The sequence below is a fragment of the Plectropomus leopardus genome, chromosome 10 (genome assembly GCF_008729295.1).
Source record: "Plectropomus leopardus isolate mb chromosome 10, YSFRI_Pleo_2.0, whole genome shotgun sequence".
NCBI lineage: Eukaryota > Metazoa > Chordata > Actinopteri > Perciformes > Serranidae > Plectropomus > Plectropomus leopardus.
The window spans coordinates 9,669,649-9,729,750 of record NC_056472.1 but is presented as its reverse complement, the minus strand read 5'-3'; the positions used below and the strand labels follow the sequence as shown (position 1 = coordinate 9,729,750).

The 60,102-nt window shown below is 39.3% G+C and overlaps 1 protein-coding gene across 1 annotated transcript; it reads left to right on the top strand.

Moving 5' to 3' along the window:
* Positions 1–4,595: 4,595 nt before the first annotated feature.
* On the top strand, positions 4,596–35,533 carry wnt10a (wingless-type MMTV integration site family, member 10a). The gene is made up of 4 exons (XM_042495037.1): positions 4,596–5,036; positions 6,649–6,914; positions 13,521–13,894; positions 32,616–35,533. The coding sequence occupies exons 1-4, from the start codon at positions 4,975–4,977 to the stop codon at positions 33,177–33,179; spliced, it is 1,266 nt and encodes a 421-aa protein (XP_042350971.1). The 5' UTR covers positions 4,596–4,974; the 3' UTR covers positions 33,180–35,533.
* The last annotated feature ends 24,569 nt before the right edge of the window (positions 35,534–60,102 follow it).

Genomic DNA, 60,102 nt, shown 5'->3' with positions numbered 1-60,102 from the left:
TATTTTTTTCTTATGCATACTTTTTGACAGTTTTGGTTTTATTTTCTCATAAATGTTAATTATTAAAGCGAGACTGTGTCACTTATTAAAATAGAAATGGCAAATTCCTCTTACAAATTAAGAGAATTAAGAATGAATTTGTCAGTGAACAAAAAAGTTTGGTTGTGTGTGTTTCTTTTATTCATTTTCAGGTAATAAGTAAATAAATAAGTTGCTCATTGCCTTCTTTCCTTGTTTTTGAAAAAAAAAAATCAAGCCAGATTGCTCAGGTTTCAAAGGCACTAAAAGCAGTTATGGTCACTTGAGGAGAGCCTACACTTGATAGCTGCAAATACAAACTATTGTAATTCAACACAGCAGCTCTGCCATAACTTCTACATTAACCTTTTTGGTGATATTGTTTGAAACATGTAAATTAATCTAAATCTAATCTAGAGTATTTTGTCCTCCTGATCTACAAGTGTAAGGGGACAGACAAGTTGGAATACCTCTGAATATCATGAAACCTAATCTGTCATGAGATGCAGAGCTGGTGGACCCAAAAGCAGAAGACAATAGCAACTCAAAAAGATCACTCTTTAATCTTAAGGAACAGCAACTGAGCACTACCAAAGCAAGAATCCAACAAAGACTGCACTGGAAACCAGGACTTAAATACAAACTAGACTGATGAGGAGATGAATTGCAGGTGGGGAAAAAGGGCAGAGAAGCTCAGGTGAGGAGAATAAGGTGATGAGGCAGCTGATTGGCTGGAACGAACTCAGGAGCAGAAAAGGACTAAGAGGCTGAAACAGGACAGATGTGTAGCCAGGTGAATGTGGGTAAAGCAGCATAACAACATAAGAGGAGAAAACACAATAACTGAAAGCCCAAAAAAAACAAGAAAACACAATCTTCACAAAAATAATCTGACTAAGTGTGAACAAAGACAGACTTAAAAATAATGGCAGTTTACATGAGTCTTATACACTAAAGCAGTCTTAACAAAAGTCTGAAGAAATCAGGACACAGACTGTGACACCAACAATGTATGACACCAACAGAAAATATATTTAACCCATAGTAAATCAATTAACCATGTTAAAATCCGGATCAATGTCAGTTTCTTATGCTGCATTTAGATGCCTTTTACAAGCTATATGACTCTTTGAACTGAGTAAATTGGTTTGATTTCTTTTGAAAACACAGAGGGAAAAAGCGATCACCAACTTGGCAAGAAATGTCCCACATATTGCAAAACACTTTCTCTAAAAAACTGGTTTAAAAATTAGGGGGAGATTATTATAAAATAATCCACAAATAGAGATACATGTTCAGAAATGTTTTCTTAAATTTCTGTTTATATTGATTTTTTTTTCATCTTTTTTTTCAGATGGCGGATTAAAAACACATATCATAAAAAATACGGACTTGGTGTTCAAAGGCATTAAGGCTGCACCGTGAGCAAAGTTTTTCACTGCTTATGGATTCAACTTTCCAAGTTGTGTCGAGTCTTCTTTCAAAAGTTTTTAAAGCATTCTTTAAGTTGATATATTTTTTTTAATCAGGATTTTGATATTATGAGTGTACATTTTGACCTGTGATAAGCATTTTTATATTCATCATGACTACTTTTCATTGCATTGCATTTCTATTTTTGGCCGTAATGGGCTTTCATACATTTAAGCTTTAACACCTTTTTATGATATGGTTTATAAAAACTGCCTCACAGGGTCAAGGCAGCATCACAGCAGGGCTCCCCTAAGTGCTGCTGTTTTTGATTCTCCACAAAGAGACGTGGGATTAATGTATGAGTCACTTTTATAAGGAACTGTGATTCAGAAAGTCATTTTATCATCAGTCATGATGAGAGCAAAAGAAGGATCACGATGACAACATCTAACACATCCTGCTGTAGAACCGAACTCAAAGTCTCAGAAACCACTAAGTCCACTAACAAGCCTGCTTTCCTTACATGCCTTGAAATAATTAAGCACCAAGCTGCTGTCCCTGCCAAATCTTCCAGCTCAGGGTGTTGTGATAAATCCCTCTAGGAGAAAATTTGATGTGGGAGTGTTTTCCTGATCTTCTAAATTTGTGTATGGCAACTTAATTGCATCTGAATGCTAAAGCCATGTAGTGTTTTACTGCTCTGGTGACTCCATGCTGGCAGAATGCTTGCTTCCCTCCACTGGTGGGGGAAAACCTTTTTATTTGTGGTCTCTGAATCTTTATTCTAAGCTACTCATAAAGCACTGAGATGAGTGATATCATGTGGTCTTCATCAACATGGGAGCTTTTTGTTTTACTTTATAGTCATTTAAATTGAAAGATTAAAGGCCGTGACACACAGGCAAGGTTAGAGAGCAATGAGAACTTCAGCCGACGTCTTTAACAAGCCCTCATTTTTTCATGATACTCTGTCTACTCACAGAGCACAAGAGGGTCCTCGGAGTGACAACATTCAAACGTTGCAAACTGCTATATACATATTATTGCTTTTAAATATACTGTTATTACTGTAAAGGACAACTCTGCCGATTTTCCACATGTAATTATTGTTAGCACAACTCAGCCTGACAAAACAGTCATCAGCGGCTCTGGACAAGCTTTCTCGGATGTGAGGAAATAACCCACCCTGGTGGTGTACACAAGGGTTATCACCCAGGCAGATACTAAAAAAAAAAGATAAAATAAAATAAATACAAAAATATGTTATGGATCTTGACCTGTGCTAGAGATGAAAAGTTGTGATTTTTCAGCAATTACTGCTCAGTCTTGACCTTTCTTTTTTCTCTTTTTTCAATATGTCTCTTCAGAGTCCCCCACAGCCCAGTCGCCACAATAAAATTGCATTATATGTTACTAGAACCATGAACACATTACATTTGCCCTTTTCATGTGAATCATGTTAGCATTTCTAATATATAAGCTGAATTTGTCGTCAGGAGGTGGAGGGGATGGCGAATGGCAAGTCACCTATGTGAAGCACCTGCCAAGCTGCGGACCACTGTTGGAAATCAACAAACAACATTTTTGACGTCCTTTTACGATGATTCCACCAGTGTTGGTGACACTGAACGTGTGTTATTACGGACACAGTGAGACATTTTCCAGCTGTGTCTGAGCAACCAAATATGGGTGTTTTAAGTCAAAACATGACTTTTTTCTAACCACAACAAAGTATTTCTTACAACTTTATAGTTAAGCAGAAAGCCTGATATCTTTTTTTAAATTTTATTATTATTATTATTAGTAGTAGTACTTTGTGCCTTAACTAAATAAATACAATTAACTGAGCAAATTGGTTAAAAGACTGAACTTTGGTAAAAAAAAATAAAATAAATAAATAGTGAAAGCTCTAGAAGGCCCCTTTCACCCCTTAGTGGCAAATATTTTAAGATTTTTGGTAAATATAGCTAAAGCCAAGTGCTGCTTATGCTGCTGAAGCACCGACATACACAGTCATGTCTCTCTCCAAGAAAGGTAAATCAGGCTTATATATATATATAGGCTTATAGAGACTGCGTATGCATAGGGCCCTGAATATGGTGATACACCCCTGGCATTTTGTGTTGTTGACTGGAAAAGGCATCAATTTCTCAATAGCAGTGTTGTTGACAAATTTAAAAGAATTAACTTATTTGCTACGAAATGATATACAAATATAATGTATCTGTGGTTTATAGAAACATTCAAACACGTTTATTATTATTGATTTTATTTTGTTGATTGGGTTGTCCCCAACTTTTTCAAAGTGAAGGACAGAATAAAGTGAGCCTCATTGAAGATATTTGTTTGAATTCAACTATTAAAGTAAAAAGATGAAATAAAGAAATTTAATGGATTTACTTATTTTATTATGTTTTTGTCATTGCGGGATACATTGTGAAAAAAAAATAAATTAAGAAAAAAATCTTCTTTCATCTACATGATATATATATGTCAACATCACTGCTATTGTGAAATTGATGCCTTTTCCAGTCAACAACACAAATTGCTAGGGGTGTATCACCATATTCAGGGCCCTATGCATACGCAGTCTCTATAAGCCTATATATATATATAAGCCTGATTTACCTTTCTTGGAGAGAGACATGACTACTTGTGGCCATGCTGAACCTATCCACGAGCTATGTGTGTCGTGATCGCAACGCCACTCATGCACTCAGTTCAGTGCACCCCCCTCCTCCATTCAGCCATTCAGCAGGTGGATGAGAGGTTTTGTCTTTTAGTAGCCGGGTGTCCGCTCGCTGGATATATAACCATAATTCACCATCTTCATCTTCACTTAATTTTAATTAATTTTAACCAACGCTCACTAAAGTCAGTGCAAAAGTATTCTTTGCAACCATCCACACTATGTGTCGTCCACCTCCTCATCCTCAGTGTCGCTCCTCCAGTGAATCTAAATGTTCTCCCTCTCAGAGGGCGCAGGCTAAGTGTTTCTGGTTTCCGTATCTGAAAGGATCTCTATCTTGCTTTAACGAGGCACTTGACCTCCCTCGGCGCTTCTCTTCTACCCGGGTGACGCAAAAAAGTGGGCTGGCGAAGCGCTAAGTGCAGGAGTTTAGAGGACTATCGGAGCGCACCGAAACATCACTAGTCAAGCAGACTTCATTTAGAGCGCCTATCTCGCTTCAGCCGTCTCTCTCGGATGTTATACCAATGCAAATACCTCGGCGGGGATACCGGGATGTGTACGGATGTTTATGAGAAAGACTGACTTTTTCCTCAAACTTGTAGCAGCCTCCTCCATTCAGCAAGTTGAGAGGTGGATGAAACTTTTTGTGAATGAGTATCCCGCCGCTGGCTGCCACATCTGGACGTCGTCGGAGCTGTCAAGTCCAGCGCTTTAGCCGGACCTGACCTGACCCCCCCCCCCCCTCTTTTTTTTTCTCTCTAAACCTCAAGGCGGAATACTGGACTTTAAACTCTCGTCTCTTTATTTTTAAAACTTTTGCCTTTCTTTTTTTCATAATTACAAGGCACAACATGGAACACTCGGTCCTCAGAATAACATGCGTGCTGGTGGTTATCTGTCTCTTGGATAAAAGGTGAGTAGATTAATAAAGAATGACTTCAAACTAAAAGAAGCAAATTATTTGTGTTGTTTTAATACACTGAAATTCTAGTTCTGTTTTTTTATTTAAAAAACTTATAAAGTGTTTATTGAAATTGAAGTTGAAGTTCATTTATTAAATTTAAATAATTATCTACATTAACAGCATAAAAGTCATCATAGAAGTCAATTAAAATACCCACATTTTGGCTGACATGTGATTAAAGCTACCAAAAACACAGAGAAAAAATAGAATTAAACATTAGTCTTTTTACAAGTTCATGGTCTGTTGCCACTTGTCTGCTTCCCATGCACCCCTCATTCCCAAACAGTGCTGCCAGTCAATAAAAAGTTGCCCTTTGGAAAAATAGGTGTTGAAACAGGTCTTCTCTCAAAGCAGGAAACCCAACAGGTAGCAACAAAAACTGGAATTGCAGGGGCACACAGTTCAACATGCAATGCCACATAAAAAGTAGGGCACCACTATGCAAATCCAGGACATTTAATGTCACAGCAAGTTGTATGTTTTACAGTCCAGAGCAACTGGTTGCTATTTGAGTCAGAATGAGTGAAATTCTAAGTGTTTTTTTTTTTTTTTTGTTAAAGAGTCTCACAGGAGAGAAACTTGCAGGAGAGGTTATACATGTTGGAGAAAAATAGTATGCAAAGTTTCTGCAGCTGTGCAAGCGTCTCTGTATGTTACTGCACACTCCTCCCTGTACACCTGGGTGTTTGTGCACGTTAGGGAGTGCTTGTATGCCCACAGCCATGCATGCTCCCAACTTGTGTGTGTCACAACTCATACAAACGCTGTAACACACAACCAGTGATTTACTTGTAATGGTAATGAAAAAGAAAAAGCATGGGGAACCTTTCAGCTCTCAAGCCATCATCAGCACAGCCTGTGTTTTCCTTGTTACTGCTGTTACAGTTTCTCTGTGAAGTGAGCTTTGACCGCTATCGGCTGAATTACTGTTGTTCACATGATTGATCTGCAACAGAAGGAGCAGACAGTTGAGTACAGAGACACACCTTGCAGGTAAAATGTAATTGAATTTACATGCTGACTGATATCCTGAGGTGATTTTACTGCACAAAGGGGGGGGGGGGGGGGGGGGAGGGGGGCCCAACCAACATTAACAGGAATTTTCCCTGCTGTGCATCTGAAACTGTTACTAGAACTGTTGGATTCATGCCAAATAAGTGGATGCTGTTCTCTCATCCCCCTGCTTCAACTCACCTGACCCACAACTCCTATCTTGCACAGTTAAGTCAACACCAAAGAAAGGATAAGGGGATAAAACCTGACTTTGGAAAATCTTAACACTATCTTACAGGTTTTGACAAATGCATTTATGCAGTTTACGACCACATATCATTGTCAGCGTTGCATGATCACAAAGTTAAGTGTATTATTGAGGTTGTACAGGGATCAACTACACTGGGGACCATTAAGTCAGGGTGTCTGGCACTACTGAACTGAGCATTGTTGTGACGCCCAACCAACATTAACAGGAACTTTCCCGGTCCAACTTTTTTTGAGCGACAACAGATTTATGAGTTGGACATTTGTCTTGTCAATAACCTGACTCATATGCTCCCTGCAGGGTAGATTCCAATGAAATCTTGGGTCTGAAGCTCCCCAACATCGACCCAATCCTGAATGCCAACACAGTGTGTCTCACACTGCCAGGGTTGACGCGGCGCCAGCTGGAGGTGTGCATGCGCAACCCAGATGTGACGGCTTCAGCAATCCAGGGAATCCAGATTGCCATCCACGAGTGCCAGCACCAGTTCAGAGGGCACCGCTGGAACTGCTCCAGTCTGGAGACTAGGAACAAAATACCCTACGACAGCATAGTCTTTAAAAGAGGTCAGTTTGTATAGTCACATTGTACTATTTCATTTGAATACAAATTTGCTTTTCTTGTAACCATTTTGCATCTCTTCCTTTAATGTTAAAAAAAATTAAAAAATCCCACTAGAGAAAACATATAAGACACCTTTAGGGCAATGAGATGAAGGCAACAGATGTAAGATGTCACCACGAGGTAACTCCTGAAGAAGAAAAACAATGAAGTACAGGCATGCAGTTCAAAAGTTTGGTCTTCAAACAGGCTGTGGTTTCATCCTCAAACACACTTTGATAGAGTACCTTGAAAGGATCGGCTTAGAAAGATTAGCTGCCACAATGATACACATCCTAAACAAGCAGTGGTGTAATATTATTCTCCAAACACAGCCAAAAGATTAGGGATCATTTTCCTTCATAGATACAAGTCTTGAATGTTATCTCCAAATGGTTCGGTTAACTCTAGTGACTAAAAGACCAGTATCTACTTTCTAACCTTCACTGTGTCTCCTCAATAGCCTGGACAATAGAGCAGGTAACTTCAAAAGCAGTTAGTCACCTCAAGATTACCAAACCTCGTGCAGATCAGTTTTCTTTAACGGTTTTGTAGAGCTTCGAGCTTTGCAAGTGAGCCACAAAGGATGAAAGATGATCTTTAGAATTGGGAGGTCTTGAGATGGACTCATCGCAGGTTGTTGACTGGAAAAGGCATCAATTTCTCAATAGCAAGAGCACCTGGCTGGATGAACAATGCATAGTGTGGTTGGTAGTGTCTGGAGTTGAGTTTGCTTTCAATTTTACTAATTGAGGAAGAAGGTGGGGCTCAAAAGTGAATTAATAGATGTCTTTGCAAATGTTGCGTTGAAATCTTTAGAAATGACACTGAATTTAGACCCTAGCATGTTGCGATGATGTTCACCAGAGTGCTCCAATGACACGTCTTGCATTTCATTATAATGTTTTGCATTGTAGTGCATTAGATTTTGGTACAACATCTATCTTTTAACTTCAATTTCGAGCAAAGTTAAGTTTTGACTTTTTTAAAGTATTGTTTTACACCTTGTCCCTGGATAGCTGATGGAATTCCCCGTAATAAAGAAAACTAACTAATTAAATTCAAATTTGTCAGATCTTTCCTTGAGGGGTGTTGCTATAAACTACAGTATATGCTTATCTTTCTCTAGTGTTCACTTTCACTCCTCACTGACTCATTGAAAGGCTGTTTGTCATTATTAGTAGAGGCAGTTGCTGGTTGTCTGGCATCCCTGGTTTGCCTCGGGTGTAGAAACTCCAAACCACTGACATAAACAACCTCTTTAAATTGGATGATTCATCTGTTACATGTTGATACGTTCACAGAAGCTCCACAGAAGCTAAAAAAATTGACACAAGTTAAGGTGCTGCTGGCATTGTTGCGTGCAACAACTGCAAAAAGGGCAGTGCTTCCTTTGAGACAGATTTACAGACACGGATTAGATGGAATTGTGGAGATTAACACAAGTTTTCAATGTAACTGCCCATAGAAAAATAAACGACCTTGTCTCACACAAGGCTTATGTATACTGGTATTTTTTGCTTCATAATTAACACACTGTAATAACATGGTTATGTATGTTTTTAAAAGCCTGTGGAGTAATGTTTACATATGACACAAAACCATTTAGGTACAAATGAAATATTTTTCGGGGTTTGGAATCTTGCCCGTTCAAATATTCCTGCAGAGCTTTCTCAAATCTTCTGATATTCTACAAAGTTTTGGATTTGCATATCAGTGGCTCTGCATGTTTGTTTTGGTGTCTAATTTTACTACATCAGATGCTGCTCGGATCGTCTCTGGCTCTGCCACGTATCTCTCTGCTGATGGATTCTGATAACTTTTATGGGGCCCATGTTCATTCCTGTTTAGCTTGCATCAAAAAACTAGGCTAAAGAGGACGTCAGGCAAGACATGGATAGACAGAAATAGGAGAATCTCCCTCTCTCTGTTTCTCTCTCTCTCTCTCTCTCTCTCTCTTTCTCTCTCTCTCTCTCTGTCACTGTGTCTGTGTCCTCCCTCACTGGGCTGCTCCTAATGCTTTTACTTCCCTTGCCAGTGCAAGTGCTTGTGAATTTGCTCTCAGCACTTTCCCAACTCTCGGCGGCAAAAGCATAAACCTGTTTAGTTGGTTTCTGTAACACAAAGTGACAGTTTCCTTTGAATCTTTAATTCATTTTGTCACTTCCTCTGCCATCAGTTCAGCCGGGCGTGTCGCAGCCGGTAAATTATTTGTTAGATTGATTTGTTCCCAGTCTTCCGGGGACCTTCATTGCATAGCCTGGCTCAGAGCAGGGAAAGAACTAAAACAAGCTTTCTATGTAGGATGTGCTTAAGTGCCATCCCTCTCACTTCCCCCACCTTGTGAGTCAAGGTGTTAGGGTTTGGGGAGTTAGTGAGTCAAATTATATAAATATAGTCAGCACAAATTCAGAGATTTTTTTTTTTCTGATATAAAACACAATTTATTATTGCCCTTATGCTCTGCATGGACACTGCTATGATTAATACCTTTTCCAATAACAACAGATCAATGGCCAATTTGTATGTTGTCATGTTAAGCAGATTATCTGATTAATGACAAATCTATGTAGAATTATCTCCAGATTTGACAAGTGAAGCCATTATGGAGTGCCTTAAAGTTGCTTTTTTTTCTTATAGCCAGCAGGGGGTGACTCTTCTGGTTGCAAGAAGAAGTCTATGTCTCTATAAGTCTATGAGAAAATTTCTTCTCACTTGATTTATTACTTCAAACATTTTCCTAATTAGTTTATGGGCTCAATAGCTAATTAGCCCTCGACTCTAAAGAGCATTTTCAGTACGTTCTTATCCCAAGTTGCCATATATTGCTGCTCAGCAATGGACTTTCTCATCTACATATTATGCTCTAGGTATCCTTCTGCATCTGCTGTTGATGTTCCAGGATGACGCTACCCTAATGTCAACAAATGCACTTGGTGGGATGATGCTACACATTACTATGTTTAGGCCAAAAAAAGCACATGGCAACCAACACCAAGAAAAGAAGCACTTGGTTAGGTGTAGAAAAAAAATCACATGCAGATGGAAAGTTTGGGGTTAGTTGGATCCATCCTCCGCCCTTCCCACCCGCTGTATAGGGACCGTCATGCTCTATATATTACGTTGTCACCAGCAGTGCAGTGTACGATACTGGCATGACAAATTATCTCCAGCGTTGTCAAGTAACGATCATTGTTTGGTTTTATGGTGATATAGGTTCACTATTTTACTTCACTATATATAATATAACTTTGTTAACCCCCCATTGTGCTACTTTCCCCGCACAAAACAACAGACACAGTTAGCGGCTAGCTTCTGAATAAAAAATAAATAAAAGTGAAGCTTTAGCAGCAAAAGCCAGATATTTCCCTCAGAATATGGTGGAGACCAAAACAAGAGCAAAAAGAAGAGTGATATTTGGACTTGCATTTATCAGGCGGGCACGAAGGCAACCCAGTGTTAATGCTGATGTTGCTTTATATCTCCTTGATGTGTCAATAAACAACTTTTTGTTAACAAGGTTGTCAGATCAACCTAAAAAGCGATGATATGCCTGTGTTGTGTGTATAGCTTGCTTCAAAATGTAAAAGCTTCAATTTTATTATTATTATTATTATTATTATTTAAAAAGCATGCGCATATAAGGAGTTGAAGAACTGTATGCAGCCACAGACACTCGGGTTAATGTTGCCAGCTTGTATAACTTATTTATAGGACTATTAGCTTTCTTGTAAACTGACAATTAACCTACATGTCATGGGCTGTCTGATTTTTTTAAAAAGTCAGATCGATAACGTCCCTGTGTTAAAGCAGTGCATGGTTCTGCTTTGGTGGGGGGCTTGTTAAAGGCCTGTTCAAGGTTAATGCGGCGCCTCGCAGGATTACATTGTGTGAGTGTTGTGGCAAAAGTTGAGCCTTTTGAACTTTTTTTGACAGACTCTGGGCTCTTTTACCACAGCCCCCTGTGTTGACACCCCCTCTGCGCTGACAGACTGACTTTATTCAAATCAGAGGGCTGTATTTCTTTTAACCTTGTGACAATAGTGTTGCTATTCCTTGTTAATGTGCACAAGTTGCAAAGATAGACTTTGACTTGCTCAAGGGATGAATTTCTCATTTACTCCTCATTGTGTTGCCTCCAACATTTTATGTGTCCAGTATCAAGTGAGCAAATAAGTCCAGCATGACAGCAAATGTGTCAAACTTTACATCATACGTCACAAACATGAAACAATATGAAGTTTACTTGAATATACAAATAAGGAAGTAACATCAAACAGAGCTAAAAGGGGCAGTTCCACTTAATAGCCTTTTATTTGACTCCAACAACCAGGCTGAATAATTTCCCCTTCAAGCAGTGTGCTATAAACTCCTAAGTGGTTTCTTTTCATGTTTTCTTTACAAGTTTCCATTATAATCTTCACTGTTTTCTACACCAGTAACTGACTGCCAGTAGGGTTGCTTTTATAGAACCTGAGGGCACAATGCTTACAGGCAGTAAGCTGAGATCTAACAACAAACACTGTAGAGGGTATGAGTGCAAATGCTGCTGTCGCACTTCATCCTTCAATATTCATGGATTCCACAATTGGACATGGAATTTTTTTTTTTTTTTCTGTCACAGAAATAAATCAACACAGACAGGATGAATGTGTGTATATATCGCCTGTGCATGTGTGTAAGAGAAGAGCACTGTAACATTAGTCTACTGAATTACAGATCAGTTGTGGTAGAGTCATTACATGTACCGCATGCAACTTAGACGTACTGTCGAGGAGAAAGGGATGTGTTTAGATGTAAAGGCAAAAGCAGTCACACGTCTTACAGAGAGATTACATGCACATAGTCATTTAAAACACTTCATCTAAATGCAGTAGTCCATCTTAGCCAATTGGAAGTGATGACAAGGCAAAAGTTGTGGTGTGGTATAACCAACATATGCACAGTAACACATAGTTGTGTCCTTGTTTTTATAGCAAGATATAAATGACAAAAGCAGAGAAAAGGAGCAGCCATCTGATGCCACTCAGGCAGTCAGAGAAGTGAGTCAGTGACCAAGTGCCAGGCAGTCACTCCAGAATAGCAAAGGTAATGGTTACAGGGTGGATGAAAGATCAAAGGATATCGGTAACACTCCACACTGGAGGAAAGCATGGAAAAAATATTGATCGAGGGAGACATTCAGGATTTAGCACAGTTGTACTTACTGAGATACATATATGTGCATAGTAGTTAGTAACACATAACAGTTATTAGCACAACCACATGTAAGTAGATAGCAGTTTGCAACAACAATATACACAAAGTAGGTGCTTGTTGGTAGATCGAAGTTAGTAACAGCTACATATATAAGCAGTCGCAACATGTAAGTAGGTAGGAGTTAGTAGCCACCACATATATAAGAAGTAGGTACTTGAGAAAAGTTTGTAACAACAATATATATAAACAATAGGTACTTGTTAGTAGGTAGCAGTTAGTAATAACTACATGTGTAAGCACAAGGTACATGTAAGCAGATAGTACCACGTTTATGAAAGCAGTAGGTACATGTGAGTAGATAGCAGTTAGTAGCACAACCTCATATGTAGGACAGACAGAAGGAGACACAGTCCTGCTTAGTCTTTAAGTCCTCCGTGGGTCCTATGATGGGAGTGGTGGGGGTCTGGTCATGTTCAGTTGGCCCACAGAGACTGAGTACGCAAGTGTTTGGAACACTCAATTGCTATTGTCCCAGATGTTTCCCCACGTTTTATGAGTCTTGGCATGTGTGTTTAAGTATAAACGTGTGAATAAGCTCTTATGCGTGTCTTTATCAACATAGAGGAATCTCTTTTACTACAGCATTACTGATCACGTGTGAAACAAAGCGTGCAAAGTCAAATTTGACACATGTCACTTTCAGAGAAGTGAAAGGATTTCTTTGCGTGTTTAGCTCTTGTTAAATTGAATTTCAGGGCTTGGAAAATTACTTGACATCTCAAGTTGTATCCAGCAGTTTTACAATGGAGATTTAATGAGGGGAATGAAATAGTTTTGGTTTTATTTCTGATGCTGTTGCAGTTAAAAATAGAAAATGTAACACAACTCAATAAACAGCAGCTTAGTCATTGTGAAATGAATTTGGATTGTTATCGAATTACATCCTCCATCAACTTGGTAATCCTGTCATTTCACCTGACAGGTTCATGACACATGCTGACTGGTATTTTTTGCCTGCAGGTTATTGAAAATTTGTTGATGTTTTACATAAACTCCATCTTCTTAAACTCGTAAAAGTGTCTACGGCGGCCTCTTTAAAGAAACGTCACATCGCTGAATGTCACAACGCTTAACACAGCCCTTGTTTGCTTCCGTGTCATACTTGTGTCATTTTGGACATCACAGTGAGTTAAAATTGACACTGAAAACATTTTTGGCTAAGCTGTGAAACTAAGTGTTATGACACGTTTTTTAGACAAAATATGTCTTTCCTCCCTTCCCAACTATTGTTTTCTGATTGCAACACTTTATAACCTTCTTCTTCCACATTAGGCTGAATAATAACGCCACGACGCTGTCCTCTCACCCCACAGGTTTCAGGGAGAGTGCCTTTGCATATGCCATTGCTGCAGCAGGCGTAGTGCATGCAGTGGCCAACGCCTGCTCCATGGGAAAGCTGAAGGCGTGCAGCTGTGACGAGAAGCGTCGTGGGGACGAGGAGGCCTTCCGCATCAAACTGCACCGTTTGCAACTAGAGGCCATCCACCGGGGAAAGGGTATGGTACACGGCGTCATGGAGCACTTCCCTGCTGACCTGCCAGGCCCCCAGGACTCCTGGGAGTGGGGCGGCTGCAGCCCTGATGTGGAATTCGGCGAGAAGTTCTCAAGGGACTTCTTGGATGCCCGTGAAACCTACAAGGACATCCATGCTCGTATGAGGCTGCATAATAACAGAGTTGGGAGACAGGTGAGTGGGGATGGGATGGAAAAAGAGAGGGCGTGCGTATTTGAGTGTGCTTCTATTAGATTCATAATGTTTGTATTATGCTTTGTATTTGTAATATTTTCTTCTTGCATTCTTGCAGCATTTTTTCACAAGATTTTGATTCAGTTTACCCGGTCATATATGCATAGGCATAGATTTCAGGGAGGATGCCGGGAACATGTCCCCCTGAATATTTAAAACAAGTGCATTTTTCTTCAAATTAAAGGATCATCCAACAATTTTGCACATAAAGTTTACCCTGGTGATGTCATCAGGGTTATCTCAGCTTGTTTTTTTTTTTGCAGAGAGCCTATATTATAAGCTGCATGGTTTAAAATATGTGTGCATTTACCGAGCGGGGGGGTCTAATGAAAGATCCTATCAAGCTGCATTATGGGAAATCTAAGCCCAAGTGCTTTTGGAGCTTGATCTTGGTCTAAAGGTCAGGTCTTTGCTGCATCTTTTGCTATGAGCATTTACAGAAAATCTGTCGTCCACAACTTTATAAAACTTAAGTGAAGGGCTCCTTTTAAACTGAAAACAACCCAGTGGGGTTGGTAGTTTGCGCAAACAAATCATACTTTGTTGTTACCATCATATTACCACATATCACCTAGTGTAGGTGTTGTTTCCATCTAAAATTGGCCATGTTAAATAAAGTTGAATCTAACCCTGCTGTGCTCTATGTATCTACAAACCTGTGAAGGATGCATCATCTCTGCTATCAGTGTAAATATTATTCTTTCTTTAAAATTGTTTCTACAAGAAAATACATTACACAATAAAACAGGTGGAGAATGGGTGGGTCAAGTGCTACTGGGCCAATGATAACGCTGCAGTGCACAACACAATCTGATTTTGTTGGCTGGGTTCACATTGGCCTGTCATTATTACATCACTGTTTATTTCTGCTGGCAGAGGCGCTCTCTCTCTCTTTCTCTCTCTCTCTCTCTCTCTCTCTCTCTCCCTCTGTGTGTGTATGTGAGAGAGAGTGTGTGTGTGTATGTCATGGCTTTGCTGAAGCTGCAACGGCAGTGATGGCTAATACACAGTTCAAGTCTTGCAAAACTGTGAATCTGTTCTTTAAAAGCAACTTGAATCAAAATCTTGTCTTGTTGCACTGTATATTTATCTCTACAATTCTAGTAAAATGTGCTTGGGAATTAGATCTAATCTTAACTATGGTTGTGCTCTGTCCAAACATATAGGAACTACTACAAGAGGTTACATGCAAAGTAGAAATATATCTATACACATGGTGAATGAGGCCTGTTATAAGCTTGATGTCTAATTGGCTGTCCTGTATTCTCAACTTCATTTATTGTACCTAACATTTCAAAGTGCAACTCAGTGCAAACTAGAGAGAGAGGTATGTGTATTTGGTAAAGGGGCCACAGTTGGAATTCCCATTGTGACCCTTCTTTATATATTAGGGTTGCCTCAATATGGGCATTGGGAATTACATAAATGCATACGTGTCTAGTTTAACTTTCTGCTTTATTCAAACTCTAATTTGCAGCATAGTATAATAATGTTCATGAAAATTGGGTGGTACTTAGGAAGTATTGGTTTGAACACTTATTGATGAAGATGTTAAAGTTGAAAGAAGCCTTTGCTCAAATGGTTTATTTTGGTGGATATATTTTGTTATTTTTGTGGTATTGTCACATTAAATACAAATCTACGGGTTTTGGTTGATATATGATATGTACACATTTTGTGTCAGCCTGTTGCTTGAGTTACAATTCTTTAAAATTGTCTGTATTGTGCTACTGTTTTGTTGTTTGTCTGGGAGACACTTCAGTAATTTCTCCAGCTCTCAGGACTTAAAACATTTACAGATCAGTCAGTGTCAGTTTGACAGACTGGGGGAAGTTGCCAATTTGGACTAGCTTTGTTCTGTAATCATGATGGTCGTGTACTCTCAGTGATCTGCCAGTTCCTGTATTTTCAGATCAGTCAGAAAGTTTCATCTTTATTTGTATATATCTTTCAAGCTGAGAATAGACTTGTCCTGCTTTTTTTACACAGGTACACTGACATTTTCTACCATTTCTCTCTTGTTGTAGTCATAACGTTGTGACAAAGAGACACCCTATGACATAATCGACTGGATACAAAAGTCAAATACATTATTTTAGGGTCATCTATTAGTTTATATCTGAATTGTATGCTACTAATTGAGCATCTAAACTATTTAAGGTTAAAATGTCAATATAATAAAAGTCCTTCGGAGGTTTCTGTCTTGGGGAGTGGAAGTGAAGAGATGTAAATGATAGTGATAAGCCTTGACGATATGCAGCAGCACTGTGGTGGAACAGAGACAAGAAGCGGCCATAAATTGCTCATTGTTTCCAGTTTCCTCCTGAGTAAATTGGGCTTGTATCTCTTCATCAGTTTACTTCTGGTTTCCTTGATTATGCAGACAAAACACAAATGTGGAGCGCGTCAGCTGAACTCAACAACAGCTGGCCTCCATGCAGTAGCTGAAATTGTAGAAGTCATACATTTAGAACTGGTAACATAAATTCAAGGATTTGGAAGTATCAGCTTAGGGTGCAGGCCAACATGACCTGAGGAGCAATGTGTTCACGAGCAAAGGAAAGAGAGCATTTTGTCTTTTAGCTCCTGCAGTTTTTGCATGGATGTAGTATGTAAGGTTGTATGTCATGTATGTCGTTACTCTGTCCACTCTACCTAGCCACATGTTTCCTAATAATGAACCATTGTAGGATGGCAGACTTGTACACTGTCCAACATCCAAAACAGGTTTGATCCTGCTTTGTGCTTTCCTTGGTAGCAGATGAGTGTCCTGTCAAAAAGCCCTTGAGCAAGACACTGGAACCTCTTTTCTCGGGACTAGGTGTGGAATCGAGTCTCTAATATGTAAAAGTGCAAAACAGCTGGTTCAAAAATGTAGTAAGTAGTGTAAATTACTGTTGAAATAATTACCAACCTTCACTTTGCTGCTAAATTGGCCCTGAAAACATTTAGAATTTTTCAACGTCATGTCAAGATGGTCATACATCAATGACACTGACTGCTGACTTAAAATAGTACCCTTTTACTCAGGTATGATGACACAGATGCCAATTAGCCCATTAGCCTCATATTAAAAAGCCGCTTTCATTATAGAGTTGGAAAAACCTAAATACATGTGATGCATGACATGTGATGAGAGATCTGTTGACAGTGGCTAAAACAAACATATCTGCTCTCATTTTGATAAACTGACAAACGTATTAAGTTGCAGGGAAAACGAGAATTAACCTGATGTTGTCTGGCTACAATGGCTTTGTGTGTGAGAAAAAAAAATAAATTAAAAAGTAAATAAAAAATGAATAGTCAGCCATTTAATTGGTAAGAAACTTCAATTATACCCATAGATGCGACCAAAAGTCAATAAAGGACAACTCAATAAAGCAATGCAATAATTAAAATGAATGATGATTTTATAGATTGCATTGCAAACAAGTTTATCAAAGTAATCCAGTTCCACCATTTGACAGGTGAAGTGCCCTGCGGAAAATCTTTCAAAATCACAATATGTAATCACACCCTTTAAACTTTGAAATGAGCAACAGTAGCTCAAAGAAAACAAAGTAAAACTGGCACTTTGCCTTATTTTAATTCACAGTTTGATCTTTCCAGAAGATTATTTAGAAAGGCTAAATACTGGCTCTCAGATTCCTCACAATAAATTTAGTCTTCTGTGTGCCAGGCAGACCAAACGAGCTGAAGCATCAATCAAACAAGAGAAACTCTGACTCAAAGTCATCAGACCAGCGAGGGCTAAATGACACCCGCTGCTCCTGACCTTAACCTCTTGTATTCTGACATGAGCTTCACGACCTTTGATGACCTTGGTAGGGATCAAAGCTAAAAGTCTTTGGCCTGCCTCTCTGATAGATCTGGTCATACATCATTGTTGCACAGAGAAAAGAGAAAGCACTACCAAACTATTAAAATAAGAGGAGATGGAGGAAAATCTGTATGCCCCTATGCTGCTGATATTATATAATGAGCTTATAGGGATAGTTTGAGATTTTTGAAGTGGGTCTTTATGAGATGTTTATGTATAGTCAGTGTATTACATACAGTAGCTGATGGATGGAGTGCTCCCGGTTTGAAACAGACAGGGTGCACACGCTACAGGGGTTGGAATCAAAACGTATTTTAGCCACTTTAGAAAAGGCCTACCGAAAAAAATAATCAATATCAATATAAGTGGACGCTATATTGTGGGTATTTTCACCACGTTACCATGGTCACACAACTTTTCCTTTGGCACTACATTTTTCATCTGCCGCCAGTCAGCAAAAAGTGCTGTTACTAGCAGCTGTCACGCAATCCAACTGAAATGAAACTTCATATTGAAATCACACTCAATACAGTACCCACTTGGACTGATATTTTATTTTTTGAGTTTTTTTGAAGTAGTTAAAATATGTTTTGATATCAACCCTTACATATAGCATTGTAATGCTGAGATGTACACAAACTGGGAGCATGCTGCCTGCCAGCTGCTGTATGCAATACACTGACTATACATAAGTATCTTATATAGCCCCTTTTCCAAAATCCTGAGCTAATGGATGTCTTCCATGATAATTCTATATCAAATTAGGGTGGATGTGTGCTGATGAGTGTGCTGTGTGTGCATTATCGAACCGTTGTTGACATGGAGCTGCTTAGAGGGGTCCTGCTGACTTGTCACAGCTTACTACAGGCCTGAGATCAGTGTTTGAGTGAGTTTAATGTACACAGGAAAAGTAAAGCAGATAGAGAGAGAGCACCAAAGGAGAGAAGCCAAGTATGATTCACTGCAGAGCTGGTAAACTACAAAATACCACGCACCTTGATGACTTCAAATGATATAGAAAAGCCGCAACAAAACCCCTCTAAGACCTTGAAAACACACACACACACACACACACGCACACACACACACACACACACACACACCCCTAGAATCAAACAGAAAACACTGACAGGTGGTGCCTCAAAATAATGCCTGCTCTTCCCGTATCTCTTTCCTCCCACCGACCCACCACTACCACCACCTCACCTCCCTCCAGCCCGCTCCTCCCTCCACCCCCTGCCCTGCCCCCCCCCCCCCCTCTCAGAGAGAGGTAGTCTTTAAGCAGAGGAATGCGGTGGTTTTTTAGCGGGGTGTGCATGTCGCCTCATGCCCACCCCAGGGTTCTCACGACGTTCCGTCTTGTTTTTAGCCCTAATTAGTGGCTGCTGGCAGTTTGGAAACAGATGTTTAAAACCCTGCAAAAGATTTTAGACTTCAAACACCGGGGCGGAAAGTAGAAAGAGATTCGCCCTTCCTCCGCCCCCCCTCTTCCTTCTCTCCTGTTCTGCCTCCTCCTACTTCTCTCCAGCAGGACTGATTACAGAAATAATACTGTACACTGAGGAGGCACGAAAAATTAATGAGGAGGGGAGATTTATTTACATATGGTGTCAGCATATTACTAATGTTGTACATATGAAAGTTTACCAGCTGCTTGTTTACATTTGAAACAAACTAAATATTAATCACAGTCAGCAGGAAAAATAAACCAGGGTCTCCCCAAACATTCACTTATTTGTTGTGGGCCACCACTATAAAACACCTGCTGCCACATTTTCTATTTCTGGAGCTGGAATGTTTATTAGGACGACTATTGGAATTTATATACCGTTCAGTTATACATTGCACCACACTGTTGGAGCAGAGTGTACGCTGGGCACAGATGGAGTAGCAGTAAGGCATGCACATTGAAAGTGAGACTTACTGTTCATTCTGCTGCGTTTAAAAGTTTGCATTCGTTCTCATCCAAAAATATGATCTGATCAGCTCTGAGTGATAGAAATATCAATTATTCACCTGGTGAGTCACAAACTCCTGCTGAGGAAAAAGAGAACTCACATAGAGCTCCACCTGCACTGTGTTCAGGGACCCGCAAAAAACATCAGAATTTAGAGAGGGGTCACAGAATGATATAAAGGGACACATAGGTATTTAAGAGAAAAAAATAAAATAAAATGAACTTTGCTGTCGTTGTGGTTGCCCCCACCTCCCCTCTTATCAGCTACCACCAGACATACAATTTATTTCTGTAGGAAACACATTTACACATCAAACATTTACATTGTTCGATAAATTCCCTGCAAACTAATAATAAAGCATGTAAATGTATTTCTTTTCTAACCTAATATCAATTGAAGTCTTTTTATTTAATTGATTCTTTATCCTTTTATTTTTCTTCATGTTATTGTGAATCCATAACTTTCAAGTAGTCAGAATTCTGCCTTTCCTTTACTTGATGCACAATTTAACCTTCAATACGTGAAGGTTGTGAACCAAAACAGACTACTGTTCAGCAGTCCATAAGAGCAGTTTTAAAAAGTCTCACAACATGTTTAAAGTGGCTGCTTGTGACACTTCACGAGGGCAGTAAATTTCTTGGCCAAGTCTCAATGTTTTTCTCAATCGTTTTGGGAGCACACCTCATAACAAATGCTTGGCACACCTTCCCCTGTTCATGTTGCACAGCTTAGAGCCATGCAAAGGTTCTGTTGAGTCCTGTCTGTTCATTAGGCAGGTGGTGACAGTGCTGGCTACGCAACAGTCTGCCGTGTTACTGGCAAACGCTGTCTGGTAATTACAATTTACCATCAGGGCCTGACTTCAGGGGAGTAAGGAGAGATGGTAGACCTGATTTCAGGAAGGAAACTATACATTTCAATTTCTTTTGACAACCTTTTCAAAATTTGTAATGAAGCCAGTCTGCTTTTAAATACTTGGAACTGATTTTGAACATTCGAGCCATTTGCCCCAACTGTCTCCAAATCATTTGCAGGGGTTATGATCATGAAGGCACTTGTGTCTTTGGTATTTTGTTGACTCTTAGTGATCTTAATAGAACCAGTGTGGGAGTGGATGTGGACAGGGGATTTAAATCAAATCCTTTAGATCTGATTGGATCACTGATTACATTGATATATTACACAACAGCCATGCTCTTTGGGAAATGTAAACATTTTTATGGTGCTGCTAAACCCAAAAGCTAATGGTAAATTGTGGTTCTATATAATGGGCGGGGTAAACTAGCCATGAAGTGCATTTGATTTGATTAAGATGAGTCATCACAATATTACGGGAAGAGAAAAGATGGGGGTTTTAATGTTATTGGTATATTTTGCATACACTTGTTAACACAGAGACACGGGCCTAGGATTTGGAAAATGTATTTCAAAAATTACTGGGATTTGAATTTGCTCAGCATGTTAAGACACTGATGCAAAGGCTCATTTTATACACAGCCGTAGAATTGTGAGCATATATTGTGACACAAATCCAAATTGTGGAGGAGGCAAACCCTCTATAGACAGTCCCTCTATATGATTATAAATGCCCATTGCCAAATGCCAGGCGAAAATGCAAGCTTTGTTTTATGGTTCCCCCAGGACAAAAAACATACAGCAGCTGAATATGTTAACCCATCATAGGCTTATTGAATTCATATTTTATTCACATTTGTATACTTTTCTTGTATCCATTGTACAAGATACATCAGTTTTCTCTTGGCACCAGCTGCCACAGGTTAGAATTTATTGAAAAGTACTGAATGCAATGTTCAGTTGCAAAAGAAAATACTTGTGGTTGGACTGATTCAAAAATGTAATAACCTCAGCCACCTGCCACTCACATGTGAGATAAATGTGGTAAGAAATTATAAGCCACCAACTGTAAATGTTTTGCTTTGTTATGAAAAAAAAGGATGTTTAGGTAATTGGAGACCCATTTTGCATGAACCAAGACCAGGAGCAGACTGGTTACAAAAAACAGCCCTGGAATTTACTGTCAACCGGATCCAATTTAATACACCAAGATCAAACTGACACAAAAACTTTGTCTATGAAGAAATGATGAATTTAAAAAAAAACAAACAAACCACAAATCCATTATTTCCCAACCGGCACCAGATATCAATATGATGCCAGAAAGATGTAGGACTCTTATGTCAGATACAAATCAAATTCTGGTTGAAATGAAAATCCAGGTGATGATATTTTCAATTTCTAAAGGCATTATAATTTCATTTTGTGTGGACTTTAGCACTATGACTTTTTGCAGATGTTGCATTTTGGTGTTGATACCTTATGAATAAATGTTGCTATTCTGCGTCAGGATGAACATGTTGGATTTTGCTTACTTAACAACTTTAAACCAACAAAATATCATCAGTTTTCTACTTCACATTGACATTTGCGTTAGTTTATATTTAATTTTGTTCACCGGACATAAAACCTAAATTCAACAAACACAATACAATACTAACAATATTGGTGGTCAGTTGGGTTTATATTGGTTGTTCTAGGCCAGTGTTTCTCATACCTGTCATTCACGACCACTTCTGCAACACAGCTGATTCCAATGATCAGCCTGTCATCAAGCTACTTCAGGAGTTCATAACAAGTTGAGAATTTGAATCAGCTGTGTTCTAGCAGTAAGAGATATAAAACATGGAACAAAGAAGAAAAGCTACATAATTCTAACAAGTGCTAAATACTTTGTGTCAGTTCTGATGAAACTTCTACTGTCTATAAGTTCTATTTCCTATTGCACCAACCATATTGTTGCTACAGTGAGATGACCTATTGAAAATCTATTTAATGCCATGGATGGGAAAAAAGGAAAGGCCCTCACAAGACCAACCCCCTGGGAATATTCTCAAACTTCTTGATGGCCAGTTCGCGTGCTCAAGATATAGCATTACTTCACTAGGGCACTGTACACAGCATTGTATACAGCCTCCTGTAAAAGTGATTTAAACCATAATGAATCAAGAGCAGCTTGATCCAAACCAGCAATAATGGGACTCCTTGGATCCTTTTATGCCTAATTTAACCTTGCGATGATAAACTGCTCTGGAGAGCCCATTCACATTAATTCATTGACTCAGAACCCACACAAAAAGCAAAGTGTGTTTGATCAAAAATAGCAACATTAGTGTGGGGTTAGTCCTGTTCTCCTTAGAGGCCCTTTCATATCATCAGTGGTGTGCAGGGCATTCCACAGTCCTGACAGTACAGCAGCAGAGCATTTGATCTGACCCACCACATATTATTCACACACCAACACACAAACATACACACACATATGTGCATATGTACACACCTCTCCTTTACTCACACACATGTAAATATACACAGAGGCAAATGTTTCATAGTAAAAGCTCAGCAGGTGGAAGTGCTTATGCTGGTAATAACATTTTATTAGAGTCTCTAAATAAGGGCTGTGGACATTGTGTGCAATTAACAGTGAGTGAGAACACACACACACACACACACACACACACGCACACACACACACACACACACTTGTTTTGATCTAGTTCTCCCTGTATACTGTATACAGTACTATACGATATGCTTTTGCTCGGTAATTGTATGTCATTGTGTTTGCATGTGTGGGTATGTATTTGTCTGCGTTTGCTTAAATGTTCTTTTGAAGCGAGGCGTTTGATTTGTTTAAAGTGATGTCTGGGCTTAATGTGCTGCTGTGGGATTTGTTTGTGTGCTTTGATATCGCCTTGGCTTTCTGCTTGGCTTTAAAGGTCCTTTAGTAGATTGTCTTTGAACTGAGAAACACAAGGCGGCATGCAGACCAAGCCTGCTGTTTATCAGCAAGAGGGTCGATTGTAGGACACGCAGACATTAGATTAGGATTTTCCCAAACGCGGTTAGTGGTGATGACACAGGGATTGGCCAGCGATTAAATTCAATGCGCCTGACAAAACAGGAATAAGGCATAAATTATGTGTACTGTACTGATACCAAGCAGCAGGTTATGACTGGAAATTAAGTTGCCTAGCGCCTTTGCGACAGCATGGGGAATATTTAATGTAACATATAAGTCTTATATTGCAAAAAGTGTTGGTTATGAATGCAGATTAACAATGAGCACAATTTAATGCATTTTACACTTAATAACAAATTTTAAAGCATTTTGTCATCTTACTTGCTTACACATATTTATTTGCAAGATTACAAAGGGATGGGATCACATATTTAATGCAAAAAAAAATTTCTGGTGTGGGATTCCTCATTAATGTTGTTACAACACAGACAAGCAGCACATTGCTCAATTTCTCATTGGCCTCCCGCCTCCAGAGATTGGTGGTGTTATGTGTGTCATGCCAGAGGACTTTCCCACTACAAAAAAAGCTTTGCTGTGCTATAAGTCATCACCAACCTCTTCATTACCATTGAGTCAGTGCTGACTCAACCAAGTCTTGATATTCGGTCAGAATGACAAAATCAGCTTTTAACATCAGGCTTTAAACAGTGTGGTAACACTTCACCTTTGGCATACTCAAGTTATGTGTCACAGTTTTCAGCATGGCGGGGCTACAACAGGCACTTGCACACTTTGAAAAACTGCCTCATTTAGTTTGTGTGTTCTAGAAAATAATCACTTTAATTACTGATTATTCCTATAGGGAATATGTTAAATCACCTGTTTTGAATGCTATCACTTAATTGAATGGGCATTATCAGTGGTTATCAGCCAAATAGAAATGGGTTAGAAGAGGCTGCACCTACTAGTATGTTCAATAATGCTGTTATCAGATAACTGTTTATTGTTTGGTGGCAGCCTCTAGTGGTTGTAATAATTATGAGAGAAGCAAAGGAGGAAGTCTGGTGATGTAATGTCTAAAGTATAGTACAGAGATTGATAAACAAACAGGACATTTACCCAGGGGAGACGGTTTGTCCCTCTTGTGAAACTAAAAGTCAACGTTGACTTATTTTACAGGACGTGTAAATTCCTCCCATTACATAATGTTACGTTACATAACAAGCGTAACTTTTTTAGATCAAATTATGATCTCTATGCAAAACCTGATCACTTGAACCTAAAGCTAACACAACTGAAAATGAAACCTCTCAAACTTGCTCCCGATGACAACTGAAACTGACAACGACAATTTAATGGGCTGATAAAAGCCTTTTGAACCTAGTAGCTGTAGCAGGCCCTTCTAACCCATATCTATGAGGCAGATAACCACTGATAATGCCCATTCAGTCAAGTGGTAAAATATGAAAAAGGTGATTATACATGTGCACAAAAGTTGATTGGAAAAATACTGTACGTTTAAAAATAATTTTAACATAAAACAAACGATCAAGAAAGAAAGAAAAATACAGTTGATAGACTTAAATAGTAACTGACAGACAGACTTAATCAGTTCAAAAGAAAAAAAGGGGGAGAACATGTGAGAGTACAGTTGTCTTGTTTGTCAAGTGCTCAAACTAGTTGAAATGTTTGCTGTTCAATTCCTGCATGTGTCACCTGTCATCAACCTTTTTACTAGCAAGCTGGTATTGTTTTCACTGGCTATGTGTGTGTGTGTGTGTGTGTGTGTGTGTGTCATCATGGTAAAATGTGGTCCTGGTGATACCAATTACAGCAGGAACTACCAAAGAAGCAGTTTTCAGTGGTTTGCCAGATGTTTGTCTTTCTATCTGCCTGTGGAAAGATACAGTAAAATTACAACCATGCAAAACTTTACAGGTATGCAAAATTAAGGCCAGGTTCTAAATTGGGCATGATCCGAGCAAGGGTGCTGGAAGTATGGCCCCCTTACTTTAAATTGCAGATCACAGGATGGGCTCTAGCTTTCTCTGCTCTTGTTTTCTGGACTTCTGAATCTGCCTGCTGTTTGTTTTCCAGTAAAACCAAAGCATCAGATTGTGGTATCAAGGGCAGACATCAACTCTGATCTTTAGTTAACTTCATCCACTCTTCCTCATTGCATGGTAGTCTGCTGTGCTCTACTCCAGCATGCTGCACTATTTGCCCGTCTACTGTATTATGTAGCCTGCAGTCCTAATCTGCCACCAACATGTTGTATTTGATCTCTGTCTGGGGTTGTTTTATGACGCCTCTGTCTTACTCTCTAAGCCAATTAAAACTTGCCAGATGTTTGTTTTTAACTGTGGTCTGCCATTGACTCTGAAGCAATTACATCTCTCAGTGTAATGTAAGCCAGCATGTAAGCAGTGGAATAGCATTAGCAGTTTCCCTTGTTTTTATCTAGTAACAAGTATTTTCAAAGTTTTTTAACTTAACATTCAGATCATTACTCCGCCTAACTTACTTTGAAATGACTGTAATGGGACATGGACTGTATCATTGTCGCTAGTTTCATCCATAAAACATCAGCTCTTTTCCTCGTTTAACATTTTATTCTTCTCAAAGCCAGACTTCAGGACACCACTGAGTCTCCGCTCACATTAACATGCACCATCGTAGCTGACAGTAAGTGTGTTATGCAAAGCGTTCTTTTCAAACAAGCTTTTTATAGCTCATATAAAGTGAGTCAAGCTGTGCGAGATGTACAATATTTGTATATTTCCCAGTTTACACTGCCAAGACAATCACAGCTGATGACAGGTTAGATAGGATTTCTGATGACAATCTAATCTATGTGGCTAATAGCAGCAGGACATGATGACTGAGTCTCGAGTGTCAGCGAGATGATTTTTAATAACACCTACACACTCTCTCACACACAGCCTTTGTGTATCAAGCGGTGTAGGGACAGCAAAGAGATAATCTAAAGATCATCTCCCCCCGTCATCTTCTTTTCCTCTCTTGTTTCCTCTCCCCTCCCCTCTGCATTTATAACCCCTTCAGCTCCGCCACCCAGGCCCGAGTGTCCCTGGGGCTAATTTTCAAGATCTACAACAGGGCAACAATAAATCACTGCATTACGTTTTGCTCCCTTTTTCCACAGTAGACAGTTATCATAAACACAGACAAAGAAACAGACACGCAACATTTTTCGGTGCTGTCTCTTTCCCTTTGTCAGTCATAGCCCCAGGTACTGATGAGAAGGAACAGGAAGAAACCAGAAAATTCCAAAGCTCTTATCTGATCATCAATAACCAGTCAGAAGCTTGAAAAATACAGTCAAACTAATTACTGAAGATCAGTAAAGCCTAAAATCATTATTTTTTCTGACTAACATCTTCTAACTTCTAATTTGCACACTGCACTTCATTTGACCAGGTTTCTTTATTTTGTCACTCTTTGAAAAGAAATCAGCACTCCACTTCTCTCCGTTTGAACAAAAAGGAAAGGAGACACATTGGTAAAAAATCAACCAATAAAATTATTTGTTAACTAAAAGTAACCCAAACAAATCCAAACAAATTGCACAAGTAGGTAAGAGAAATCTGTACGTGGAAGTCCACTACCAACAAGAGCGTGTTGGTAGGGAGCGGCTGGGTGAAAATGTGCTGTAAGGGTGTTGTGCTGCAAAAAACAAAGGGAGCAAAGGTGGGGTAAGGAGGTCTGCCAGTGACAGACTGACTGCTGCTCTTCTTATGTGCATGGGGCACACCGGGCCAAGGTGTATCCCATGCCACTCAATTGGGCTCATTAACTCAGCTGCCCTGGAGTGACAAAACAATCAGCACTAGCAGAGGAAACAAGCAGAAGGGCTGTCACACCTGTTTGGGGTCTGGCCTGTACCTGAGGAATACATTTTCCCCATGCACAACATAATAGTCACCCACAGTTATGTTCTTTTGTTGAGGTTTTAGGAGACTGCAGACTTTTATTAAGCTTCGCCCAGTCAGAGCTCAGGGTGTGCAGCATTTATGTGTTTAATGGATTATCCATGAAACAGATCTCACAGTTGTTATTCCTTTGATGTTGAATATGTTAATTTTTAAATAGTGTGGTATTCCTCTTTGAATGTTGTTGCAGGCCTCGTCACTGGTTAAAACGTCAGACTTTAGCTGAGTAGCAACAAGTTGTAAATCTGACTGACTGTGTTTGACAGAATACTTCCAACTTATGGATGCAACATTATCCTTATATAGTGATGAATTAGAAACCATAAGCTATTGGGCTACGTTTAGCTAATTCCTGCAACACTTCTGTTGCTATGCCTGTCAAGCTTTCTTGGCCCCCACAGCACATACAGAAGCAGATTTAGTAGCCTACAACTTACAATATTCTTGTTCTTAGAATGAGGACTAATTTAAGTCTAGCAAACTTGATGCATTACATACTAGGGTTTTCAGAGTGCAAACTTCTCAAAATCCAATCAAGAACAAAACAAAGCTGCCAAAGATGACCTAAACTATTACTTTAGCTAGTAGCCTACGTGCTAATGATCTCAATTTTATGTTAAGACAGCAAGCTGTTGAATTTCTTAGGCGTATGCTCGTGTGTTTAAGGTTTTGAAAAAGAAAACAATGACACTACCTTCTAGACTCTTTAAATGCATTTTTTTTTACTACAGCGTGGTACACACTGCTTTAGCATGTGTACAAATATCCACTGGCCTGCCATGCGTAGTTGAGCTAAGCTGTGATTGGACAATTGCTGCTGGGTGGAGGAGTTTAGAAAACAGTCAGTTGCATTTATCTGCATTCTGAACATTAGGCATGGAAGCCAGATATGTTGTACTGCTGGAGGCATCACAGTTTAAGTGAGATTTCCATATGCTGTTTTTGCCCCAGGGAAATATTTTCTCTCTGATATACATATACTTGAGTCATGGTTCTGTGGTTCATAATGTCCCAGAACAATTTAGTTTTTTTTTCCTCCTGACAAAATATGAAGAAAACTGTCAGTAGATATAACACTTTTACTCCGTTTTTGTTGTTTTAGTGCCCTTTGAAACCCATATCCTGCTGTGAATGTACCTTCAAACAGAAGCAATGTGGATGCAATTATGACTCCTGGGTCAGTTTGTCCCTTTAAGGTTTAAGTGGGTTGGAGAGTTTTATGATTACAGACTCTGCTGTGTGTTTAAGGCCAGCACGTTTGTGATTCTGGGGTTGCCTCTGCCCCTATGTAAAAACTGAACCCAAGGCTGCAATCTGAACTCAGCGCAAGTGCTGTTTGAGCTATTATAATGTTGTTTACTATAAAGTCTTACAGCCACTCCTCACCACAGATCACAGCTTCTTCAAACTGGGTTTTCAACACTCCCAATAACAGTAGAGCCATGTTTACCCAAAATGCATACTTTATAGTCACTTTTTGTTTTCCAATTACCCGTTATGAGCAAAACGTAGAATGAAAAAACATATTTTGTATTATTTAGGGTAATTCTTTTTTTTTTTTTAACCATCAAAATTATTCAAAACATTTTGTTTTTTTAAAGGTCCATTGTGTAGGATTTAAGTGGGATATTTTGGCAGAAACTGAAGATAATAGCCCTCAATAAGTATGATTTCTTCTGTGTATAATCACCTGGAAATAAGAATTGTTGTTTTTTGTTGTCTTAGGATGAGCTGTTTGAATCTACATAGACCAGTCCATGGAGATTACCATGTTCACCGCCAAATTCCTACAGTAGCCTAGAATGGGCAAACCAAACATTAGCTCTAGATAGGGCCATTTGGTTTTTTGTATTTATGTGTTGGCCACTGTAGTTAGCAGCTCCACCCTTATTTATTTATTTATTTATTTATTTTTTATGTGAAACTGCTTTATTCAGTTCTTTTACTGGTTTAAATTACTCGGTCTGTCAATTTGGTGAGGAAGAGACCTGTACTGATAGGCTCCAGTAAAAGCCTCCTGAACATCTGGGTCTGAAGTTTTCAGAGAAAAAAGGTGAGCACACATTAGCAGGTGCTTGGCTTACAGCCCTTCTCCGACATGCAAACAGCATTGGATAAACACTGATTTGTAACATGAAATGGCTTTATTCAGTGTTTTTACCAGTTTAAATGACCAGGTCCATTATTTTTGGAGAGGAAGAGATCCTCTGGGAATAATTTGACTCCTGGTAGAAAACCTCCTGAACACTGAACAATGAAGGAATTATAAATTTCAGATGGTTGTAATCTGCAGTCCTCTTATCCCCCTACATTACACATGCTGTTCCTTTAAATACTCTATTACTGGTGGATTAGTAAAGTGATAGTGACACTAACATTTCTTAGTGTATGCATATATTTACAGATTGTATACATCTGTCTAAGTAAGAAACACACATTTACATTATCAAACTCAAACTCTATGAACACATTTGCAGTGCCCTCCATTCTGAGCAGTATTTCTTTATTTGTTGCAGCTCCAACCTTCCCTGCTTCACAGTCAAATTTTTAAAATTTTATTTTGTTTCTTTTTTTAAAATACTGTGACTGATCATTATTACCTTTGGCAGAAACAAGAGGGAATTCTTTTGCTGCTCTTTCGAACATGTTCATTCCAGCCAGATGAGTCAAGTGAGTCCATTTAGCGCTATTACATTGTCTCATCCACCTCGCTGCTTATTCATGCTCCAGAACAAGGGAACATGTTTTTTTTTTTTTTGCTTCTTTACTCTGCTCAACTGGAAAACCCATAAGACAGCATGCAATAGAGCCTTCCAGCACGCAAACCAAGCCCTCAACAACTTGTTCAAGCGGTCTCTAAAGTAAATGGAAGCAAAAAAGGAAACAGGACAAGTGAAGTGTCAAGTGAAGTGAAGTAGATATCTCACCTATCTCTGTTGTTTTTTTGGGCTTTTTCCCTGCATAACTTTAACAAGTCAAATCATTTGTTTGATGCTCCTCTTAGTATAGTTCCAAGTTCTGAAGCAAAGAAAGTACCAAAAACACACATATGTTCAATCATAAGCACATAGGCTGTACAACACATACACAATAAACTCCTGTACTCATCTCTTAGTATCGGTCTTACCCGTGGCTCACCATTTCTGTCCCAGTCTATGTGGATGACACAGAACGTGTGGGTGACAGTCTGGGGATTAGCATTATTGTTAACACATGTGTGGAATGTGTTGAATTGTGCAAGTGTCCGGCATGTGTGTGTGTGTGTGTGTGTGGCATCTGTCAGTACTCTGGGTGGCCTGGTGTTCCTGTTGGTAATTGGATCTTAAAGTTTAGAGCAGTTGATGACTGATAAGCACACGCGCATGCACACACACACACACACACACACACAAATACATAGCCTTGAGGAAATATGACTGAGAAAGACAGGATTCATGCCATATGGGATGTACGTGTGTATGAGTGTGTATGCTGCTGCTGAAAGGGATGGGTAGTTCTTGTGTTGGTCATGCTCTAATGGATTGTTTTGTGTTTATGCTTGTTTATGCATGCAGATGTACTGTAGACATCAGTGATGTTCTTTCAGACTTTAAAGGTCCAGTGTGTAGGATTTAAGTAGATCTATTGGCAAAAAAAAAAAAATATATATATATATACGATTCACAAGTTTTCATTAGTTAATGATCACCTTTCATTTCACAATGAGTCCTTCATATCTACATCAGAAGCAGGTCCTCTCTCTTGTTGCACCACTGTGTTTTTACTGTAGCCTAGAATGGACAAATCAAAACACTGGCTCCTTTTACTTCCTTTTTTTTTCTTTTAACTTTAGGTGAGGGGTGAGCAGAGGGGTATTCAGTTGGTTGCAATCTGTAACCTCACTGCTGGATGCCACTAAATATTACACACTGCTCCTTTAAAAAGCCTACGATTTAAATTGACAGTACACCCCCAAATCAGTAACACATATTTTTCCTCTAAGCTGTAGTGGCTTTTATTCATCTAGATTGTTGGGTTGAGTTGTGAAGATACTGGCCGTAGAGTTGTCTGCCTTCTCTCCAATATAATGGGACTAGATGGCAAAAAAATAAATAAATTAAAAAATATAACAGCAATGTCTCAGTCAAGATAATCAAGTTCCTCAAGATAATCCACAGACCTTACTCTGAGCAGTTTCGTGAAGGAACTTTTTGCATCTAGCACCACCTGAGCTAACTAACGTTACAGCTGAGCCGAGGAGGACGTTATCAATATTTATCTTGCGCACCATCACAAGCATGAGCATCTTGTACTTGAGTAAATACATGCTTCCTTCTGTGCAGTGGTTCGGTTGGTGGATTTAGTTCAGTAGAAAGAAAGTAGTTCCCGTGAAACTACTCATGACAAGGTCTGTGGATTATCCCAAGTAACCAGGTCATGATTTCTGGAAAGCGACATTGCTGTTGAGTTTTTCCAAATGTATTTTTTTGCCGCTTTGAGCACCACAAGCTGAGTGACATCTAGTTCCATTATACTGGAGAGAAGGCAGATATGGCCAATGTCACCAACACTCAGCAACTCACACCAAAACAATCTAGACTGATAAACAGCACTAAAGATAACAATAAAAACATGTATTTTTGATTTCAGGGTAAACTGTTCCTTTAAATGGTAGTATTTTGCTAAAAATACTAGTACGACTACTCTAATGTGAAGCTACATGTATGTTGTGTGTGGAGTCATTTAGCTGATGCCAAAAGATGAATAATGACACTACTGTCTGTTTGGGAAATGCCTGCATCCATCTGGGTTATTTGATATCAGTATGTTTGACAACAGGCTCAGAGTCAGACCACCTGGATTGTTAAATGCGGGACTAATATACCTTTCAGGGTATTATGTGTCATTCACTATTCGCTGGAATTAGAAGAACAAACAATTTTTTTTAAAAAAAGCCAGTTTGAAATATGACATGCAGTCTGCACCAGACTGTACCTGTATATATTAAACTTTATATGTAGCCAGTAATCAGGGAAGTCATTAATCCGTCTCATTTTCTCCCCTCCCTCCTCCTCTCACTTCCTTGCCCCATCCCACTCTCTCTTTTTGTCTGCCTCCATATGTGTTTTTTTCTCAGGTGGTGCTCGACCACATGAGAAGGAAATGCAAGTGCCACGGGACATCAGGGAGCTGCCAGCTGAAGACCTGCTGGCAGGTCACCCCAGAGTTCCGGGTGGTGGGCTCAATCCTCAAAGAGCGCTTCCACATTGCCACGCTCATTAAGGCTCACAACCGAAACACAGGACAGCTTGACCATTCTAACCACAACAACAACCACCACAACCACCATAACCATCACAACCACCACAACCACCACCACCATCACCACCATCAGAACAACCACCACAATCACCACCACCACACGCACCGGCGGCGGCCGAACATCAACGAGCTGGTCTACTTTGAAAAGTCGCCGGACTTCTGCGAGCGGGACCTGGGGTCAGATTCGGCAGGGACGCAGGGTCGGATCTGCAACAAGACCAGCCCCGGCATGGACAACTGTGAGAGTCTGTGCTGTGGGAGAGGCCACAACATCCTGCAGCAGACGCGGAGTGAACGCTGCAACTGCAAGTTTCACTGGTGCTGCTACGTGGTGTGCGAAGAGTGCAGGATAACAGAGTGGGTCAGTGTCTGTAAATGAAGAAACACACACTATAAGACTGTAAAGAAAACAAAGAAAGACTTTTTTTTTTAAATCAAGGCTGTTAATTTGAAAGGGGAATATGACTTTTAATATATGTGCCCCTGACCTTTTTGCAGTGGACTGCTGTTTTCCAGAGGAGCAGGGACAGGGTGCAAAGCAGTTGAGCCAGCAGAAAGATAGACGTGCATGTTGGTAAAGAGCGTGCACATGAGGCATTTGTCTAAAGCTGCCAGAAAGCTTGGATGTTTACTGCCTTCCTCTTGAGACAAAGGAACTTAGTTAAATCAGATAAATCTGAAAAGCTCCAAATATGAAATCTGAGAGGCTCAGAAAACAACTAAACATTGTTGTTTCATGTAGACTGACATACGGCTGCATGAGATGAGCAGAGAGTTACGAGTAAGCGGTAGATTGCATGCAGAATGAAAATAATATTGCTTCATAGCACCAGCAGTATATAAGGTGGAAAGGCTGAGACAAATAAAGACCTTTTCACACATCAGGATTTCACGATGCACAAGATTTGGCACAGCACAATACACCTGGAGCACTTAAGGATTTAGTGCCTTGTTCAAGGGCAGTTCAGAAGTTTCGATGTTTATAGCAACCATCATGTTACACCTATAGGAATACAGCAGGGATCAAATGACACTCTGTAGATGTATCAGTCAATGTTACTTTGTTGTGTGCATAATGTGTAGTCCTGCTAACAGTGATGACACCCCTCAGTTAAAAACATTCACACAGGTCCCAAGACAGACTGGACTATTTGAATTACAAAGTTCCCTTAAAGGGGCAAACTTTTTTAAGAGGATGTAACTGATAGTGTGAATGTTGGTACGATTCGTTATATCTAACACATTCTTATTCCGACTCATCAAATATCGTTGCTTGGCCTGTGCCCTTCACATCTACATATGATGCACTAGGTAGAGTGGCTTTTTGTTGTTAATGCTTCAGGACAGTGTGTCAATTTATGCCTGGTAACTGCATATTGTCCAAAATACACTTCCATTTTCACAGGAACTGTACAGTAACTACAAGTATGTGGTTAGATATAGAAAAAACAAAACAATAGTTTGGTTCACCTCCCCTCCTAAACCCGTTATAGGGACTTTACAGCTCCTTATATTATGTTGTTACTGTTTCAAATTAACACTGTTTAGCTACAAATCATAATTCGGTGACAGGTTCTGTCCGGCTGAATTATTAACTGATGCCACCCAGCAGTGTAGCATATTGCCACGAGAAGTGCTCTCCTGCTACCCTAACCCAGTGAAAAAGGTGGCTTTTGGTGTCGTGTGATGCTGAAATCACTGACCAAGCGACGATATTTGACGAGTTTGGAATCAGCACGGTCATATCAGACCCTTAGAACTGAGTTTCCTTCCCTCTAACGGAGGTTCTTAAAATAAAATCCACACAAATCAGCTTCCAATAGAGAAAGGACCAGCACTATCCCTTAAAGGATAATTTTGTGAATCCATTTGAAACCATTGCTCGTATTATAATATGAAAAGTATATTACCCTAAAACAGAGCACAGATACATTATCCTGAGGTATCCAAAATGTTACATGTGTTGTTTGTGTTGTGTGTATAATGTAAGAGGACTGTCATGGTAATGTGCACAGTAGACCTTCATTGAACAAGTTTTCATCTTCAGCACCATATGAACAGCATTGTTAATATAACTGAATAATGCTGCACAAATACATAAATAACTTTAAAGTGCCTCAGAAAACTGAGTGCACGTGAACAAGCTTCGGTTCCTCACACCATAAAGCTGCCATCAGTCAAAGTGTTTCCTGTTTTGTGATGTAACATACTGTGTGTGACACTGTAAGCTTCTTGTGGTATATCAACACTCACCTTCTTCACACGTCTTCGATGTGTGCAGATAGGGATATTCTGATGTCAACTTCAAGGTATATAAGTAGCAAAGTTGATATGTGTTCCTGCCTATGCAGATTTTGAAGATCATATTTGGTCTTGAGAAACATGTATGAGTGAGGCTCCTTATCAGACAGTGTAATTTATTTCAGACAAATATGTTTCTGTGTTGAAAGCAGAGTAGAAAAAAATCTGGAATTGTGCTTCCAGTGTAATAGATTATTTTGATCCTGATAAGTGGTTTGCACATACAGAACTGTGTCCAGGAAAACTCTGGGAGATATCAGCAATATGCATTTTTTTCATGTCATAAATGTATGTATGTATGTATTTTTATGTTTTAATATGGTTATTATCTAAGTTATTTTATTTTTGTGGATAACTTAATATTTGTAAGACAATAAAGACAGACCATGATACTGAAAGGGACTTTAATGTGATGAATAATAAAATACATGAAAGCAGTGTGTTTGGTAAGAGAACCGTTTTATGTTCATTTTGTCAGCTGTTGTCAGCACACAACACAAGGTTACTACAGAGGTCATAGTTTTCGTCCAGTCTATTGGAATACATAGCATATATTCCGGTTATAATCATTACTTTATTTTGTACTAACGTTATTTTGTACGGGTAAAAAAATAATACCTTCTTCATTGCTGATTACGCCAATATTAGCGAAACATTTAGTCACAAAGGAATCAGGCAAAGTTATAATAAAAACTAATATGCTACATTAGGTAGAGCTACAGCTATGTACCTGAAATGCTCTTACATTTGATAATTTAACATTTGATAATATTGCCTGTCTTGCATTTTTGAATGCTTTTGCATTGCCTCAGAGATGTAGTTCCAGACTTCCTTAAAGTTGGAAGACTCATGATGCCGACCGTCCGTGTATCATGGTGCCACAGCAGGTGCTTTATGGCTGTCTGCAAGCATATAGTAACACCACAAATGGTCCTGTCTGGTCATGTGTCATGCAGGCACAAAATTTAGCATTCGGTGTTGGGATCTCACACTGAAAGCACTGCATAATCAGCGGTATTTGGCAACTTCGGAATGAGAACCAGATGTTATTAACAGTCGTGTTTATTTTCAACAAACACATTATGTTTTTTTCTTAACTTTAACATTGACACATGAATTAAGACTGTTGAAAGATGCCCTTTTCCAAGACTGGATCTGTAGTTATCTGTGGCTCAAGCCCTATCACCACTGTATACCACATTTCCAATAACATAACTCAATGGTGTTATTAGATCTTTTCTGTTTCATAAATGCTCATATATCTCAAGCTCCACAGCTCCACTTTTTTTCTGTTATAAAGTTGTGGTCTCTGAGCCTAAACTGAGATAACCCTGATGCTTTTTTAAGACTTCAGAGAGCTCCCCCGAGCCACAGAAGACATTATACACCTGTTTTCACAGGCTGAATAACACTCTCCATGACAAGTTAAGTTAACTTGATGTGAAAAATCAGTGGAGTGTGACACACTGGCCGTACTGCATACAATATTTCTGTTTTTCAGTGGGTATGCTTTTTTTATGTTATGTTTTTTTATATATATATATTTTCAATTTAGTATCAGAATGTGGATCTTTATTTTTCTCAATTATATTTCCTATATTTATACAATTAAGATCTAAAAAATACATAAAGGTAAGAAAAACGATTATTTATTTGACATAGGTTAACATCTAGTTGTTGCCCTTTTTACTGGGAAGATATACTGAGATAAACAGTAAGTCTGGGGACAACTGCTTTTTAGGCTTTAAAGAAGGTCTTTGACAGATTCTGTAGCTCAAGGACCTATACACAATATTCCAACACATTCTCATCCAAAGTTGTCACATACTGCCGCTTTGCAGTGCACTTTAGTGTCCAGAATTATGCTCAAGCTATCCTTCTGCATCTGCTCTTTTAGTTCCAGAATGCCACCACTGTGATGTCAACACAGGTAGGGCAGGGATGGTTACATTTAGGTAAATGAGGCACATGGTAGAGCAAAGAAAAAAATCACTTTCAGACAGGAAACAAACACCGGACACCCACATTAAAGTCTGGTGTTTGTTGGACCAATCCACTGCTCCATCCACCTGCCCTATAGGTACCCTTATATTACATCATTACCAGCAGCATTTCAACTTGACACTGTCCTGCTGCTTATCATGCGCATGTGATAGGCTTCAACTGGCCGCACTCTCAAGTAATGCCGTCCGTCCATCCATGTATCGTTAGATGTAGCAGCTGCAGTGCGGCTGTCCTGCTGTCCAGCCAGCCACAGGCGTATGTCCGGTAGCATTCTCAGCTGATGCCTTCCAGGTGTGTATCATGTGGACACAAAAGGTGGTTTTTATCATCCAGATTTTGCGCCAAAATCACTGACAAAGCAGCAGAATTTGATGACTTTGGAATGAGAATGGGCTGAATATTCAAGGCTAGCAGTTAACAGCAATTTAGCTGACAAAGCTAATGGTGTTAACCAGGGGAGATCCAAAGGGTAACTGCTATGCTTCAGTGACGACAATGTCCCCATATCAGCGGTAAGCGCTGTATGACAGCACTGCCGAGTGGCAATAATTAGCTAGGTGCTGGAATACACACACAGGACTCACATACACTAGCATACATGTGCAGCCGGACTGTCTACCACTATAAAAAATAGAGAAACTGGTATTTCATCATACAGGGATTGCATGATTCTCTGCTCAGGGTGCCATCACTCCACTATATATTTACATGGCAAGTAGTTGTCTGCTGTTATATTAATGCTATAACAATTGTATAGAGCTCTTTTAAATATCAAATCTGTAAAGAAAGGCTGCTTAGACTTTATTCTTTCCACAGTGACTGCAAACCCGACAAAACAGACCCATCATTGTAAAAGTCAATTCTAACAACAATCAGTCCCCATATTGTAATTACAGCTATTACTGTGATTGGCTTTGAATGCACATAGCTTGGATGTTTTGTCAGAAACCTTAAGATTTACCACAGCCAGATAAGACCACAAGTCTGTGGTCAAGTGTAGACCCTCCCTTACCAGTTGCTGCTTGCGTGCAGAGAGAAATCCTGTTGAGCATCCTGACGCACTTATATATTCTGCGCCCTGAGGGAAGTGATGAAGTCACTAAGTCAAGTGTAAGAATGCAAGAGATACATTTTCAAAGTAAACAGATGTGCCGTAAAAGGTGCTATTTCAGAGTCATGCGATTCTATTATTATCCAAACATACCACTCGCTTTCAGTGAAAAAAAAAAGCTTCCTTTGCTGTCCCGCCTCTCTGCTTTCTTCCCCTAGCGCACCATCTGTATGTTGAGTTTAGCATGCATAGTGCATCTTTGAGTGTGCTGATTTGAGTGAACTCGCTCTTGATCTCCCTCTATGAGCATTTAAATAGTTAATGTAAGGATCTGTTCATGTGATGACAACATCATTGCGTGTGTGTTTGTTTATGCAAGCAAGTGTGTTTCTTTTCACGGGGCACATGCATATAACAGAGTCTGTGCATGCATGCTCGTATTATGTGTTGACAACGACCCGATGCCAAGGTTGAGAAAACTGTTGAGATCCCTGCTGGATTCTTCCACCAGTTCAGGGGTTACCAGATTAAAGGTCAGCTCATCTTCTCAATTATTTTATAAGTAACTGCTCAGAAATCAATCAAAATGCTAACTTCTCTTTTCTTATGCTTTTATGATTTCACCTCACTTGGAAAGAAACAAATGTCAAATTATTATTTGATGATTCCAAACCCGAACAGATATTATAATCCTTGATAAATACTTGTTTAATATTAGATTACTCAAAAGAAGACGAAAAAAACATTTATCTTCATGAGAATAGCTCCTGCCTGTAAAGAAACACCAGGCCTGGACTTGTGTGTTGAGTTTATTTGAACAGTGGCTGTTATTTTGATAGAGAGCAGGTCCCAAAGTGACTGCAGATTTGAGCTGAAACAACATTATGCTGGTGAATGAGATTTATTATGTTATGATCCCATGGCATGAACTAGCAGGTCTGCATCACTTGTTAGACATTCTCTAATGTTTTCAGGGACAAGGTCAGGTTGTTGTGCAATGACGCCTAAATGGACACTCACTATGCATATAAATAACATGCAGTGGCATGTGCGTCTTCACCGTGCAGAGCGAAATGTAAAACTGCTGCATTACCTTGTAAATCAACATCTGTTAGGTTGGAAATGTGTCTTTTTTTTCATTTTTGCCCTTGTAGTGAAAGTACACTCTCAGTTGTTCTGAAAAACAAAAGGTTCTCCCAGGACACTGACAGATTTTTTCCTTTGGCACTGCATACCAAACTGTCACCAGCTATTTTCATTAATGTTAACCTTAATTGCTTAATTGATATTGTTGTTTTCCGAGATGACTTGTAAAGAATGTTTTAATAACCCAGTAACCTCCAAGTAAACAAACTAATTAAAAGCATAAATTTAGCATATTCCTACACGTAACAAGACCACAGTGTGCAAGTTGTAATCAGTGTTTTTGTAACTGCTGGGCATGTGTAAAGAATTTGTGCAAGAGATAGCAGGAGAGAGCATTCCTATGTCTTTCTTGCATACTGTATGTTTGTGTATAAGCATTTGTACATGCAAGTGTTTTTGAGGGCATGTGCGCATTTGTTTGAGTGTGTGTGTGATACATGTGATACTTATCAGGTCTGGTGCCTTTTGTCCACCTTAAACTTAAAGACCCCCGACTGTATTGCTGATTACCTAAACACAGGTTAGGTTAAAGTTTTACCAAAAAATATGCAAAAAAACCCAAAATGTGGATGAATTTCTGAAGCAAATTTAAAAAGCTCTAAAAAGCAACAAGGCGCAGAGACAAAGAAATGGTATTGCTGAATTAAAATGCAAACAATAAGGATGAACAGAAAAGTGTGAAGATCAGACAAAAAGACATGTAGGAAGCTGAAGATAAAGAGACAGGCAGCTAGCTGTTACAAGCTTGATTGAAAATAAATGTTCTCTTTGCCTTTTCCCTTAAGGGATTGAAAAGAACAAATGTGAGGGACCAGTCCCTACAAGTAAACTCAGTAGAAAGAACACTGAATATTGCATTTTAACAGTAATTCACATATGCTGTGGGTGCATGTACAACAGCAAGTCATGCAAAACAACAGCAATACTTCTGATTAGTTTGTATCATTATAGATGACATCCATGTTTGATTAATCATCCTGAAAATCATGTATTAGACGATGCAGTGTTTTGTATTGTGAAATACTACATTGGTGATCTTAAAAGCTTTGTGTATGGTGAACAAAAAGCTACAAATATGTGCAAGTTGTTGCCTAGAAAGGAAGAGCCCATGCAAATGGTTCCACAATTTGTTTCTATGCGGGCCTTGTCCATAAAAATGTCAGTTTGTGAATAACTAACTGTAGACTGTTTAAATAATAATAATAATTGACTTTTCTACCAACATGTCAACCATTGGTTTGTAGACTTCCGTTCTGAAGCCTCAAGTTTAGCATTCAGCCATTGTCATCTTGGGTTTTTTTTCCGAGCCAGAAGTGACCATTTGGACAAGAGGTTGGAAGTGATTTAACTGTTTTATGTGCCAGGCTATAAATATAGAAAAACTGGGCCAGTGTGAAAATTTCAAACTGTTTTCATATTAACCCAAACACTGGAGTGGACAAATTTGCCAAAGTTTACCGGGTGCCCCAAATGATTCAGCAGTCAATCCTGAGGGGAACAATGACACTGTGTCCTAACAGAGGGCGAGTGTCTAACTGTCATGTAGCATTCTCAGTCATCTCCCTCCAGCCAGCTGATGTTCTGTTTAATTTTTTATAGTGAAAAAAACTAATAAATACTTCCTCTTTTCAGTGTAATGAATCAGCCGGTCCTCATCTACTGTGGCGCTTTCAAAGTGAGCATCATATATATATGGAAACAACAATGTCCAACAAAAGTGCAGCTCAAAATAGCGCTTGCATCCAGTAGAGACAGCATTTTGTCTCTTATGTTATATACATTTTTTTCTGCTGTTAAGTTGGGTGTTTAAACATGGAGATCTATTTGGATGTATTCTGTTTTGGAGCTAGCCTCGATTGGCTATTCAGTGAACTGCAAATTTTGGCACTTCTGTCTTGGATTTTTTCAGCCCCGGGGTTGAGACATATATAGCTGCAGCCCCATTCTGTTTATAGCGCACATGACACGCCCCCTAAAAATCCAGGCCCCCTCCAGTAGCTACAAGACAAACCCACGAACTTGACAGTTAGTTGAACTTCGCTACAATGCGTTTTGTAGTGACCCAATATGATTCATAGGTAGCAATAATGAATTGTATCCATTTACTTTATTCATTATACATGAATATGTGACTTATTTTAGTAGTAACGAGATGTAAGCCTTATCTGTACCCTTGCAAACCTTAACCACCTCTCTTTTGACCCAACACTGATAGATCGCTAAACACTCACTTAGCATTTTCTTCAAGGCTTCTGCTCCTTAACCAAGGAGCAAAGGCAGATGATCGTGGAAGGATAGTGAGCAAGTCATGTAGCTGGTGGGGGAATCACATAGCTGCTCCAGCAGCAGCTATACCTACTCACTGGAGGTTACCACTTACAGTCATCACATCCTTTTAAGAAAACTAGTTAGAGCTGCCCGAAGTACTATCCAGTTATGAAAGGATTCGTAGTTATATCAGCAAGTGCTTTTTCCATGCATGGCTTCCTCTTAATAGATTTCTCATGACCAGTCACTCCAAATTCAGTACAGACTGCTTAGAATGCATGTTTCAGTAAAGTTTGGAAGCATTGCAGTCCCTGACTGTCATTTTAGACATACTACATTGGCATAGATGACCTTTATGAGGCTAGATCAAAGAAGACCACACAAGTGGACAGTTTAATCCAATTATCTGAAGTAGACCAACACTCTGATGTTAAATCAGTTTGAAGTTATCTGCTTTTGAGTGTTTTGCTCATGCACTTTAAATGATATTAATGTGCATTTTCCAGAAAACTGATAACTGTATTACCTTTCCTTACCTTTTTCTGGTTGCAAATTTTTCAGTTTAAACTTTATGACAACAGCTTTTAAAAACCTCTTTTCCAAGACATCTCTGGCTAAAGATAGGTCCTGTGTTTTGATAACTAATTCATCATTCTTATACCTTGTAGAATTGCTTTATTCTAAATTAAAATTCAATGTGACAAGAACAGGGAACATGCAAAGCATAACCACATTATCTCATAGGACCTCTCTTGTATATAGTCCTTTCAGCTTCTTTACAAATACTTGATCTGCGCTAACACTGCAGTTTGATCTGTGTTACTAATTCATGCTGTCTTCCACCAGGGAAGGATCGAAGAGGAAACAGGGATCATTTTTAGTAGGCCTTCTCGCATTAATTATTGAGAGTGGAGGCCAACGAGTACATGCTTTTAACACCATTTGCAACATGTTCCGCTCGACCTAAGCTGACACTTGCTCCACTGGATTTGAGTTCCACTTTCTCAAAGCCTGACAGGGAATGAGATGGTGGGGAGAAATGCTATGGGCCTGCTGACGCATTCACTTTAACTCAAGCCTCATACACACACACACACATACTGCAATCACGTCCTTGTCAGCTGGGGAGATGGGGAGTGACACAAGGAGCAATTTCCTAAAATATTGATCAGCGAGGGTCAAACATTTCCTCACAAGAAGGACTATATATGGAAGAAGGCCCTCTGGTCCAGCGAGTCTCCCAGAAAGAACCCTTAGGTCTACTGATTCACCTGGAACTGGCAAAATGTTTTCAGGTATCTGGGTCATACTTGGCGAAATGCAGACTTTAATCAGAACAGTACTTAAGCAATGACTGCTGATGTTTCATATAAGTATATGTGAAAACAAAAGTGCAGATAGGAGTGCAGATTGTTTGCAATTGCACCTATTTCCAGTCCATATTGACAACTGCATAGCTCATAAAGAAACACCTCTTTAGCGACTCATTTGTAATTGGTGATCTAGAAAGCAAGGCCATTTCCAGTCAAAGCATCCCATCATCAGTCTCTTTTATAAGAGCATGAACAAACTTAAGCAAGTATACATGATTACAGTACTTCGGATGCATGACATGGCCTGATAGCATTCAGCAGAAAGTGGTGTTGCGGCGGTGAGCAGCAATCATTGGCTTAAATTTTAGGCCATTCCTTACCTGAAGGCATCTACAGCAGGTTTTTTTTTTTTTCAAAACACTTATTGCTGAAATGGTTATTGTTAGATATAATGATTTAAGATGTGCTGGTAGGCAGTTTTGTTATACTTTGAAGAGACCCAGGCTAGCTTTTTCTCCCCATTCCCATTCTTCATGCAAAGGTAGACTTATCAGCTGCTGGCTGTGCTGTAGCTTTAAATTAGACAAACATACATGAGACACATATTTTATGACTCTTGGCAAGAATTTTACAGAGCATCTTTTCCAAAATTAAGCTATTATGTATTATACTCAATATTATATTCCTTCAACCTCAAAGGACTGGCCTGAGCTGAGTTAAAAACACATCTGAGGATGGTTGATATCTTGACTATTGCCCCTAAATGAAGGAATGTACTTAATGTACCATTAACGTTTGGTCTTTTGTGTCAGCATTCTTCTCTCATCTGTCATGCATTCTCTTGAATTGCTGGAAACCCTATCTCACCCACCATCTCAACCACATAGTGAAAGGTATATAGCTGTCACAGAAGTCCTCCTAAACATCCTTCTACTGGTTCTTTCTTTTTCTTCATACGAAAGAGCTGAATTGATATTTTTGTACTAATCTGATACTATTCATGCTTTGTCCATGAAGGATCTTGAATGCTTTGGAATGAATGTGACTCAGCAGGCACAGGTGCCCTCTAACCACCCACACTGTTGACAGTTATACAATAGGTATTGCCAATCTGTTCCTGTTGATCATTAGAACTGCATACAGCCCAAATTATTTGAGGGGATCACTTTGGCAGTTAGAGAAAAGGAAAATATTTTTCAACTTCTTTCAACAAGGTCTTAATCACACAAGTATTACCATTCAGACAATGAGTCACGTTAAATATGCACTTGCCACTTTCTTCAGCAAAACAAGCACAATCAAGGCAAGCGGCATAAGCTTTCCCAAAGCTTTCTGGTTCACCTGGTTGGTTTGAGGTTCATTTCAAATGTTTGCATTTCTCTTGAGTAAGTAACATGTGCAAAACATGTGGAAACATGGCAGTCCCCCAGCCTTCAGTTTCCACTGTTTCCTTGACCGTTGTGTACTGCACACCACTCAGGACTTGTGGTAGCTAATATTAATTAGGCACTGCCCATTTGGCAAGCAGCTGGTAATGCCTTAATGGTGGCAGAATGAAATGTCATGGAAACTCTGTGCTGACTGTCCTTTCTCCCAAAGTCGACCTGGTGAGTAATGTAAATGGTTTCATTTTGACAACAATAATCTTTTAGTATTGTTTACTATGTTATCACCACGAACTGTGCTTACAACGGTAGTGTCAGAGCTAACAGTGAAAACATAGTCAATAAAGCTAAAGGGATTTTACTCACAAAGGCGACCTAGGTGGAGACCAGAGGGTGCTCACAATGTTTCCACAGCAAGACTGCTGAGTTGAGATGAGTTTACACGCTGTAATCGCCAAATGAGTGGGGCTTCTAGCTAATTAGCTCTTACCAGAACTGAGTGGAGTGCAGTGCAGTAATCTGAGCAAAATTAAGCTAAAAACCCTCATGTGTAACTGTACAAAATTATTCTCTGTGGGTAACCAATTAACAGTTAACCACTGACATCACGATTAGCTATAAAAACTAATCCAATCTAATTTCTATAATGAAAGTGAAATTATTTGGAAAGCTTCAGAAGCATCATGCTGATTGCTGTTATATACAGTATGTTGTTTGCTTGATAAAAGTTTCTCCATGAATCTCTACAATGCAGGTGGCAAGTGCAAAGTTAGCATGATGCATTAGTCTGAAGGTATTCCCAGGTTCAAATATGTGGTCACCTTACACTAAGCACCTGCCACTGTACAACAGAATTTTGACCCTCATGCCTTGTTGTAGGTCCACACTCTAATATCTTAAATTCAGGTAGCTTAAAAAACTTTTCTCATCAAACTTTTATATTTAATAAATGTAATCATTAATTGTACTTTGCTTTAACTGTCCCATACATGAACTGTACCTTTAATATCCTCCTTCTCTCTTTCTTTCTCTGCCTCTGGTTGTACGGACCTCAGCCTTCCCCTTTATGACCCAGGCTGGTGTGCTGCTTTGATCAGTTATCTGCCCCAAACAAGTTAAATTGCTGCATCATCAACCAAGCCTTAAAAACATCTAAGACAGTATAATTACTAATTTTGGCATTAATAACACAACGAGGGACAAGCAGTGGTGCCCTTTAATCTTAAGCTTTTCAGAGGCTTGTTTTATGGCCCTTCCCCGTTCCACCTCCTACCTTCCTCTTTACTTCTACTGACCCATGATAGACTGCAGCCCACGGTCGTCTACCAGACCAGACTTTAAGCCTCTGAGAAAGGGTGTGTATGGTTCTATAGACAGATCTTAAAAACATGTGGTTAGTAAAACTACTTCATTTGTGGGTAATTTCTTATTTGTAGTCTTTTAATGCCTTAGATATTCTCCTGTGACCTGTGGAGCATCAAAGCATTATAATGAACTCTAAGGATCAACGGAGGAGGTAAAGTAACTGTTGGTGGTCCAGTCTGACAGCCTGAGCCGTCTGTGAGCGTGGAACAAGAGTTACATTGTACACCACTTTATTATGCCATCCACACTGTCCTCACAAAGTGTTTGTATGTTTTCCTACAAAAAGTAATTGATCTAAAGTTGTACATACTAGGTATCTTAAAAGACCACGATCATGTGACCAATGTGCTGACGGGAGTAAACAGGGAAGTAGTCCTAAATGGTCTTGTAAGAAAGGTTTAGATAGTGGATGGGTCACAAAAATCTAGACTTTCATTCATTCACTTTGAGTAAACTTGGAGTCCTCGCTATGTTTCTTTTTAAAATCAAACCACAGTTACTTTACTTGCCTTAATCAAAAGTCACAAAATCAGATTTATTTTCCTAAACCTAACCATAGTGACTTTTCATTGCCTAAACACAACCTCTGTAACTGTACATTAAACTGCACATTAAGGATATAACCTCATTTGTGTGACGCTAATTAATTTGATAGCATACCAACTGTTGGGCGTGCATTTTGATAGGATATCATATGACCTGTTCTATGAGAATATGTTCCACCAGTATAAACAATGCAAACAGACTATATGTATGAAACCTTTCTTATATTTTGGTCATTTAAACATTTTGCAACCCTTGCATTTTACTAATTCACATTCCCATTAGGATGCAGATATTGTTCAGGAAGGACAACTGATCATTCTTAGGATTGTGCCATTTAGAGATTATGTAGCAGTTCTGCTGGACATTAAGCACAGCGGAGGAGTAGAAAAGGAATTCCAGTTATCCATTGCAATGAAGGTCAAAGTCTTTATCGTCATGCCCTTTTCCTCAATCATGGTCATTACCAAAACTGTTCTCAGCTGCACTCAAAGCCTTGATGAGAACTTAAGAGTTTTCTTCCTTGTCTTCATACTTGGTAAAAATTCTTAGGATTTCATGGGCACGTCAGTCTTAACTTTAAAACATTAATGTCTTTGGTCTCCTTAAAGTCTTAATGCTTTGAGCACTTACACTAGCTCTTCAATCCGTGAGTAGTTAGAGGAACTCAGAAGGATTCCTTTGCCAGCAAGACCTAATCATAAGCTGTTGGCTGCTGCCACTCAGGTCAGTCTTTCAGAAAAACACAATAATTATAACCTGTATAAGATTCACTATGAGGGTGTTTTAGGGATAAATTAGAAGAAGAAAGGAGATAAAAGGTAGAGGTAGAGGTAGAGGTGGTGGTAGAATGTAAACAAAGTTTAAAAAATTAAATTACATTTGTCCTTGATCCTGCTACATCTTTAGAGTCAAAGGATGAGTTGATTAAAATCACCAGCTACTATGAAGATTCCATCCAGTTGCTCAGGCATGTTAGTGCTGATGGCATCATTCAATTCTTGCAGTGTATTTTTTGAATTTGCATCACAACCTTGAGTCCTTTTGGCTGCCAACAAGGTCCACTCATCCAGTGCAACAGTTTGATCCAGGATGTTTCTGTGAAGACGTATGCAGAATAGTCCCTGATCTCCTGTGGCCGAGTGAGCCTTAATCACAGCTCATCCACTTTATTCTCCTGTGACCGGGCATTAGCCAGAAGAAGGCTTGGTAGAGGAACAGCTCTCGGTCCAAGTCAGGTCAGCCTCGCCCTGATGCCGGCTCTCCTCCCTTTCTTCGTCCAGTGCTTTCAGTTTTGTTTCTCCCCTCTGGTCTGACTGGCACAGTCTGCTCCATTCAGTTCAAACTCCACACAACTTTTTCCCGATGTTGATAGCTGCTTCTCCAATGTAGAAAAGTTGTGCTTCAGCAGAAGGGGTCATGGAGTCGAAAAAATAGAAAAATATGGCAAAAAAGTAGCAAAGATTTGCATCTACATGTGCTGCTGTCATCATGGCAAAAGTCTAATATTGGTGAACGCTGACATGACAAAGCAAGTCACCTTGACGGTGGTGACCTTAGAGGGAATGGAGTCAAAATGGATGAAGCTATTAAAACGTATTAGGTTTGTGGAACCATGCACTTTAATTGAACCCAAAATGCCCCATTAAAAAGCCTTTTTTTTCCTGATGGTTATGAGGCAGGTGTTGAATGTACAAATACATCCTTTCATAAAATGTCATAGTTCATGACAAGGCTATCAAGCCTGTTGTCTGATAACAAGCTTTGTAGCCTGTTATCAGAGGAAATAAGTGATTGAGAGTAAAGACTGTGATTCTTCTTCTTTACAAATGGAGACAGCGTCAACGAATGGGTGTGAGACTTAATTAGATGTATGTTAATCAGTAGCAAGGTCTTTGTGCAGAGGTAGAGTCAAAGATGTGTCCTTAGGCCATTTCTAGTACCTTACATAGAGTTCACCGTGCATGCTGTCTCTGCACAGACCTGCCGGTCTGAGCTCACCCCTCATTCCACACATTCTTCCCTCCTCCATTCCCTCCTGTCCATCCCTCCTTATTCTCTCCCATGATCCCGCAGGGCAACCATGTCTGCCGACTGTGGTACAACGTGGGTAGATATGCTGTGAACAACCTGGATCACCTGGCCATATTTTATTTGCAGTGTGCTTATTCTCTTTTGGTCTGCCATGGTGTCTTTTACACAGACACTGGGGTGATATACACAGGTCTGTATGAACATACTGCCTAGGTCGTGCTCCTACTTACAACATATGAGACTGAGAAATGCAGTCAGCCATTGATGTCTGAATACACAAGCACATCTCTGTGTCTTACAATAGTTGGAAAGTAGTTTCCCAATTAATTTAAACTCCCCTTTGCTATCCTTTTGCTTTGCAACAGAAACAAACATGATCTTGTGTCTGCAATGTACACACACACACACACACACACATTTTCTTACCCTTATGCATGCATGCAGCACATACAGTGCTGTGCATTCCATGTGTTTAACTAAAGGGAAGAGTGTGAGGAATGTAGCCTAAAACTTTCACCTTCTGTTTCATACAGGTGTGACTGAAGCTCACAACTCATGTTTCATGTCTCCACCATACCAACACCCCTGACAACCACCACCACTACCACTTAAACCTGCAGATGCTGTTCCCTTTTCTTCTAGTTAGTCTAAAAGGCACTGTATTCACATCTAGTAATAACGTATAGAAGCAAATTGTAGAAGGACACACAGAATGCATCATTTCTTTCTGCCACTCCTCCCTTCTCTTTTTGATGTGACAGACAGAGGCGATCAGGTGTAGATTAAGTGAAGAATCAGTGATGAGGACAGATTTGAACATGTCAGACGGGGAGTGCCAAGGCTTCACTGCTACCACAGTGTTCAAACCTGCCCTATGCTGAAGGCGGGTGTGTGAGTGCACATGTATAAATTCATGTACACACATATACAATCTTTTCAATGTATTTCTACACATCAGGGACCTCCCAGGGGGTAAGAGCCATGACACAAGTAGGCAAAGTCTTTGTCTCAGTTAAGGAAGACATTAATTATGGTCATTATCATAAAAAGAGGGCAAAGTATTCTATTTATTTTATTTATTTTTTTGCAAATGCATTTCTGAAATCTGAAAATCAACATTTGTGTTGGACTGTAGTCTTGACAGGAAAAACAAAGCATTTTAAAAATAAGGACATGATGCCTTAATGGGGTGGGTGCTGTGTAGCAGATATATTAAAATAACTCAACATCTTCTCATCCTAACTCATCACATGTTGCATCTTTGTCAGTGGACTTTCACATCTACAATTTATAAGTACAAGTATACCTCTGTGTCTGTTGTTTGCACTCCAGGATGGCACTTGTCAACAAATGCACATAGTGGGATGATGTGGCATGTGGTTGTGTTAAGGCAACACCATCACATGCAAAAACAACACAGGTGGTTAGGTTTAGGCAACAAAGTCACACATTGGTAGGATCAGGGCAAGGAGGCACATGATAAGGTGTAGAAAAAAAAACATCACATTAAATTAGGAAGATAACACTGAACTCCCACATCAAAGTGTGGGTTTATGGAACCCATTCAACCTCCTATAAGCACCCGGCAGTGTTATAACCTGATGCTGTCCTAAAGCATTTAATGCACACCCGGCAGGTTCCATCTGGCCACATTCTCAGGTGATGCGCATATTGGGTGGACACAACAGGTGCTGTGCAGCCTGCCACCGGTATATAATAACATTGTGCCCAGTTCTGTCTAGCCACATTCTTACCTGACGCCGTCCAAAAGCACTGACAGTGTGGTGCTATTCGATACGTTTAGAATGAGAACGGGCTGAATAACTCAACTTTGACTTAAAGTGTCTCACGTCATCTTTTAGATTAAAGTCTTGCTTTTGTTTGACCAGTCATCCTCCCAACCACCTACACAGATGTGTTGCTCTTTGTACTTTGTGATCTGACTTCCTCCTTTGCTCTGGTCATATGAGGAAAAACATCCTGCAACTCATAGATCACATGATCACAGTCTCCTGGATCATGATTTAGGTGTTGTTTATGGAGTGCATTACCCTTTGTAAGTGAATTAATGTGTCTAACAAATGACGTGACAATCAATTCAACAGTTGCAGAGTGATTTCTGTCTGGATCACTGGACCACAAGCTCTTGGATAACAATAGATAGGAGTCATCAGTTGTTTCAGTTGTGCATTTGGAATATTGTTGTAATCCCTAAGTAATCTGTGTGTCAGTCTGTTCTGTTACATTTCCACCATAACCAATTTGTGTCATTGTGTATTGAGTGTGAAACATGAGCTGTACTTAATAGTAGCCTTCATCACCAGCACCTGATGATGACATAATTCCTGACCATGTACCTGCAGCAGATGTCTTCTGAACTGCATTCCTTTTTGTATGAGGCAACCACTGCTGGTATCTCACCACCTCTCTACCACTGACATGATCGCACTTTCTAGATGATGTGTGTGTGTGTGAGTTTAGAATTCTTTCTGATGTAGTGAGTGGGCATTCATCTGACATGACCTGCCCAACACAATGAGACACACATCAGACATCTGGAGGGCTGTGCGTTTATTGGGGTTATGACATAAAGAGTATACTCTTACAAAGATCAACTAACAGCGTGAATGTGTGTGTTTGTGTGTGTGCTTGCGTGCATTCAGTGGTGTTTGTGTGTTTCCACTCATGCACGCGCATGCCAATGTGCAGGGAACAAAGAGATCAGACACAGAGAGGGAGCGTTTAAGAGTTTGCCTACCTCCCAGTGTCACAGCAATAGCCTTCATCTCACCCAGAGAAACCACAACAGAGGGTGGGGGGGGGGGGGGGGGGCACCTCACTGACACATGACTGATGGCTCGCGCCTAAAGGGGAATTCCACCCTAAAACAGATTTCATGCACAGGTGGGCTATACATCAGACACATACTCTTTTATAGTCGTCCTTGTGCAGCTGGCAACCCAGTTGATTTCAGTTTGAAAACATGACAATGCCACTGCAGAGAAGAAGCTTATGTGTGATGACTTAACTTCAGATCATGGAGAGTCCATGGAGAGTTCATCTCAGCTAGTCTAAATAATTGTTATACAATTAAAGTTAAACTATTGGTGGACAGAATAAGCTTTTTCACATCAACAAGCGAGAAGTTTGGCCTGTAAAACTTCACTCAAGTCTATGCTGTACTCTGTCATCAATGAAAAATGAGTAAGCAAAGGTCTTTGTGGATAATTGTTTCCTATTTATAGTGATTATTTTACTTGCATCAAGCCATATTATCGTAATACTTAGCACTTAAGTGAAGTAAGATAGAAAAGCTCAAACACCAAATGAGCCACTAAGCCTGTTTCCTATTCATTGACTTTATAATAATTAGTTTGCAGTTACAACATTTTATCAGCAACAAAGGTAAGACTCTTAACTGATTACACTTTTCTTAAGATGTACAAATACTTCACCATTTATCAGATTAGTGATAAAGAAATACAATTCTAGGTGGATTTTCATTTACACCTCACCAGATTTGTGATTTAGGGGATCTGAGGAGTTCCTCTGTGGGATAATTTAGTCACCTTGTTTAGGTGTTTTTGTGGAAGTGAATAAAATGGCTCTTTGTGCCAAGCTTTTTTTTCTTCTTTTTTTTCCTTTTGTCAGATGGAAAGAGCAGTTATGGTTTTCTTTCCATCCATTATTATACTGTACTTTTAGCCTTTCCTGATAGCGGACACAGTTGCCAACTCATGACACTCCATTTCCATCTTAGATCTGACATCCAATCTAACTTTTGCGTAGGAGAGGGGGATTGGATTTCCCTAGCCAATCACAAGAGATCAGCCTCCATGCTGATCCATTGCCATGGCAACAGACCTGTTTTGCCGATCTTTTGAGAGTGGAGCTAAGAGTGGTAAAAGCAAACTACTATGTTGGGTGATACTGAGTAAACATGTGGTGGTTTCAATTTAAGGGGAAAAATTTTATTTTAAATTGTATGGTTTTAAGACCAGCAGAAAAAAAATTTGTTTATCAATCTGTGGAGTTAAACTATGGAACAGTTTATGTGCTGAGCTAAAGCAACTATTTCCAGACATAAACCAGTTTAAAATTCTGTATAAAAACAACATTTTCATGAGGTAGAGGGATGAGGAGGGGCTTTGACAATCACTGGGTGTTTACAGGGGATACAGTTTTGCTTATTCTTTCCGTGCTTTATCATTCCCTTTTTTTTGTAAATAATGTTGAAAAATTGTAGAAATTTAATTTTAGTATGTAGGTGTATGTATACAATTCATCATGTATTGTATAGGTTTAAATGGATAAGGAAACTTGTTAATTAAAATTCATTGACTTATGGGGAAGGGCTGGGATTGAATACGTTTTTAGTTCTTCTCACTCCTTTTCAAGTATATGAAGAAAGTCATTTTGTATTTAGACATTTCTTTTGCTTTATGTTTTTAATTTTTTGCAATTATTACTTTGTCTTTTGTCTGTCTGTTTTTGTGCAGTATTTCTTTATGTCCTTTTTTACATGTTCGAAGTAAATAAAAATCAAATCAAATCAAATTTAGAACAACCTTGACAACGTCTATCCCGTCAATAGCCCTCGCCATTGTTATTATTACTTTTCTTTGGTGCACTGCCTGACAATACTTTATAACAGCATGAAATTGCATTAGTTCCACCTGCAGTGCTGATTGGCTAATTGAGCTTCACTGCAACACTCATTGGTTGTTTTTATTCTAACTGAGAAACCACTGTTCCTTTTCATGATGCCAGACGAATCAGTCAACTGAAACCCTGTGAATTGGGTAGAATCAAAGGTTGGACCTAGGCTTTCAATTGAAACTTTTATAAAAATGGACTTAGAACTGAAAATTTCTGGAGGATTATGAATAGAATATGTAGAGAAGAACTGCCTTGTTTTTTGGTTATTTCAAAGTATATTTAATATTTAAGTACTGTACATTAATAACTAAACATAATTTTTGCTACTATAAACAACAAGTCCTATACTGAAATGGATCATTTTCCACCAACTGAACATAAAAAAAAGCTCTGAGCCTTTTGATCTGCCTACCCTATAGTCAAGTTAAGGTTACTCAAGCTACTTTAGTTATGTTAGAAAAGTTTGTGGTTGGACTGCACTAGTCACCACATCACATTTACAGTGTATACTACATAACCACAATTCCCCTGCTTTCCGTTGTCTGTCTCTTCACCATTGATTATCCAAGAAAGGGAAAAATGCCAAAAAGTAATATGTTAGTGGTCAAACTGGAAGAACATTTTATGGGAAACCTGACTGTCATTACAGCTGTGCATCTCCAGTATATTTCCATGTTTTTGACATAATTTACTGCCTCTTTTTTTTTTTTTAGCAAGCATTATATTATGCATGTATCCATCAAATGTATATTTCAGACACTCTTGCATGTTTCAATTTTCAAATGAGTTGGCTGGAAACATTAAAATGTCAGCAAAAAATGAAGACTTCAACCAGCTCATGAAATCAGTATTTAAATATCTTTCTAGCTGAAAATGATTGTTGTTTCAGCCTGCAAAACTGACAAATTAAGAAATCTGCTTTTGTCTACTTCTGTCTGAGATCATAGACTTGAATTCTGAGTTGTAAATTTCCCACAATTTACATGCATGCTGTGCTACTACCCAAAGCTTGGCAGGTGTAGCAACTGGAGCTGAGAGGGTGTTAGTGAACGGTCAGTTCCCAACCTCTCACCACCATCCATTCATCCATCCATCCGTTCATTCATCCATCCATCTAACCACTCACTGAGGGCATCCAGTGCAGTGCAAGCCTCTAATCTGTGGGCCTGAGCAGCTGCTGCCTTGTGGCTGACAGGCAGCAGGGCTCTTATTATTGTACACACATGCATGTACTAACACACATGCAAGCGCACACACAAGCACATACACACATGCATACACCAAAGTCTTCTAATGTGGTAGGCCAGCTGCCAGTGGCGTGCCTTCCCCTCACCAGTGTGACCCAAACACTGCTGCTGCAGCTCCTGGTGCCACTGCTTAACTCAGGGGACTTTCCAGTGGAGAAGTGGGAGAGCGGTGGGATGATGAGATGGGGGGAGATGAGGGGAGGTAAAGGCAGCAGGGAGAGTGTGCAAGGTGGCTTAAAGAGAAATAAGGCGAGAAAGAACAAGGAGGGAGAAAGGAGTTGTGATAGCATAAGCAGACAAGGTGGGAACAGATGAAATGGGCAAGTCAGTAATGTGTGTAGTGACCAGTGACAAAGCAGCAGTACGTGCCACAGAGGGTAAGAGAGAGTCTTTTGGAGGTTGGTGCGCTTTTATGTCATGAACCACACTGGGCCCAGGTGTGACTCATGAGCTTAATGATGACCCTCTCTGCCTTGACCCGCATCCTGTGAGACAAAGTGCAGCCAGGAAAACAGGCACACCTAGTGGAGCGGAGGGGTTGTCACAGTATCAATACACCTACATGGGACCAAGTCTTCATAACACTCATCGATTACAAGGCGATCACAATCTTGTACTGTTCACTTATTTTGCCATATTTAAGTTATTGTGTGGGAGTGTGGGGCAACACATACATCAGTAACATGAAGCCATTGTTCATATTACAGAATTTAGCAATAAGAAGTATTATATATACATATATATATATATATATATATATACATATAAAGTATATAGTATAAATAACAGACTTTATTATTTATATCAGGACGATTTAATCTTAAAGATTTAGTTGGGTTCTATACACTGTTAGTTATGTATAGGGCAAAAAGCATAGTATTGCCAGTAAATTTAGTAAGTTTTTTGTTTTTATTTCAGAGGACAAGGAACATAGAAAGAAATTTCACTTCAACCACTTATTTGCATAAAGTACATTAAAGCAGATGTGTACTTTAGTGGACTATGAAAATGTAGAAAATGTATAAAGAAAGAGAAAATACACTGTATGAAACTGTCAGGTAAAATATGTCTTGAAGGTGACTTTTTGACTTTTGTCTATGTATTTTTTTTTCTTTTTTAGTTTACTGTAAGTGTTGAATGTAAAGTAACTAACTGACATTCCATCCATCTCTTTGGTTTATATATGTTTTTAGAAAGGTCAGTAAAATAAAACTTTTTTTTTGTCTTGTCCCTGCTCCTTTTTGGTCATGTAATGTGTAGTGGTATTATTTTTTAATCCATTTCTGATTGTTGTGCATTATAATGTGCACATAAAAAAATGAAATGGAAAAAAAGAGACACTGGGTTGTTAGGGGCCTAAGTATTATTTCCTCAATTGTAGAACTTTTAGGAATCACACAGATCTCTAGAGAAGTAAATCCTGTGCTGTTGTCATTACATGCTCAACTCAGGGCAGGCTTTAGTGATGGTAAACCCAGAAATGTAAATCAAACTTACATCCTCCAGCACAGAGCAAATACATATAATAATCTCTTTCTGTCTGTGTGCATGTTGTTCTGTTGTGCTTGAGCTTTGCCTCTTGTGCGATTCGATCTGTCCTCTTTCCAGCTTTCCATGGTAAAGAGAGGGTCGTGTAGCTCAAGGTCTATCTCTTTTGTAGTACCTGCAAGTTATTTGACACTGTATCCAAATTCTTCATATATGTTCACATTCTTTCTATAATTTTGTCATCCTGTTTGTCCATTCTGTAATTTCACAATGTTGGTCTATTCCTAATACATATGTCCATATGATATCCAGCAAAAACGCATCTACATTTCAAATTAGCACCCATGAATAATGTTAAATATGAAATGTAAAGTTGTGTATTTAACATAAGGTGATATAGAATGAGCAAATGGCACAATGCCACTCTTGATTGTCTTGGTGGGCATATCAGTGCTTGCAAGCTAGCAAGTAGTTTGCTTGTTAGTAAATATTTTGTTATTAAAATTAAAATGCCAACCCTTATACATTTTTTTTTGCATTTGTGTATCCTGAGCTTATCAGTCTGATGATAATAAACCTCTGATGAGCCAGTTTTTTTCAGTTTTTTTGTTTTTGTTCTTCCATGTGACATTTATTTTGGCTCATGTGTACAAACAGATTCCTGCATATTAACGCAGATAGAACTTTAAAAGAGCTAATATAAAGTTATATTGTCATCAGATGATAGCTGATGGGTTCTGCATTTTGACCAATGTGTTCCACGTCTCCAGCCAGACTGTTTACTTCATGCTCAGACGTGATTGGACAGTGCTACTTATTACAAAAGGACTACAAACAGAAACCTTCTGTTAACAAATCTTTTCCTGTTGCCTACATATCTGTTAATAGGAACTACACCCCGTTTAATTTGTGTCCTAAGTCCCACATGTGCTTAGCTGTAGACTACTAAAACACTTAGTTAATGTTAGAATAAAGCTACGGTTAAATATTGAAGAACTGAAGTTGATTTAAACATGTGTGTGTGTCTCAGCTAATTGTGCTTCATCCAGTGCACTGTCTTTCCTTAACATCCCCATGAAAGAAGATATGAGTTTCCCTCAGCATCAATGTACTAGCTGACTGTAAGCTTATAGGCCTACATACAGTATATAAACAGGCTAAATGACCATTAAATCATGAGAGTACTACCAAGATGACATTTCAATTATAAGCATGCCTGCTAAATAGCCATTAAAGAACTTGGATGGGAATGTCCATATAAATTCATCAGTCCAACTCGTCCCTTCCCAACCCAGCCCTGCGAGCAGGCTGCACATCTGCTGGTGAGGTCAGCAATCTCTTCCCATCGCAGTAACATGAGGATGATGGATGCTTTGGCCACGGAGGTTTTCTCTGTGGTTTCCTCCTCTAAAGAGCTCAGATCCAGACTCACTCCGGCCGTCTCTCTCCCCTTCTCTGATCTCTCCTTCAGTTATCTTCCCGCTTGCTCTCTTTAGCGAATATGTCATTCTCAGAAACATGTATTAGTTACTCCATCTCCTAATGCATTTATGTGAGTGTGTGTGTGTGTACCTCTTTTTGCTTGTCAGGTTTGAATCAATAAGGAAAGCTTTGGGCAGGGCTAGGCAGGGTTAGGTCTATATAAAGACAGCAGGGTAATATCTGTCATATGTTCTACATTGCCACGGGCAGTGGCAGCAACAGTTTTTCAACAGAGGCCTAAAATTCTCATTATGGCTGAACTGTGAGAACTACTAAACTTCCACAAAGTGAAATACAGTGATATTGGTAATAAACACCTCTTCCCTTCTCTTAGATATGGCTGTTTACTGAGGGAGCAACATTAGTGGGAGTATGTGAAGAAAACCTGAAACCTGAACAAGTTGGCCTAATTTCTTTTTAAAACATGAGAAGAAGGACAACATGTGCAAGAAATTAGTAAAAAGTACAATAAAATTACCTGAAAATTTGAATGTACCATTACATTTTACCTTGCCTGGTCGAGGTATAAACTCAAGTCCAGTTTAATCAAACCTAGTTCTCCTATTCAGTGTTGTTTCTGTACTACATTTAGACATGTAAAAGATCTGAGCACTTGGACGTTGGACAAATTGACATTCTGAAAAATAAAAAATGCCCGAGTTTGTTTATATTTGCCCATAACTAGTTGCTGATTGAAAATCAAGATGGGTGAAATCAGATTTGTGAGCAAAGACATAAACAACATTCATTAATTTGATATGCATTGAATAAATGTTTTGTCTTGTATACATTCTTGATGACAGTTTTAAAGCATGAAGGTGTTATAGCCGCATGTAGAGTATGAAATCACATGAGCAGTTGTGTGTCTGTGCTGTCCTGTCCTGTACTCCACATTCCAATGTGGAGCATAATATTGCATTGAGAACAGTGTTTACAATGCAGCAAAGACTTTTGTATCTGCTTACAGTCAGATCAGTGGCGGAACAATGTGTGGATTTGTAAAAGCTGAATCACTTTTGCAAAATGCAAGCTGACCATACAGAACTATGAAAACATTTGATAAGACGAACAAAACAGCTCAGCAGTCACAGGCAAATGAGGCAAAGAAAAGTTTGTACTTTTATTTTGTGATATATTTAGTCCTCATTGATGCCAAGGGGTACAAATTAATATTGAGTTGCCTGAAATATGTTTTGTCTGAGGATTTTGTGGTTTATAAAATGAATGCTGAGAGGGATCAATGCCCCTTACTGTATTGAAAAGGTTGTGTTGAATCACACAATTGTTGCCTAACCTCAGTTTCACCGTTCCAGCATTTGAAAAACATCCCATTGTAAAAAGTCAATGGGATGAGCATCCATTATTGTAGGGAAAAACTCAGTCGTTGTCAAACCTTGTGTTAGACTTCCATTCATATTTTATTCAACTGGAGCATGTACAATACAACACACATGCAGCAGCACCGTGGCCAGCTGTGTCTGTTCACAGGAGGTGATGGCGTGATCAAAGCAGTCATCTTGTCATCCCACACCAAAACTGATCACAGACACGCGTACGCACAAACAGGCATCAGGATGTTGTTAATCAGTAGCAGTGGGAGCTATTGGGGAGGGGAAGGAAGCTGAACCAAAGAAGAAAACTTTTTTTTTTTCATGTGATGTTCACATGGCTGTTTTATGGAGCCTGCTGGCCTACAGGTGTCAGTTGTAATTTCTTTATACCATATGTACGCAAATTAGCACACTATGCTCTTGAATTCATAATGCATGACACAAATGCAACAACAAAGTGTAGCTACAATTGTGGCCCAGCCAGCTTTCCTACTACAAAGGTCTAATACCTTAAGCAGTGCCGGACCTAGCATATTCGACAGCCCAACTCTGTCCCAGTGTTCTCAGCTGATGCTGTCCAGCAGCATATCAAGAGGCAACTTCTGGCATCAAATCTTATGCCAAAAGCCCTGCAAATGTGGCGGTATTTGATGACTTTGGAATGAAAATAGGCTAGCCACCTACAGGTAGATCCATCACTGTTTGCAAGTTATGACATTTAAGTTATGATTTGTTCATTAATTTAATAGCTTACTTACAAAATCAGTTCAAGCCATTCAGCTATTTTTTTTTTTTAAATCCAAAACACTACAGTCATCAAAAACCATATTTGAAACTGTCTGTTGCTACAGACACTTTCAAAAAGCTACATATATTTTAATCACACAACAGAGACTGTGGTTAAAGGAAAATGTTCAAATTTCAAGGACTATAAACACTTTAAATACTGTTGATAAAAAGACAAAGACAAAGAACGACAAGTTACCCCACTAGATGTTAAGTCATTACCCAAGATCCCAAATGAGTCACAGGCTCGTGTCTGGTTGGTCACCACATGAACACTATGATTCAATAGGCCTGTGTCCCAGGATGAGACTGTATTTCCCAAATATAGGTGCCAGATTGAAAACTTAAAGAGACCTTGTGAAAAACAAATCCTCTGCACACTGCTCATCTGCTTTATTTACAGGCAGACTGACCGATCATTGCTGTTTTTCTCAATAAAATTAACTATATTTATACCGTGTCGCCAGTATAAATCTCTCTGACCGTTAAGATGTCTAAGATGCCCATAAATTGCCCTACATGTGGGATGAAGTCTTTGATTTTAGGGGCAGACTAAGTAATGACTTGGGAGTCATTAGATGAAGAAGTTAGTACTGACCTGCTTTGAGGGGGAAGGCTACATGCTGCAGCTAAATAATAGGGTGAGGTCGACTCCCAGATCAGGTGAATGAGTGGTTGTCACTTTTGAGGATCAAGGGAAAATTATTTGTTAAATGATCCACACGCACACACACACACACATACATATGTGTGCGCCCACATGGTCACGCACATTTGCATGAAAGCAACACTTTCAGCACACAGTCATAACATGCTGAAGGAAATTGAGAAAATCTCTATAGTTATGTTAATTGAGTCATTTTCCATGCTAAGATTACCAATCTGGGGAAGAATGGATA

Coding starts and splice junctions, on each gene's coding strand:
- wnt10a (XM_042495037.1), top strand. CDS start 4,975: ATGGAACACTCGGTCCTCAGAATAACATGCGTGCTGGTGGTTATCTGT. Junction 5,037..6,648: donor ATCTGTCTCTTGGATAAAAG/GTGAGTAGATTA, acceptor TGCTCCCTGCAG/GGTAGATTCCAATGAAATCT. Junction 6,915..13,520: donor CAGCATAGTCTTTAAAAGAG/GTCAGTTTGTAT, acceptor CTCACCCCACAG/GTTTCAGGGAGAGTGCCTTT.